At 38.1% G+C, this 70,951-nt stretch overlaps 4 protein-coding genes across 4 annotated transcripts in view; 1 reads left to right on the top strand and 3 right to left on the bottom strand.

The window, feature by feature from the left end:
- LOC148070482 (endothelin-1) overlaps positions 1-13,337 on the top strand; it is a 14,682-nt gene extending 1,345 nt beyond the window's left edge. The window contains exons 2-4 of the mRNA XM_087800987.1: positions 105-348; positions 8,411-8,557; positions 12,150-13,337. Coding sequence (XP_087657113.1) covers positions 105-348; positions 8,411-8,557; positions 12,150-12,222 — 464 coding nt within the window. The 3' untranslated portion in view covers positions 12,223-13,337. The remainder of the gene's footprint in view (positions 1-104; positions 349-8,410; positions 8,558-12,149) is intronic.
- A 29,996-nt stretch (positions 13,338-43,333) lies between these two features.
- Positions 43,334-46,418, bottom strand: pdrg1 (p53 and DNA-damage regulated 1). Its single transcript, XM_087800930.1, has 5 exons — positions 46,310-46,418; positions 45,325-45,400; positions 44,589-44,663; positions 44,431-44,511; positions 43,334-43,824 (listed from the first exon to the last, which is right to left on the bottom strand). The coding sequence occupies exons 1-5, from the start codon at positions 46,385-46,387 to the stop codon at positions 43,742-43,744; spliced, it is 393 nt and encodes a 130-aa protein (XP_087657056.1). The 5' UTR covers positions 46,388-46,418; the 3' UTR covers positions 43,334-43,741.
- Positions 46,419-46,856: 438 nt separating this feature from the next.
- LOC148070480 (uncharacterized) lies at positions 46,857-49,943 on the bottom strand. The gene is made up of 4 exons (XM_087801092.1): positions 49,772-49,943; positions 49,469-49,553; positions 48,818-48,873; positions 46,857-48,252 (listed from the first exon to the last, which is right to left on the bottom strand). Exons 1-4 carry the CDS (start codon positions 49,885-49,887, stop codon positions 46,980-46,982), a joined length of 1,530 nt encoding a protein of 509 aa, XP_087657218.1. The 5' UTR covers positions 49,888-49,943; the 3' UTR covers positions 46,857-46,979.
- A 4,673-nt stretch (positions 49,944-54,616) lies between these two features.
- optc (opticin) lies at positions 54,617-64,041 on the bottom strand. Its single transcript, XM_087801000.1, has 7 exons — positions 63,956-64,041; positions 61,677-61,859; positions 60,549-60,690; positions 58,479-58,637; positions 58,211-58,413; positions 56,157-56,252; positions 54,617-54,890 (listed from the first exon to the last, which is right to left on the bottom strand). The coding sequence occupies exons 1-7, from the start codon at positions 63,974-63,976 to the stop codon at positions 54,723-54,725; spliced, it is 972 nt and encodes a 323-aa protein (XP_087657126.1). The 5' UTR covers positions 63,977-64,041; the 3' UTR covers positions 54,617-54,722.
- Between the last annotated feature and the right edge of the window lie 6,910 nt (positions 64,042-70,951).

Genomic DNA, 70,951 nt, shown 5'->3' with positions numbered 1-70,951 from the left:
TTATAAAGTTCCAATTCTACATGAGAACCTGAGACATTACAATCGCTGAATCTATTTCAGTCCAGCTTGTGAAACAAGATGCTCAAATGGCTGCGATCCTTCAGGTTCCTCGTCCAGGAGAGATGTGAGCCAGAGGAGGGAGGCAGAATTGTCGGAGCTGAACCGCCTCGCGTCCGCCACACAGAAGAGCTTGACGAACACCAGCCCTCAGGGTGAGGAGCGACCGTGTCCCACCTGTCAACGCCCTGCCGCCCGGAGGCGAGACAAGAGATGTACGTGCTACACTTATAAAGATAAGGAGTGTGTTTATTACTGCCACCTGGATATCATCTGGATCAACACGCCAGAGTGAGTCTCGCTCTTCTTCTTCTCAATGATTGATGATGATGACACTTGTTTTCTTTTATCATGACAGTGGTGCTCGGGTTAATGAGCCTCATACATATGTAGGTTTTTTGTGTTTTTCAGAGTGTATTGAATGTATAATATCAAGTTGAATATGTGAGTTATATTAGTAACTAAGTAAGTAATAGATTGAAAAAGTTAAAAAAAATATATAAGGCCATATAAAGCCTTTTATATGTATATTTAATTGTCAGTTATTTGTATAATATGAGTGTAAAACATGCAATGCTATATCTGCTACATCCCTAGCAGCTGGGCCTTTACAATACAGCCTTTAACTATTGTATTTCACTATGTATTTTATAGATCATTTCATGATGTAATTCACAATATCTAGCTACATGTTTTGCATTAGTCAGACAATATGGGTCAATATGACTTCAACTGCATTGTTTATGTTGCATTAAAATATGTTGCGTTTATACATTTTTTCATTAAACCCATCATATCACTAATAACATTTGAAACTACACTTAATCCATTTTTGCACTGTTCTCAAATAAATACATGCACTTCTGTGTAGGACGTGCTCAGGTTATTCAAGGTTTAATTTTCAAACCTTTTAACTGGGGCTGTTCATTTTTGCTATATGGTCTGTCACTACTTATCTCTCTTTGTTTTGACTATTTCTCTTACATGCTCTTGTTCTGGAAAATAGTTGATCCCAGACAAACATCAAATCCATATGGAGTTTTTTTCACAGTTAAAAGAATTCATGCATATGCATCAGAGGCCCTGCCAGACTGGACCGCATTAAAGAGGTGCTGACAAGGTCAATCAGGCAGGAAGTCATTGAAAAAGTCATGAAATATGAACTTCTTCTACTCTTTTTTGAGGGTGACAACAATGACCTGTTGTATGGTTTGTTTGGTCTATTTTTTTAAATCACAGCCATAGAGATTTGACAATGGGATTCTCTTACATTGAGATGATTTAGTTGGAATAATTGTTAAGGCCTAATGTTCAGCAAACACATGCCTCCGTGAAGAGACTCTCACTTTCATTCCTCTCACTACCTAACGACAAAGCAAGCTGTCCATTTTGTTCAGTTTCTAACTAGTAGAGTTTCGGTCCGTTCAGCTGGGCCTTTACACACATCGTTCCCAGGACTGTGTTTTGTCAATAAATCCAGAAAGAAAATACTTATAGGTGTGAATTGTTGTGATCTAGTCCAGATCAAGTTGTTTTTATCAATGGAAAGTATTTGGCTTGTTAGGCTTCCTCCTAATTTTGAAAAGGAGAAAGTGTATTGAAATATTTACATTAGAAAATGTACTTAAGCCCCGCCCACTGAAAACACTTCTCATTTTTCTGGGGATCAAATCGAGGTTTGTCACCGCACGTCATCAATCCCATCAATCACCTCCAGTTGTATAAACAAAGCAGGGGCGTGATTACAGCTGGCTGGAGGAGGAGTGAAGACCATTATTACTTCATAATCGACTTCACCTTCATAACCTTTTGTTCGCTGAGATTTCAGAAGGGGTGAGGGGCTTTATAAAGTCATATCTTCATCTTGGAGAGGAAGACTTCAACATTTGAAATATGGGAGTCAGTCAAGAAAATTGGAGTTTGACATTAGCTGTGCTTTAAACTGACCCAGCACCTCCAACCTGGACAAGAAATTCAACCTTTCTCACTCTTCTCTCACACTTAACATTTAGCTACCAATCCATTCAGTGGAGACTGAAGGTCTTGGTGGTAAGGAGCCAACAGCCATACATCGCCTGCAAAAAGCAGAGATTTGGGTTTGCGGTTACTAAACCAAAGACCCCTTCTGCCCAGAGAGAAATTCTGTGAACAAATCCTGTAATAATGGGCAGGTCCAACTCTTACTAAAGAACACACACTGGCACTGGTCTTACAGAGACTAAACAGCCTCTGTTGACAGTTCTATGATCCAGACTTTAAGACCTAAGCTCCAGCTCAATGTCACCAGCCTCCCTCTGTAATGGTTTAAGTTCTGTCAGAGGTGTTTCTCTAAGGAGATCCCTCCAGATGTTCAGTCCTTCCAGGTCTGTCTGGTAGGCTCTCCTTCGCTGTGGGGCAGGTGTCAAGGGCTGGGATAGCTTATAGACTGGTGGGCCACACAGAGTTCTAACAGTTTGACAGGGGACCCAGCTTAGACTCTGATGGATTACATATGTTTTTCCAATGTTAATCACATGTGAAGAAATATTACGTAAAAGGCTCTGGTTCTCAATAGACAGCAAAGCTTACATACAGTAATGTATTGTAAAATGTAGTACACGTCTGCATTCAATTCATGACAGAAGGTCAAGTAATTATGATCATGAATGTATGGAGCGTTTCACTGGAGACATTGCAGCTTGTTTTCTTTAATGAATTTAAGTTTTGGGGTTAGTTTTAGTTGTTCTCAGGATATATCTGAGGTGCTGGGGCATATCTTCCGAACACAGAGGGAGTTTTTCATGAAAGTAAGGATCAATAGAGTTGGTAGCCATGGTAACATATGCTGTGAAACAAACTCTAGCGTTTTTTTTTTTTTTTACGCTCACCCCGGATGATGATGAAGTGCAGATGCTGCATAAAAACGATCTTGAAAGGATCATATATCGTTCCCTGTTGGGTTCCCCTGTTGCTGTTAGTGTTGTGTCGTTCGCGAACGATTCGACTCAAAGATTCGGTTTAGTGAGTGAAGAGGTCTCTTCCGGGGATTCTCTAAAGATTCCGTCAGTGAGTGAACGAGTTCTCTTCCGGGGATTCCAAAAGATTCGTTCAGTGAAAAGGATTCTCTTCCGGGTGATTCGCGCGTCAGGGATTCGGTCAGTGAACGAGGTTTCAAGTTCGGCTGTGAACACACCTCAAGATCTTCTCTATTTGCTAATTCCTCGCGAATGTCACTCGTTCTTGTTCACCGGGCGTCTTTTTTTTTTGTATTGTCCCTCAAGTGCAGTGAATGTGAACCTCGGGTCTGAATCATGGTTGTTTGGCTGCGTTCAGGAAGTAGGAGAAATTGCAGCTCCATAAGCACAGAGTTAGTGATTTGGTGAATGAACGAACTGAACAAATCTTTTGAACGAATCATTTTAATGAACTGATTCTAGTGATTCAGTACACTCAAAAGAACTGCCGTGCCCATCACTAGTTGCTGTGCAAATGAGGTTTATATTGAGAGGGTCAATATAGCCAGTCAAGCCTTTCCAAGTCACACTTTTCATTGCACCACATGATCATGTAAGTCAGAGTGATGGGGAGGGGTTCCATGGGTTCCATTTACTGACTCCACAGGGAGAAGGTATTCTGAACTGCTATTTAGAGTGAAGACATAAATGTCAGTTACGACTTTACCCCCTATTTATATCTACCGAGGTGAACCCCAGCGTACAGGCTCCGAGTCGGGAGGGCTATAAGCACTAACAAAGGCACTTATTTAATTCCGTGAATACTGATACTGTACACACTTTGAAATGCTTACCATATATGCAATCCTATTAAAAGGCTTTCCTTCATATGAGACGACGACATTAACTATAAAGCATTTCATCATACATTTATTTAAACTGTAGTGTGGTTTTGAACATGCCATTATTTCTCTCCAAACAAATTAAATGTTTGTTCTTGTGGGTCAAAAAGTAATCTTTGTTTCATTTATATTGTTGAATTACCCGTAATTCTGATGCTAGTGGACAGATTATTCTGATCAGCATTATTATTATTATACATTTATTTCAGAGCGAAAACTCGTTATATATTAGCAGCTACTTTTACCGGTGTATTTGTGTGTCACAAGAACAGAGAGAGACATGTAATAAAACCTACAACCAAGAGCCAGCATTGATTTTAAAATTTGGAAGTTTAGTAAACACAATGTTTGGGTATGTGGTTTGTGGGAGATTATTTACCTGATAGTGCTACTTAAGGTCTACCGTTAAGGCAGTTTCATGTTGACTTAAAGTTCTTCCCCAATGTTTTTCTGTCAGAAAATATGATAAATAACTTCCAGGGACTGTTTTCGCCAAATGAACCATGCATGTGTTTACTATACATTTCTTTTTCGGTTCACGTACTGCACATAATGTGAAGCAGCTGTTCCAGGGACAGACATCTGGGTCCATAGGAATGAAAAAGAAAATGTGAAGGCTAGAACTGAATCTTAAACATGTCTCACGAGAGAGCCTATAGAGTGGCTGCTGTGGAAGGAAGGGCTCGCAATGCTGTAAGAGTTCCATGACAGTGGTTCGATTTCCTCTGAGTGATGAGGGATCTAAATTGTAAGGCAAGGGGGGGAGGGGGGGGTTACCACTTTTTCGTCTCCTGCTCGCTATCCAAGTGTCCCGTAGAGGGCTATGATATTTCAGCTGGAGCAGTGAGTATTTATTTGACCATACGTTGTGGTCAAATGTCATGGTGAGAATGGACCGGAGAATTGACTGACGCTTGTTTTTAAAATAACATTCTGATGGTTAGGGTTCCTTTGTTTGATTACACAAAGTAGTTTGAACGAACTACAACTAAAGACTCACACTTTTTTAATCATTTTTTGTTCTCAACTGTTTTCTTTTAAAATCAGTTACCTCTGAATACATTACATGTCACAAACCAAGCACGAGTTTAAAAGTTGAAATGTTTTGGAAAACATGCCACTGTAATAAGAAGCAGACGTACTTTCCACATGTTTCTTAAGCTATAGATACACAACCCTCGCTCGCATCACAAATTTTTAAATGTATGTGTAGCTGGGGTCCTTTTTTTGATCTTTGTGTTTACGTTTTCTTGTTTGTGTTGTCCCTCTTCTGCCCATTTGCTCAAACCGTAGTTTAAATATGTAGGGTTATTTTACATTACCATTTGGCCACATGCTCGAGAGCTTGACAAGTCTTCTGCAACAAGAGGCGGCAGCAGAGTAACTCCATCACAAACACGCCTGGAGCTGGGCTTGAACCAGCATCTCTCATTCACAACTCCATCTGTTCTGTGGTGTCATATGGAAGAACATTTAACAGACCTACAACCATATTAGGTCACAGACATTCTTTTGAAATGTATATCATATGTGAAATGAGAAAATAAAACAACAAGTGTAGACCATGGAACGGATTGTCTTTCCTTATAAAATCTGGCCAATTAGTCCATACAATAATCTGTTGAGACTTTTGTCAGTGTAGACAGTTATCAAAGTCTGTTTTCCATCTGATGTTACATAAGTAAGTAAGTAAGTAATTTGTATTTATATAGCGCTTTTCCAGACCAGGGTCACAAAGCGCTTAAACAATCGAAACAATATTCAATAAAGTTTATACTTTAAAAGTCAAGATAAAACTGAGAGCACAACAGGAGTTCCAGAAAACCAAGGAAAAGCCTGAACAAATAAAAATGTCTTAAGATGTTTCTTGAAAGAGTCAGTAGATCCATAAAGCGCAAAGAGAGAAATAGAACGTTTGGTGCTGATATGATATGATTTAAATTCGTCATGAAGTTGGTGTTTAGTTGCAGAAGATAACGTGGCATATATGTGTGTGTGGCCTCGTACTTTACGTCCCTTATGCTACCTTCTCACGGGGAAAAAATGACAAGTAAGACCTGTAATATTACTGGGACAGTTATAGTTACATTAAACATTCATTTTCAATGAAACAATATCTTAACTCTGCAGGTGTAAATCAGCTTTTCATTTACTTTGGTGCAGCTAACAACATGAAGAGCAGTTGACAAACATATCCATTCATACATACATCAATTTTTGCAAGGGTTATTTAGTTCAATTTGTAATTTTCTAAAAGTCCACCTCCTGAAGGAGCGGTAAAGATGAGAGTGGTGATGACACGGTCCACATGACGCCTCTCCATGCTAGAGACACAATTGTTGGTGAAGGGTTTAGAGGAAAAGATTGTTGTGACACATTGTTCAAGGCTAGGAATAGCTGGAGAAGACCAGTTAGAAGTGGGAGAGAAATCAAAACTGAACACATAAAAATGCAAAACGGTTGTTTTTGCTCTCAGTTGTCATCACCTAAACATGAAGAACTGTCAAGATCTTTGTGAGTGAGCACTTCTCCTTCGAGAAGAAGACACATTTGAGACACATTTCTTGTCCATATTAGGCAAAGAAAAAAGTTGTGTACATATTATTAAGTTGGTTATAAATCAATTGTTACACATTCTCTCGCAAGGGTGTGAACAAATTGCTGAATAAAAGTTAAATCCCAGTTTCTGCACATTTTTTAGCATTACGAATCGGCCACCATTAACGTTTTCCTTTCACTGGAACTGTTTTTCTAAATAACAAAGTAGTGCAAGTTAACTTTATAAGATTTATTTTCCCCTAAATTACAACATGAAAGTATGATTCTATTTTTTTTATAGCAATGCTTCTGGCTGACTTGTTGTTTGAAGTTACTCCCATAAAAGTAGCAGTATTTTATTTTGTTGGCTGCAGGAATAAAGATTTTTAAAAGCTGTCACTGTTCTCATGATATTTTTTTGTTTAGCATATATTTACACTCACTGTTCATATCGTGAAGGACTGAAATAAGAAGAACCTCCAAAAAGTTGGAATTAACTATTTCCTCCCAGTATTGGTCTGTGGTTTCACAGAGCTTATTTTTCCGGGAAAGATTTATGGATGGTTTCAGATTCAGAAAATGCATGTTTGTCTTTTTTTTTTTTACCCAATCTAGAGGGGGTGATATAATCCAACATGTCATTATGTATTATAACTCAATACAAGATTTAATTGCAGATGTATTGTGTTTCTTTTTACGGTAAGACTCACCGGCTAAATAATGTCAAGCTCAGAATTTGATGTTGAACAAAAGTCTCACATTCTAATGTACCACTAGACAGCAGCTGACAGTTGTCAGAGAGTTTATGTGGAGTTCTCATACTGCATTGTTAAAGGGCAACTGATGAGTGGATTTAAGTGTCTCTTAAATAGATCTTGGACCTCTATTGTCCTCATCATATGTTCTTTTATATTAAATATTTACATAAGAAACAAGAAAATATGCTTAAACCCGGCCACTGAAAATGCTGGATTTTTATGAAGATTAAATCTCTTTTACCATAAACATGCACACTCTGCTGTGATTAACCAAGTATCAAGGTTTGTCACCACATCATCAATCCCAGAAGCCTCCATCTCCAAGGACCAGTTAACAGCTGGCTTGAGGTGTGAAACCATTATTAGGTCATAATTGGCTTCACTCTCTTAACCTCTTGTTTGCTGAGATTTTAGACGGGGGGGGGGGGGTACTTTATAAAGTTTAAAACATGGTCATAATGAGTGACTTACTGCATCTTGGAGAGGAAGACTGATTTAGGTTTTCACATTAGTTGCATGTTAAAAAAATGTGCTTTGAAAAAAACTAACTAAGGTTTTTTTGGTATTTCAATTCTGTTGGCATCCTTTAATGTACCATGAAACCAAAACACCCTTTCTCAATACAGCCAATCTAATGATGCCTTCACTGACCTGCGAGAATCCTGAAATTAAACCATAAACAACTGCAAACCCCATTGTTACAAATGGGGATTATGACAATACAGATTTCTTCAACAACAGTTTGACATGTTTTCAATTTAAATGTTGGTGCATCACAGACGTCGCTGACATTATGGCCGTATCTGAAAAAGCCTTGCAAGTGATCCTTTGTTTTTGACATATGAGGTAAAACATTCCCAAACTATCAACGTTTTTTGAGAGCTTGGCTGCTTTTTAGGGAAGTCATCATGTTTGCTTAACAAAGACTCTAATGCGGTACTTTATAAAGTTTAAAACATGGTCATAATGAGTGACTTACTGCATCTTGGAGAGGAAGACTGATTTAGGTTTTCACATTAGTTGCCCTTTAATTCGTTTTTGTTCTGTATTAAAATACTACTACCTACATTCACAAGTCTCAAGATAATGAATGTACTATTGCTTTGAGTGCGAATATTGAATGGTCGAACACAAGTGCAATACAAATGATTCCAGGGATCAGTCTAAAGACTTTTACTTTTTTTCAATCAGGTCACCATATGCCACCATCTTTCTGTTGCAGGAACACTGTACCATACGGCATGTCCAGTTACCAGGGCATGCGTCTGAAGCGTTCCATAAAGGAAGAGCAAGGGATGCTCGGGAATGTCCAGCGTTGCTGGTGTGTGTCGGAGAGTGACCCCGGCTGCAGCAGCTTCTGCTTGAACAGGTAATACTGTAAACAAATAACAAGCTGTCAGCTCCGCAGACCGTCAAGTTATTCTTCTTAGGCAATGGTTGGACCCATCCATCCCCCTTACAAGCCCACATGAAGACAAGTTAATTATAGACCATCAGGGAAATAATAGGTATATACTGTTAAAAAAATGTGCTTTGAAAAAAACTAACTAAGGTTTTTTTGGTATTTCAATTCTGTTGTCATCCTTTAATGTACCATGAAACCAAAACACCCTTTCTCAACACAGCCAATCTAATGATGCCTTCACTGACCTGCGAGAATCCTGAAATTAAACCATAAACAACTGCAAACCCCATTGTTACAAATGGGGATTATGACAATACAGATTTCTTCAACAACAGTTTGACATGTTTTCAATTTAAATGTTGGTGCATCACAGACGTCGCTGACATTATGGCTGTATCTGAAAAAGCCTTGCAAGTGATCCTTTGTTTTTGACATATGAGGTAAAACATTCCCAAACTATCAACGTTTTTTGAGAGCTTGGCTGCTTTTTAGGGAAGTCATCATGTTTGCTTAACAAAGACTCCAATGCGCGACTCTCGGCAGTGATTATAAAGCGACAGTAGCCAAAAACTTAATTAAACGATGAATATTTCACTGTCTTTTGTCAACAAAGTAATCGTTGCAGTTGTAACTCAGCATGGGCCCACCGAATTCAAATAGAAGTCAACTGAGATGAAAATGTACTCTGTCTTCAGGATGTAACTGTAAGAATAATCATAGCTTTAAAAGGCTAATGCTAAGGAAATGTGGTTCAGAATACATTTTGTGTTGAAAAAGTCTAAGAAAACATATATGTTGGATGTATTACATATAAATATAATAAATTAGTATTAGTTTAAAGGGAAAACAATTCTGGCAAAGTGGAGTTCGGTTTATAAACATACTTTGTGTGACCTCAGTACCCGAGCTGGGGTGTAAGGCTGGACCAGATCACTGATGTAAGGAGGAGCCTGACCATGAATAGATCTGAAAGTAAGAACCAAAAATGTGATATTAATCCTAAAAGAAACAGGCAGCCAGTGAAGAGTTTTAATGATCGGAGAAATGTGAGTTCTTCTACTAGAGCGGGTCAGAATTCTCTCTGCAGAGTTTTGTATTAACTGTAGGTGAGACAGCTCCTTGTTAAGACATGAAAACAAACTGTTACAATAGTCAAAACGAGAAGACACAAAAGCATGGATTACAAGCTCCAGATCGTGTTGTGACATCATTTTCCTAAATTTAGAGATATTTCTCAGTCGAAGGAAATGGTTTCTGTTCAGTTTTCTGCAGTGGTGAACTAGAGACATGTCTTTGTCAAATACAACACCCAGGTTTCTCAGGCTCAGTTTGACAGACTGACCTAAGTCACCCAAGTACTGACTCAACCCTGGAACTTTATCATCAGGAGCAATAACTAGAGTTTCAGTTTTGTCCACATTTAGCTATTAACAAAATACATCACATGGTTTCCCAAATGGAGAAGTGTGTTTGTTGTAGATAAACAGCTCATGATATTGCTTCAAAAAATGTTCAACATCATAATGAAGTAGAAACATAATGAATCATTGAGAATTTAATTATGAGGAAAAACTTCTCCCTCGTAATTGTGTATTCTGTCATCTTAACCCTGTATTTGACCTGCATATTTTCATCAACGTAATGTTATCTTAGCTAGAAAACATAAACACATGAAAGCAAATATCTTGTCTTTAAATTACTGCGTTTATTTTAATCCTACCTTGTTATTATTATAATTTGAAAACAGTCATAGTTCAGAGTTCAATAAGCCAGTTTTTTCCCCTTTAAACTATTATTAAACCATTAAAAAACGACAGTGCTCCTAAAAAATGTTGAGATATTAAAACAGTAAATCATATTGATCAAAAAAAGAGAATCAATACAATTCCACAGCCATCGAACCTAATGGAATATTTTTTTATTATCATTTATTTATTGCTCAAAAAACGACTTCCAGATTTGTTATTCAATGATTTAATTAAATATTTCTTCTCTCTGTGTAGAGGTTGTGGGCTTGGGCGGCCACACATGGTCTGAATTTGTGAGAGTATTTTGAAAGTCTTAGCTGTCAAGCGGGAGGTAGCTCATACTACTGAAATCAATGTTTTGGGTTTACAACAACTGGGCATTTATCCATACTGCAGTTTTCTTTGTGTTAATATGTTTATAGCGTAACAAAAGAATCCTTCAGCCGACATTTATAACTCGGAAAATACTTTTGCGTTCTTTGAGCCATCACACCAGTACAAAAGTCACAATCTATATTTAATAAAAACCCCAATTAAGATTGAACAAAGACATTTGACACTAATCCTCATTCTCCTTCAAAAATAACTACATACAATTATAAGGTAACTTAATTTCTCTGCTTTCAGATACACGTTAACCTCATCTCTGGGTCAAGGTGACCCGAAGGCCCGAAAACAAATGTGATTGCAGTATCCCTTGTATTATCTCTGGGTCACGGTTACCCGGAGCCCGAAAACAAATGTGATTGCAGTATCCCTTGTGTTATCTCTGGGGTCAAGGTGACCCGAAGGCCCAAAAACAAATCATTTATGGTAACCCTTGTGTTGTCTCTGGGTCAAGGTGACCCGGAGGCCCGAAAACAAATGTGATTGCAGTATCCCTTGTGTTATCTCTGGGGTCAAGGTGACCCGAAGGCCCAAAAACAAATCATCTATGGTAACCCTTGTGTTGTCTCTGGGTCAAGGTGACCCGGAGGCCCGAAAACAAATGTGATTGCAGTATCCCTTGTGTTATCTCAGGGTCAAGGTGATCCGAAGGCCCAAAAACAAATAATTTATGGTAACCCTTGTGTTGTCTCTAGGTCAAGGTGACCCAAAGGCCCCAAAACAAATGTGTTTATGGTATCCCATGTGTTGTCTCTGGGTCAAGGTGACCCGAAGGCCCGAAAACAAATGTGATTGCAGTATCCCTTGTGTTATAATAATAATAATAATAATAATCTCTATTTATATATCTCAGGGTCAAGGTGATCCCGAGGCCCCAAAAAACAATGTGTTGATGGTATCCCTTGTGTTGTCTCATGGTCTAGGTGACCTGAAGGTCCGAAAACAAATGTGCTCATGGTGTCCCTGGTATTATCTCTGGGTCAAGGTGACCCAGAGGCCCAAAAAACAATGTTTTTGTGGTAACCCTTGTGTTGTCTCACGGCCAAGGTGAACGATCTCCACGATTGCATATGTATTGAGCCAGGAAGGTCGTTCACCTTGACCCAGAGACAACGCAAGGTATTCCATTTGTTTTTGGGCCTCCGGGTCACCTTGACCCAGAGATAACACAATGGTGAAGTTTTCTAGATAGGGTAAACCTTGGAGGAGTTAGATCAATTTAAAATAAGCACGATACATGATTTAAGGGACATTCTTTGGGCCTCTGGGTCACCTTGACGCTTGTGCTTTCTTTTTTAAGACAAAGCAAAACAGTTCCTAGCTCCACATGTACAGTATATAAGCAAGCTTAGAAGGAAAACTGTCTGTTCTCACTCTGAATAAGCAAAACCTGATTTGTTCTCTATATTTCCTTCATCCAGGCACAGAAGACCACCCAATGTGGAGCCTAAAGATGAGAGGCGGAGAGCTTTCCCACCTTTGAAAACCATCTGAGTGATCCGCTCCTTATCTGGAAGAATCCTATATATAAATATATATATACCCATACACATGTGGTCGTTGACTGTCCATCAGACTTCTGGATGAACACGCAGTTGAAGGAATCCCTGGGAGGATTAAAGCGCAGTCAGTGGGTGTTCCCGGCACAGATCTCAGACGTATGGATTCTCATTCATTTGAAAATGGGACGACTTGTGCGGAACATTTCAAAGACATTGTTTCACGTTTACAGCTCACTCCACATTAGTTAACTCAACACTTGCACGGATGATGTTTCTTTCTGTCAGCTAGTAACCAACCCGATCGTCTAGTTTCACATTAATCTCGCGGATTGGCGATTGACATTTCAGTCAAAATGACGAAGCACTTTCTCTCAAGGGCATATCAAATGTAGTTTTCTTATTAAGCTCAAGCCACTGCTTGGTGTAAGGTTAATACATTGTGTTCATATTTAATTTCTACATGTATAATATATACGTCTTCAAACCATAAATCATGTGATTATGTTATATCACACATTTTTACTTATTTTATCCCTGTGGAAGTAAAAATACTCAAGACAAGTGACAAGGATAGCAATGTTTATCTGATACAAAGAATGAGTTTATAGTCCAATAATGCCCTGCTTTAATCCAATAACTGTAGGTCATAGTTCACAATGAAGCTCATTTGTGTGTCGACCAGAACACTGAACTCTGAGACCTACTTGAAGTGTAACTCAGGATTTTTAAGAAACTTCAAACAACGCTGTCTGGATTTTGAACAACCTGTCAAAAAAAAAAGGGAAGGATAACCTGTGAAACCAAAGGGTAAACTGTTCTAACATGTCTAACTGAGTTTATTGAGTTTTCCAAGAGCCATGAAAGATTATCCGATGGGAAACTCTGTTACTAGTCAGAATGTTTTAACCCAAATAAAAGGGAACAAAAATCTACTGCTTGCTTCATCATGAAAACACGACCAATTTAAAGAGGGACTGGTTTATTTCCATTCTTGCAATTACATGTTCAAGCTCTGAGATGTGTGTGTCGATATGTTAAAAGTATCTTAATGTGTTCAAAGGTATTGTGAAAGATGGCATATGAAAAATAATATACTTTTTAAATACATTGAATTTGTCCGAGTGCATCTTTTATTTAGTTGTTTTTTCTAAGACAAAACTTTCAAGCTTCTATTCCAAACATGATGTCAAAGATCTACATACAGGCACACATGATAACCTGCAATGTATCACGTATAACATGTGTTTTCTACAATGCTTTCTTCAAAGGAATTCTTAGTTTTTTTTAAACATTATTTAATTAAATACGTGTAAAAATACCTTTTAGTTCATAACAACATGAGACTCGTGAAACTGCCAGGTGGGGACTTCAAAATGGTAAGAAATAAGAAAACTGCTTGCAACTAAATAGAAATGCCTGGATATAAAACAAACAATCTCACCTACACAAAGCATAGTAATAATCAGGTGATTATGTCACATTTCACCAACGTGCAAAAACTTTTTTTTTCCCCTTTACTGTCTGAGATAGGCAACCATTTATATGTCCTACAGTTTTGCTGTTTCAACAGTTTTGTTAGACATGGTATTTCAACAAATAAGTATTACACATAATTAGCTCAGGTATCGCTTGTATAGTTAAAATGGATCAAACTTTCTTTCAGGGTCAAATGGAATACAGTAATACAGCAATTGGTTCTGTCAACATCAAATCTACTTTTAGCCATTGTTTGTTTAGTGTGCATAGATTTGTCCAGTAGGTGATCTCTTCAAATGATTAACAAAATAATACCTTGAACAACTTAGTTACTTGAAAATATGAGGTCTATTGTAACCGGAAAAGACATATTGGATTTCAAGTGGCACAGTTGAAGATATACGAGGTCCACTGCGGAGGAAGTGTTTGTCTTCAACGCATCCTTCTTTAACAGCCATTTGACCTTTTGATTTCATCTTTTCATACTGTCAGTGACCTTTGGAGGAGTTCATCATCACAACTTGACAACCTTGAGCTCCGGAAAAAGGAAATAACTGTTCAATCCAGGCATTGGATTCCAATGTGATCTTTAAAAATCCTCCTTACTTATCTCAAAATAATCCACTTCAAGTCACACAGTTCGTGGTTTTGGAGAGTAAAATGATTTGAATCCTCTATAAAAAATAAATGATTTATTTCAGATGTTCTTATCCAGACATCTGTAAAGCACTTTCGCTCATAAGAATGATGAAGCATCTCGTTTCTCCACACACACAAAAAAAAGGCTTAACTGAGGTAGAGTCACTGCTATAGATGACATGAATCTGACGAATAGAACACAATGTGAAAGGTTATAAGTAAGTAAGTATTTATAGAGCGTATTTCCAGACCAGGGTCACAAAGCGCTTAAACAATCAAAACAATAATCAATAAAGTATATACTTAAAAGATCAAGATAACACTTAGAACAACACAGGAGTTCCAGAAAATCAAGGAAAAGCCTGAACAAATAAAAATGTCTTAAGATGTTTCTTGCGGCTCTTCTGCTGATTGGAGGCTTTTGTTGTTCATTTTTGTGATCTTCAGTTTTATGCAATTGAATAAAAACTTCTCCTCAGACAAGACATCTCAGGTGCAGAAAGACTGAGTGTTCTAAGTTACCAGATGTTTTCTGCTGCCTATATATCATTTCTGGGAGGGATGACGTCTCCCAGATCAGTCTAATAATGCGAGCTGCAGTTTGGTCTGGAGTGCAGGTGTGCATAAATGTTGGGGTCAAACTCAAATATCCTCTGAATATTACATTTTGGAGAGTTAAGGAATTTTTCTCTCGACGATGAGTAACGACCGTAGGAAATCCTTTAGAGGTTTTGAAGGCACACTTCATCATAAGCCAGGGTGAGAAAACCCGGCGGATATCGACACGAAGCTGCACCGCATTCCTGTCAGCAGCATGAAGTTTCATATTTACATAATGTGACAGACATGTGAGGGTCTATCTGTCAGTACAGCAGCACTTGTCTAACGCTGTCGCTCGGGATTCTTCACTCTTGAGCCAAATTTGAAGGAGTTCTCGCTAAACTTTACGGTAAATCCCCCAAACGCCATTTAATAGGGGAATAAAACGCTTGGCTTTCAAATTACGAGCATTGAATCAGTTGCGTCTTCCTTGTAATTATTTCCTATCACTGTCATACTAAATACTGTTAAAATCCCAGTCCTTTTTAAATGATTGTTTATAACTAATTTAGATTTTCAGCCAATTGAAAGGTCTCAGATCATTAAATATGGCAGTTTAAAGATTTTGAATACATAACTTTATATAAATTGATAATTAAAACATAATATTGCAGCTATGACTCTTATTTCAATGCCAAAAATGACAAGGTTTTTGAACATATTTATCAATATTTATCCACAATCTAGAGTGCCATAGATCTAGAGGATGTAGACTTAATATCCCACAACATATCACAACCATTCAATATAGACTTGTTGAGAAATGATTAATTCAATCATACATTTTTTAAACTTCATATGTGTGTGAACAATGCTGATGAGATGTGAAAAAACAGAAGCCAATTGAATAAGTTACTCTGTTGGATTTATATACATAAAATAAGGTAAGTAAATCAATGAAGGAGTCAGTGCCTCACCAACATGAACCTCACCACACGTCACTGCATCCATCCATCCATCCATCCATCCATCCATCCATCCATCCATCCATCCATCCATCCATCCATCCATCCATCCATCCATCCATCCATCCATCCATCCATCCATCCATCCATCCATCCATCCATCCATCCATCCATCCATCCATCCATCCATCCATCCATCCATCCATCCATCCACCCATCCATCCATCCATCCATCCATCCATCCATCCATCCATCCATCCATCCATCCATCCATCCATCCATCCATCCATCCATCCATCCATCCATCCATCCATCCATCCATCCATCCATCCATCCATCCATCCATCCATCCATCCATCCATCCATCCATCCATCCAACTCTAACTCAAACATGTGCCTTTGGAATCAAATCCCAACACAGTTTATTAGTGAGACTCTGTTAGACAATCAGTGTATATTTTGTTTTCAGTGTGTATATATTGTGATCAAAAGTCACACATCAAGATCACTCCTGGGCAACAAAAAGATGTTCTTCCTGCGTCAGTTGAGGAAATTCCACCTCCCACGGAAGAGGCTGGTGCAGTTTTACACTGCTATTGTGGAGTCCATCATCACCTCATCCATCACCGTGTTGTACGTTGCTGCAACAGCTTCAGACAATAACAGACTGCAGCAGATTATCCATTTTGATGATTGAGGAGAATGGCTGCCGTCTTACATTTCTGTAGGAACTGTACATCACCAGGCAGGCAGGATCACAGCTCACCTCTCTCACCCGGGACACTTCTGAGATCTAGATCCATAGGAGACCCTATGGGGCCATTACTATTGCTAAAGTTTTGTCAATGCGTAACATGATTTATCTGTACAGTGATCCACAAATGCGTAACTCAATTTACCAATGTGTAACTCAATTTTTAAAGGTGTAATTCAGAATAAGTATGCTCAAATCTATTTTGCAACAGTCTTGCCGAGGTTCACGATCCGCAAATGAGTAACAGGATTTGTATACAAATGCATCAGCTGCGATGACACTGTCCCGCCACTAGGGGATGGATAAGCCTCAGGTCAATTGAATAGAGTTGACATGGACATGAACGACCCCCAGACATGGCATGGTAAAAAAATAAAAAAATAATTTGTGGTCAGGAAATACTGAGTTGTGGCCAATAAATAATTATCTAGTGGTATCACAAATTTATTTCAATCTTTTAATTCATGAATGGCATTTTACCCTGGTTACATCATCAGCCACCTTAGCTCAGTAATACAGTATATGGCACTTCACCTCGAGATCCCTGGGTTAAGACCCATCTAGTCCTTCCGATTTTTACGTGATTGTTTTTAAAATGGAAAACAGCTATATAAATACAAATAACTTACTTACTTATTAGTCTCAAAAACAGTTTTTTTTGTAGTTTAGACATTAAGTACATTCTTACATTATTGAAACCAGAGAGTTTATTCTGAAGAATGTTTTCTATTTTTTAACCATGCTATGTCTGAAACTTGTTCGTATTCATGTCCATGTCAACTCTATTCAACTGCACGGAGGCGTACCCGCCACCTAATGGCCGGGCAGTGTCATCGCAGCTGATGCATTTGTATACAAATCCTCTTACATGTTTGAGGATCGTGAGCCGTGGCAGGACTGTTGCAAAAGTCAAGAGCAGGTTTTTATGTTTTTTGGAACTTTTGCGACGTTTTTGATGCTTGACTTGTCACTTTTTATAGATTTGGGAAAACTTATCCTGAATTACACATTTACTAATCAAGTTTGAACATTTGTAAATCTAGTTACGCATGATCACTGTACAGATACAAGTACATATTTGCAAATTCTTTGACGCATTTACAAAGCTTTAGCAACAGTAATAGCCCCATAACACCCCCTGTTAGGTTGACAAAAAAAATCTTAACTAATGTGTTAATTCAAGTGAGTCTTAAATTGATCTTGCACCTCTATTGTAATCACCAGTATGTGTTTGTTTGTACAAAACTCTGTTCATTGAAATATTTACATTAGAAAATGTGCTTAAGCCCCGACCAATGAAAGCACTTCAGTAAATATTAACCCCTTCCAATCTGCTATGATTGGACAATTACCAATCTGAATGAGTTTTTTTTTCAACAGGAGTGGACAGAGAGAGTCATTGCATCAATTATATATTATTTATTTTCATGTATCTAGTCAGCCTTTGTCATGCTGATCTATGTTAAGTTTATAACATAGATCAACTTTTAACTTTTGACCTTTCTATATGGAGTTCGTATGTTCTTCCCATAGTCCAAAAACATACAGAATGTGTGAATGGTTATATATCTTTTGTGTGGTGTTGTTTAACACCATATATTACCAATTATACATGGATACATGAAAAAATGCAAAACTAATTTAACTCTGAGCTTGTGTTGTCCCTGGGCATATGTAATTCTGAAAGCCAAGGAGGTGAAGACAGTAAATTCAAAATTTCGCACATCTATAAGTGTGTATCTTTCACTGGTTACTGTAATAAAAAAAAGAAAAGCAACTCCTGTGGTTATAAATCCCCAATTTGAAAAACTTACACCTTGTATGGAATGTGGTCTTAACTTTTATTTATTACCATCTTTAAAAAAAAGTTTTCAATTTCACTTGTTGAAACCTGCAGAGAATCTAACCCAGACACAAGAGTACTGCTGTTGACACTACATTCAGCTGTGAAGAAGGAAACAGAAGAACAGCTTGGGTTCAACAATTAAGATCATTTCAAGATCTTCAATAAAATATTTTGAATTACCTTTGTTTCATCTTTAATATTTCCTTTAATCCGAGTTATTATTAATTGAATACCCTTTAAGAAATGTATTAGCAACTTGATAACATTGATATTGGACTGCATTGCTTTAGAACTAGGAAAGAGTTGATGATTTAAGTCCAAGTTAAGTCTATCACTCGGCTCAGTTGATGTATTATAACAGATAACAGTAAGTAAGTAAGTAATAATTGTTACTTACTTACTTGAGTACTGAGTGCTTGGTTCAAGTGCTTAAAAGGTCAAGACACATAAGTCAAACACAGGAGTCTCAGAGAATCAAGGAAAAGTCTGCACAAATAAAAATGTCTTAAGATGTCAAGGAGTCAGTAGATCATCAAACACAGAGGGAGAGGAAGATCATTCCAAAGCTTAGGAGCAACAGCCTGGAAGGATTTCTCTCCTCTGGTCCTGAAGTGTGTTCAGGAACCATCAGTAGATTCTGATCCACAGACCTCAGAGCCAGAGCTGGGGTGTAAGGCTGGATCAGATCACTGATGGAAGGAGGAGCCTGACCATGAATAGATCTGAAAGTAAGAACCAGAATTTAAAAATGAATCCTGAAAGAAACTGGAAGCCAGTGAAGAGTTGTAAGGATCAGAGAAATGTGAGTTCTTCTACTAGAGCATTTAATGCAGTGTTGAATTAGAGACATGTCTTTGTCAAATACATCACCCAGATTTCTAAGGCTCAGTTTGACAGACTGACCAGATCATCCAAGTATTGACTTAGCTCTGGAATCTTATCATCAGGAGCAATAACCAAAGTTTCCGTTTTGTACACATTTAGCTACAAAGTGTTTTCACTCAGCGATTGCTTGATTTCTAGCAAACAATTGGCTAAGCTGCTCAGCCTCTGGGACTCAGTGGCAGAACACAGAGATTTGTTTAAAAAATGAGTAATCAGACAGTTATATTCACTCCATTTCCCAGAGTGAGAGGCTGACCTTTACTGGTGAATATCTGATCTACGCAAATATACATCGGCAGTCCAAATAAGATTCATTCACACGTTATTGCCTCACACCCGGTTAAGAGAAGTGAGTGACACATACTTGATCAGCTGCCATGTCTTCTCTCAGGCGCCTGTTCTGTAAATTCTCGTCTGTAAAAAGTATCTAATTTACTCGTGGAAAACATCATGGCAGCATGTAATCTGTCATCTCTTTTGATCTCCTACAGATTTGTGCTGGGCTCAATAAAGAACAAAAATAAGAACAACTACATCATTGTGATGGGTACTATTGTGACAATATTTTCAATGCAAATAAATATATAGGGTATGCATTTTTACCCTGATATTATAAGAGAGTAAAAATGCATTTGACTTACATAGATCCACTGTGTACATAAGACTTGAATTACATTTAAATCCCCTTAAAGCATTCAGTAACACAAACTATATTTTGTCCACATATTTTTCTGCCATCTTCTACTATTATGATTCCTAGATTCCTTTAAAAACTTCCATAGTTAAAATATCTTGTCGACCGGGGACAATAAAAATGCATTACAATGCTGAACTCTTGTGCATCAGATTTGAATATTGTTTTAATATTTACTGAAATGTTGTACTTATTGACTTGCTCTCGTAGAAGAACTCACATTTCACTGATCCTTAAAAGTATGCAATGGCTGCCAGTTTCTTTCAGGATCATTTTTAAATTCTGGTTCTTACTTTCAGATCTATTCATGGTCAGACTCCTCCTTAAATCAGTGATCTGATCCAGCCTTACACCCCAGCTCGGGCTCTGAGGTCTGTGGATCAGAATCTACTGATGGTTCCTGAACACGCTTCAGGACCAGAGGAGAGAAATCCTTCCAGACTGTTGCTCCTAAGCTTTGGAACGATCTTCCTCTCCCTCTGTGTTTGATGATCTACTGACTCCTTCAAGAAACATCTAAAGACATTTTTATTTGTGCAGACTTTTCCCTGATTTTTTGGAACTACTGTGTTTGTATTATGTGTCTTGATCTTTTATAGTATATATTTTACTGTGGATTGTTTTTGATTGTTAAAGTGCTTTGTGACACTGGTCTAGAAAGGTGCTTTGCAAAAAAACATTACTTATTTAATTACTTATTATGGTACTTAAATAGGTAAAAGAATAACGATGTAATGACAAAGACAACAAAGGAATAATCATGATAATTTAAATAAACTTCAATATGATGAGAAAAAGTAATACATACCAAAGCTGAGACTCGTCAAACAAGGCGGTCTGTAAGGCAGAACCAAAAGTCAAACTTGACTTAAGCGATGCAAAAACTCTAGAAAAACATTCCATCCTTCAATAGCATGGTCTGTCTGGGAATCCCTGTCATGTCAGAGTAAAGAATGGTCCAGAAATTGAAGTGTGTCATCTTCAAGAACGGGTGAACCACAGTCAGTACGGAAGTGTTATCATGTGGCTTAGAATCCTGAACAGCCTGCTTAATGTCCCAGACCTTTTGGAGATGGTGGTCTTAAATCTGATACATTTCTTATCTTTTCGAAATGCAACTTGAGTCTGAACAATCATTTCACATTAAAAAAATCTAAACTTCATCTAGCGCTCATGAGCTCAATGTCAGAGAAGCAGCTCAAGTCTCAACAAAACTGCTGTAAGTGTAGGACGGCAACATCAACATTGTCTGAAGCGCTCCACGGCTAGTGTCCATGTTTACTTACGCAAACACAGAACATACTCACTGCATTGGAAGTCAACCTGTCCTCCAATGCGCTTCAGGGACACATTTAGGGTGTCTAAACACTTAAATACATGTCACATTTAAAAGTCAAGTTCTAGCTGACCTGCCTCTTGCTTGGTAGTTCTGAGGTAATCTGACTTTCTCAAACATCACTTCAGCTCGGCTTTCTTTTAGGGCTTTGCTCTGGTGGTGCTTGTGACCCAAGGATAATCATGCCCACTATTTTTGTGTTTGTGTGTCACAATTCCTTGGGTGTTCCATCTTAATTTTTGTGATCCTTTACTTCCTCTTCCAGAAATACATACGCAGCGGTGGAGGTCGTTCAGCTTGACCGAGAGATAACACAAGGGATACTACACAGACATTTTGCACAAAGGTTAAAATAAAGTTTTGTTTGTATAAATTCAAACCACAGCTCTGTCTCTCTATATATAATCAACCTATGACCCTTTATAAGAAACAATAACTTACTCCCTGGGCAGAACGACCAGGGTGGCGTTATGTGCCTGGATTTTGTGTAACAAGCCATTTAAGATTCAATGATCTCTTGCCACCACATAAGAAGAAGCATTTTTTTTAAAGAGTTATAAAAGCAGAGTTAGCCTCAGTCAACCAGCTAAAATGAGCAAAAGCCATAAACTGTTGAAGTTGCCTACAATTTGTGGGAATCTGCCAGTTAGCTACAGTTTCAATCATCAACGGATCCCGCTGGAATCCACGAATGGAATCCTGACCTAACAGAATCCCCAAGAAGCTGACGGAAGCGAAGCCAAACTCGTTTTTCTCGACTTGAACGGATCATTTATTCTCCACAAGAATTCCAAGACATGATGAACCCTGGGAACAATGATCATCTGATCTAGAAAGAAAATGAGGACGTCACCAAGATAGATGTATAAATAGATAGATAGATAGAACTTTATAATATAAACATGTCAGCCAGTTATGTCCAATCCTCACAATGCAGCTGAACAGGTTCAAAATAAAAAGCAAGTCGTGGCAGGAGCAGTTTTCATACTTAGACTTTGACTTAGACTTCTTTTTTCTGTCACTGCACAGAAAAACACTGCAGTGAAACCGGCAACGAAATTTCGTTGCTTGGCAGACGTTAAAAAACACAGTATAGAATGAATGTATATAAAAAAGTATAAATATAAATATGAATAAGTGCAATATAGTATAAATAGAATAAATAAATAATGTTTTACATGTTGCATAACTCGTGTTATATTGCATTTAGCAGTATGATGGCCAGGGGGAAGAATCTGTTGCTGAATCTTTCTGTTCTGCAGCGGATACTGCGGAACCTCCCGACAGACCCCAGGAGAGAGAACAGTCCATAGTCGGGGTGGGTGTGGTTGGACATATCTATTTAAGTGAAGGCGATGTAAGGGAGGGGTCGGGTGTGTAAACATCTGCACTGAATTCAATGTTGATTGAGATGTTAAAAGGAAATTTTCTTGGAGAACACGACACACACACAGATTCTTACATCTGAATATCATGGTGCACCAGTTTCTGGATTTCAGTGTACGCCAGGAATTCAACCCGTCGTTAAGTACATGAGGCCCCTGAAGGTAGGCCGTTTCAAATCCTGTGAAATTGGCGAAGCACTGAAAATGTGATGTGAACATGATTTTGGTGGTCCTACCTTGATTCTAGAGGAGAAAGAAGCTCATAAAGGCATGATTTAACACTGAAAGTCCACTCATCGCCCTTTCTAATATTGACTTGCACAATGAAGCCTTAATAAAAGAGTGGTCGATGAGGGGGCTGGCAGGGATTCTTTATAGTTCTTTCCTATAGTCAAGGGTATTTTTGAAGAAAATAGATTAAAAAAAAGTAGCTGACATCAAAGTAGAACTTAAAAAATAAATAATCACATGACTAATAAAAAGAGCTTACAATGTCCGACAGAAGTTCAAATAGAAAATCTACGGATGCCAGTAGCAAGATTACGATCAGTCAATGGCATGAACCAGGTCAGTAGACTTGATTATGTAGTGGCTTCTTCTGGGTCTTCTAAAGAAGGGAACAATCCTTCACATTACATCATCCCAGCCATGCATACCTGCCGGCCTCTGTCAACGACAAAATACACACAACAAAACCAGCGGGGAAGAGGAAAAACAAGAACAAACAGGAAACATGGCAGCTCAGTTGAATAATCTCTCTCTAAAATGACAACATCATTCTGATACACCGAAATAATTAAAATACAAATTAATCTGTTCAGTAAAGACAAAAATACCCATAATGGCATTTTTCAGTCAAAGCTAAATTTGCTGTGCTCTGCTTCCATTATTCTCTATTCAATAGCGTTAAAAATCCTTCTTTTCCGATCTTCCATTGGCACCTCACAGATAGGTTGCCATCCATTCAGTAATGCTTCAAGCATCCATGCAAAGGAGGAGTGATGGTCGGAATTTCACACACCATCTAAATGTCTCATATTTCAAATGTTCATATTTCAAAGGATCCTCAATCTCTTAGTATGGAGGCCACATGTAAAGACGTAATACGGTCTTATGCACAACAGAACCAGGAACGTCTCTGGAAACTGTATGTGTCAACAACACACACGTTTCCAAGTTTTAACCCAGTTGAGAATGTATACAGAGAGTAAAACCTCCAAATGCCTTAAACATTTCTAGACTTCTGGACAGCATTAGGGTCAAGTGTATTCCCAGCAGCTGGAAACAAGATGTTTCTCTTACATGTGTCTGCGGTTTTTAAGACCATCCGGAGAGGGCAAGATGGTTACCACGTGAACCTATAGCAGGTACAAGGGAGGGCGGGGAAAATACAGTATCTTTTATCAGTCTCTTCCTGCTGTTTAAGCTTCCTGTAGAGACAACCACTTAGTTCAATAATTATGATCCAGAGAAGTAAAACTCCATTTTTCTGGTGGTCCATTTGCTTGCAAACATGTGTTCAAATATCAATAACATGTGTGTGACAGAGTGGAGGTGACACATACATACACTTGTAGTAGCATCATAGTTAAACACAGAGGAGATATCTAATTTGTCTTCTAGCACCAGGGCTCGACAGAGCCACATTATGCCGGGAACAAAATCGGGTTCCTCCAAGATTATGACCAACACTGATGGCTGAGCCTTTTTAAACAGTTCTTTCGCTTTTATTTCTGCACTTGTTTTGTTTGTTTTCCTAAACATCTGGTATAACATTGTCAAGTATTGACAATAGGAAGTATATTAAACTCTATGGCTTCCCACACTTGCTCAGGTAGGACTGCACATGCAACAGGACTTCACACAAATATCTTCTTTTAAAAGGTGTAGATGAAACAACAGAAATGAACAATTATAAACACATACTTTATATGCTTTATATACAAAATTGTGTATATTCTCTATAAACATAATCAATAATTAGATCCACAATTGTCACAATAGTTTCTACAGAAACAGAATCTTAGTTCTACATCTTAACAAAGTTTAAAATTGACTCATTTTTAACTGAATTGAACTATACAGAATTTACGTTGGTTATTTAGCAGTTTTTATTTTTAGCTCTTTGCATTTAACCATGACTGTGTCTCAAATCGCGCACTTCCCCAAGTACACTGGTTTAAAGGGCACTTTAAGACAGTGTACGTATTTGCCCAGCGAGCGGATTTCCGACAGAGGGATCTGTCTCAAATCAAACTCTGCCGCTACGCATTTACCTGTAATGACTCGACAGCTAACATTAAAAGTTCTAGCACTTTTTAAAATTGATTGCCAACAGCCGTTGAAACCCTATCGCTGAAACTTGACAGCGCTTTTATTACTGTCATTAAGTTGTGTTATTGGACGCGATGTCAGTGATGTAGCTGCAGTTTAACGTAGTTTAAAGTGCACTTTGAGACAGCGTAAGTACTTACCCATCGGCAAATTTTTAACATGTTGTACTGTCTCAAATCAAACACTGGTGCTACACACTGTTATAACCGCACTTGACAGCACTTTTCGCGAATTGAAACAAGTTATTAAGTTGTGTTTCATCGTGTTATTATGGTATTTGTGGTGTTTTGTGGTAAAATTAGTGTATTCTCACGACATTTACGCCTACAAAAAAAACCCCAGAGTAAAACTAATAAAACCACCAACTGATCCTAGTAATTAAAAATTTGATTATGAATGTTACATAAAATACAGAAGTAGTAGCAGCGTAAAGTACAAAAAGAAATTTGTTCAAAACAGTCAGTAATAACGGCAGTGGCAATGGTAGTCCGGCGGTTCAGAGTTCAATTGTTTTTCTTTGGTAGGGAGGCAGAGAGGAGGGAGTAGGAGAGAGTACATCTTCCCTGACAGCTTGATGGATTAAGACTTTTGTGAGTCTAGAGGAGGACTTAATGTTGATGGGGGTCAGTGCCACAGGATGATGGTCGTTTAAGCAGGATGGATCAGGTTTCTTTGACACAGGTATGATGGTGGTGGTTTTAAGGCATGATGGGACAACATGTTGAAGACATTAGTGAAAACATCCTTTAGTTCCTCTGCACAGTCCTTCAGCACTCGACCAGGAATGTTTTGGGCCTGTTGCTTTGCGGGTGTTGAAGGTGTTGTTCACACTGGCAGGAGACAGGTCCAGAATCTGTTCTTCATGTAGTCCGTGATGGTCTGACCGTTGTGTGTCTCTGCTGTCTTTTCAAATGGCTGCTTATCTTGTCCATCTATTCCTGTTTTGCCTCTGTGATGCGACAGGACAGGTCAGACCAGTTTCATCCCTGGTTGTAAAGGATCGCTTTGTTCATACAACGAGTCCCTTTGAGGTGAAGACTTCCAAGATTGATGACGCGTGGCGAGGAAACGCAATGCTTGACCAACCACAGCACAGTGGGAATGGTTATGTTAAACAAGAGTTAATCTTCAGAAAAACGAAGGATTCTATTTGGGTTTGGCGGGTGTCTGTGGAAGTTTACTGACACCACAACTGACATCTGGTCTCGTCACGGAATGTTCCAAACTTCAAACAAATTCACGATATTCCCTGGGTAACACAATGTTTCACACCCTCTGTTTGTTTCAAGACCTCGTCCAGATTCTGCTCACTTGATCTAGGTTTGCAGCCAGACAATGAACTTGATGATTTTACAATGTATCGTTTAATTTTCATTCCCTCTTCTTTAGAAATAAAAAATTTCATTGTAGTTTGAAGTTTCTCCCAAATACTTTCACCGCTGGCAGCAAGTATGAGGTCATCTTTCCAAATGATCACAATAATGAGATATCCTTTTTCAGTAAGTATTCTGTAAACTCATGACCTGCAAAATATCTAATGGATCCAATCTTTCCAAGATACAAATAATCATATTTCTGCTAATTTCTTTCGATTGTTTTAGTCCAAAGATTGATTTCTTTAGTATAAAATGTAACCCTTTTCTGATATATCTTTAAATCTCTTGGATTTTCTAAGAAACGACCTTTTCATTGTGTGCATGTATGTTGTTTTGACATCCATTTTAGAAAAAAAAAGATTGTTTCAAACATCTGATAGAAGTCATGTTGGTAGTGGGAGCAAAAGAATCTCAAAAATATTGATCCCTTCGGTTTGATTGTACATTTTGCTGCATTACATGCTACATGCAGTACATGCTACGTCTAGGATTGCTTTCAGTCCAAAAGGTGGAAGGGCTTGAGCATTCACGATGTAGAAGTATAGCATCATGCATCTGTCCTTATACTTGCATTCTAGAGAGCATGTCCTTTTTAATATGAGTTGTTGTCGTCCAAAGCTCGACAGTGTCAACGTAGTATTCTGTAGTTTATTTGCTGTTGAGTTTTCTCATTCTATTCTTATTTAAAACCGGTTTTGTGTTGACTACTGTTATGTGGGTTAAAAAAGGAAAAGAAAAGACCTGATAGTAATATTTGTATTTAAAGCTCGAGAATTATTTTACGTCAGGCACCTAAATGGTCACCCTGGGTATTTGATAAGGGCTCCTCAATAGGCTGGGTGTGCTAGGATATGGAAACATGTGCTGCGATATGTTCATGTAAAACTCTTGCTGAACTTCATGTTATTTATGACATTAGAACTAAAAAACAACAACAAGTAAACAAGCTCAACAGCTTGTGGCAAAGCATCTTCGATGTTTACTTCACCTTGGCGCCAGTGTCCAACTTCAATTTGAAAGTTGTATTCGATTTTGGCATTTCAGGTATTTTTGTGTAATTGCATCAAAAGTTAATCATTGTTCATCCACCTCTTGTACTGCTGTTTACTTGTTGTTGTTTTTTAATTCCCTCAAATACCCAGGGAGACCATTTAGGGAAAATAATTCTCAAGTGATAAGTACAAATATTACTCTCAGGTTTTTCTTTTCCTTTTTTAACCCGCAAAACAGTAGTCAACACAAAACTGTTTTTTATAAATCCCCAACAGGTGGGGTCAAGTCAATAAATTACCGTAGTATGTAACAAAGCTGCACAACAAAAAAAAAAAATCCCTACTTTGCGTCAACATGTATGAAAACCACAATAACATGAGAACATACCTGAACATTGCTGTTCAACAAAGTGGAAAATTATATGCTGGAGCTTTTAGAGCAGATTTAAGAATGGAAATATATGAAGAAAGATTGCCCAAAATATTTGTGTTCATCGTAACAAAAAGTGTAAGCTTTGGTGAGTTGACAACATGTTTTAGAGATGATGGAGCTTTTAAATTTGGGAATGCTACCGACTCAATAACCTGCTGCTGTAACAGTAAGGACACTGTGTTTTCAATAATGTGGAATTTGATTTTCATTCGATAAACTTGTTTTTTCGCCCGAGAGCCAACATCAATATTAAAACATGGATGTGGTTTTCCTCGATTTCATGGTTTTCCTTTGTTTGATAAAGTCATGTGAAATGAGTTCTGGGTCGATGAAACATAACAAAAAAAAAAACAACATTACCCATGAATCAACTTGGACAAAGTCATATAGGTAGATAATAGACAGTTCTGATGCTGGTATCTGGGTATCAATAGATGCATTTTTAAATTGTTTACAAAAGATGCAAGTTATAACTTATAAGAATTGAGGATCAGTTGCATTGTTTGTGTTGAGAAGTCGTAGCAGAATTTAGTTTGAAGCAGAATTATCCAGCAATGATGAACAATATGGTGTATAACTCACGAATGCTATACCAACAAGTGCAGAATGGCTATTATTTAAGACAGATGTTTCTTTTTTCTTTTTTTTTTAACTTTTTACATCTCCCAGTGAGGCACGGCTGTCAAAGCAATAATTCAGTTGTTCAACTTAACACATTGGTTGAAGGGATCATGTTTCTTTTCTCTGTTTTTCAAAAGGTTTGGATCTTTTGAAAAACTTGAAATATGAGGGAATAGACCTGTACCTGGTTTCTATAATCAACAACTATGACTGGAAAGATCTAGGCATCTGTTCCCCACTCACCTTTTCTTATCCATTGAATTCACTGTTGAGACAGAGCCTGGCTTTGATAATAAGGAACAGAACCGATGGAAAATGATGTACTGCACATGTCATGCCTTTGTGTACTCAAAGCAAACAAACACTTAGTTTTGGTCGTATGACAAGCTCGAGCTATTATTTCAAGTCATTCTTGACAGGATGCAGAAACACTCTACCTTGCTATACGGTGGTTATTATTGTGCAGCTATATTATTTTTGTGTTTGAATGCTACATATTTTCCACAACATTGCGTGTTCACTATCATCATCATCATCATCTTCATCACCATCAGTACTGCACAGCAAATGTATCAAACTTTCATAAAAGTCTTCAACAGTGAGTGCAACAGATGCATTAATGGTTTAAAATGTTCATAAATTAAAAAATGATAAAGGAATTCAGTTGCTTCACTGATTTTCACCAATAGTATAAACAAGAGTGTTCGGTATAAATAACCATTCTAACTGCTGTACTGTCTTTTTGTTGATAACACATGTAGCTTATTCAAATGATGGAGGTTGAATATTATGTGTCAAGATTTTCCCTTAACTGCTGTGGTTTGAGCACTTTATACTCAATATTGTCCTGAAGCGTTGACTTTTGAGAGAAAGGAATGATGAGAAAATCAATTACAATTTCTTTAGACACAATTCATTTAAATACAATATAAATATATACAGTGTTACAATAAAATAATAACTTAAATATCTAAAAAATAAAAATACTTTATTTGTTTGAGAGATGTTTGTTGATCTTAATATATGTCAATATAGTTCGTTTTTCAGTTGAATTTGTCAAGACCCTGTTTCAGTCATTGAAGCAAATAATATGCTGTAAGTGAATAATCATGCCTCACATCTCCTGCTATAATGAAGTACAGAAGACGCTGCTATGGAAGGATCCCACGGGATAATCAATTTCAACCACCACACTTTACCCTTTTCCTCCTTTACCCCTTGAATCAATCAGCTCCTCCGTGAAGGTCCAAGTGTCCTCTGGGGGGTCATGGAAGAGATACTTCTGCTGACAGAAATCATTGAAGGGATACAATAACTGCTGAATGTCCAGACCTTTGGTATGAATATAATATTCCCGACCTGCACAAATGTGCAGACACTTGTAGACACAAGCCATAGTACAAACCTACACATAGCAATGTCCAAGAAGACATAAACATTACTAAAAGTATTCTGAGAGCTCTTTAAACTTGCAAAAATAAACACCCTGTCAATGCTGCTTCCCCTGCAAATGTGGGAAGTGCAGAATAAACCACATGCCTACTCCCAAAAGTGTAGTTTGAAATCCATGTTGTTGACTGTAAAACTGTAACATACAATTTAATTTTGTTTCATTTTCTTTTTTTTTGTAAATTCAAATTTTTTGACATATTATCTTTCACACTTTTTATTTATCACTTTATTTCCATTTTAGTTTATTCTGGTCGTCAATTTAATCACTGTGAGTTTCCAGTACTTTCTGTTCAAGCTTTGTCCTGTTCATCTTTTTTTTTGTTCTCTTCGGCGGGATCGCTTGATTTATGACCCTTGCCGGTATTTTCTTTTAGTGAAGAATATTTCACTCTGGCAGGAAAACATTTCTTTGTCTTCATCGCCTCTGATATGCAAAAAAAAAAGTGTATTATTAATCATACATTAATTGTAATAATTATAGAAGAATCCATCTGTTTTTTTATATTCTTTCCTTTTTTAAGAAGCACTCCTGTGACTTGTATGTTGAACTGAATGTTTACAGCATACAATTCACTGAACGAAAAGTAAAGTAATGATCACATCCTTGGCATAAAACCCTTAATCTGTTCACTTCAATTTGTACAGTTTAACTAGACTTATGCTCCCGGGGTTTGGAGCAGCGGTTTGACTATAATTCAATATAAGAAAGAAAATACACCTTGAAACAGGAGCGACATGCTTGAGATAAATGCGGAGCCCTCGGGTCGACTCTTCTCTAATCTAATTTGATCAAGGCCGTTCAGCACTTAAAGGGATGACACAGTCTGTAGAAATATTTTGAAAAGAGAATGGAAATATTCTCGGGGTGTCTTCAGTCATTGCTGTAATGAATCATTTTCAATATTATCACTGCAGGCTGTGTGTTGTTTTCGTCTCATCATTGTGTTGAAAAAAACTTCACTTGAAACTCAGTCTTACAGAAAAATGACACAGTTAAAATATTTAAAAGAAAATCCAAAATAGTTATTATGAATATACATGACATGAGCAAAAGCATTTTCTTCACGGAATAGAACCAAAGTTTTCACCGTGAATAAAGGGCAACACGAAAAATTATTATTTAGTAGAGAACCTCAATCTTTTTTTCATCTTCTATTTCAATTTTAGCTATTAATTGAAATAAAATACGTGAAAAAAATATCAAATTTACTTGTACAAGCCACAGTCTTGTTTGTGTACCACACGTTCAGTGGATTGCGTTTAAAGCAAGGTGGAGGAGAAAGTATTAATAATGGTGGGTTCATGCTCAACTGTGGGAGGGATGTTGAGATCTCAGTGGCTCAAAGAGATACAACTTAATCAAAATGAAGGTGGATTACCAGAGAGAACGTTAGATGGAATCTGAATGAGAGAAATGGTCATGACGCAGCAGAACACAAATCACACACGAAGACCCGGCTTCGAAAGAAAGAATGCAAAAAAATAAGAATCAATTACAAACACGATAAGAATGCAGAAAATATGAAACTCATATTCAAGTCCATTGAGTTTCTTCGAAAGGTCCAAAAAAGATTTGCCACAAGTTTAGTTCATGGCAGCAGATGATCATCATAGATAGGAAAGCAGAAGCAAAAACAAATAAAACTGCAGATTCACAGATTCGTGCCTGTGTTATTTAAAACCCGTATTTATATAAATCAACGATTTGTCAGTGGAGTATGATTTCGAATTTCTTGATCGGATATGTGAAGCTCTCACGGCAAGTAAGTAAGTAAGTAAGTCATATTTGTGGAGCGCTTTTCCAAGTTAATGTTTGCTGGAAGTGATGCCTGGAAGAGTCACTGAAAAGGAAAAAAATAAATATCTTCACAGAGAGCTTAGCGATAAATAAAAATCAACTTATGTTTTGTTCAACTGTTGACAAGCTAAACGAATGCAGATGTAAAGTGAAAGTAGCATTACTAGTTAATACTCAAGCAGGATAATGGATGTGTGGTGTTAATCTCTAGAGCCTGCTCTGCTGCCTGAACACTGACCTTTGTCTGACATGTGAGTTCCTCTGGTGACCCACATCAGCCATCACAACACATGCTTCTACTTGAGTCTTATCCGTTAGACCTCTCCTCTGTATCCAACAACATCTAATTTCACCAGTAAAATATCTGGAGTCGCCAGTCGCGTCTTGACACCTGGTAAAGTTTGTTCCCGGATCGTCCTATGGCAATTTAGAGTATTATCAGATTACTTGGATTCTCCTGGCGTTGCCGGTGCTTTTTGTTACAACTTTCTTTTTAGATCCACGTACACAACAGTATCTTCTGGCCACAGCAATGTTCCAGCGGGTTTGAAGGATCTTTGTCACGCTCTTCGAGTCCAGGCCAACTGCATGTCGGCACTGTAGAAAATAACTGGACAACTGAGCGCTTCAATCCAGACCTTCACCGCGGCTATGAACCAGTCCCAGCAAAGCGCTTCTCTGGTGGTTGACGTCAATCCTCCTCTCGCTGCAACCGTGTCTTTTCCTCCTCCTGCTGCTGCTGCGAATCCCATTCCCTGTAAAATTTCAATCCTAGCACCAGAACACTACTTGGGTGAGGTTGGCAGCAGCACTTGGTTCCTTTTTCAATGTGAGCTAGTTTTGGATCAGCAACCCAGGTCTTATTCAACTGATAGAGCTCGCCTAGCTTATTTAATTGATCTTTTGAGGGGTAGAGCAGGTGACAAGGCTACAGCTTTATGAGAATCCCACTCACCTGCGTTAGCTTCCTATAAGGCCTTTACTACTGAGATGACTTTGACTTGCCTTTCCGCTCAGCTAACACTTTCTCTAGAAGACTGTTTAGGCTCCGCCAGGGCTCTGACACTGTGGGCACTTATTCAGTTAATTTTAGAATAGAGGCTTCAGAGAACGGTTGGAACGAGTCAGCCCTTAAGATCTATCTTCAGGGGCTTAGCAACAAGCTCCGTAACCAGCTAACTTCCTGTGATGAGCCTGAGACATTGTAGGAATTCATTAATTTATCCATAAGACTGGATAACCGACTGCGTGAGAGAACGAGGGAGTTTAGGGCTGCTTCTTCTGTGTCCCTCACTGTCTCTGGGAACCACTCTGAGTCTATTAGACAGTTGGTGACTCCCTCTCCTTCTTCTGGGTCTTCCATGGCTTCGACTCCACAATCCACAATTCGACTGGGCTAATTCCTGCATCTCTACGTGGAGTACTTTCTGTCAGTCTCCTTCATTGCCTCCTATCTTTCCGCCTGATCTCACTTCTGTGCCGCCCAAGTATCACGACCTTGGCGCTGTTTTTTTCAAGGATCAGGCGCTCTCCCTACCGCACCCATCGGCCTTACGATTGCGCAATTGAACTTATTTCCGGGGCTTCATATCCCCTCATTTGAACCTCTTAACAAGGCCGCAATATTCACCGAAAAGCTACGAAATGCCTACCATCTTGTACGTGTCAGAAAGGGTGACGAGTGTAAGATTGCCTTCAAGACTCCCCTTGGTCACTTTGAATACTTAGTGATGTCATTCGGACTGACTAACGCTCCTGCTGCCTTCCAAGCCCTGATCAATGACGTGCTTCGCATTCTACTTTCGCAAGTTGACGTCGGCAGAGAGGAACTACGACATCAGCAACCGGGAGGAAGTCATCCCATCGCCCTCCTACAGGACTCCTTTAACCACTTCCTGTTCCTACCCGTCCTTGGTCCCACCTTTCCATAGACTTTGTCACCGGTCTGCCTCCTTCTGCTGGAATGACTGTCATCCTAACTGTCGTCGACAGGTTCTCAAAGATGATCAATTTTGTTCCCCTGGTAAAACTCACGTTAGCACTAGTGACTGCCAACCTCTTGGTCACCTATGTTTTTAAATTGCACGGTGTACCCATTGACATTGTTTCCGACCGAGGCCCCCAATTTACCTCCCAGGTCTGGCAGTCAATCTGTTAAGAACTGGGTGCCACCTCCAGGGTTAATAGATGGGAGGGCACAAGGGGGGCACCAGACCTCCAACATCATTCAATTAAGTCTAAATTCAATTACATTTTAGTCCCTGTGTTGTGTCACCCCCAGTCGGGAGTTGGCGTCCTAGTCGGACGGAAAATGAGGCGGGAGCACGTGTTTAGTCCGGAGTTGAGAGTCTTGCCCAATGGTCAATCTGATTGGTCGAGTGCTAGGTTTAGCTAGCGAATCAGCTCAGGACAATGAAACGGAAGTGACTATTGTTAACAAGCAGTGATGGCATGGATGAAACTACACTTTTATCGAAAATTCACACCAATATTATCATGGGAATGAAGCAGATCAATGTGGTGCAGTCTAGACCAGGTAATCTGGTCTTTTCAAAAGCAACCAGCGTACATTATCATAACATTGGAACAAATCTCATCACCTCCTGCTCCATGAAATCATTCATTTACATTAATGTCTTGAATTGTTGTCCTATGCAACCTTTCATTTGAGTCGCCTTCATCTCAACATTTGTACATTATCACCGTGTCTGAGTCATGGTCATTTTGTGCTAATAATGATACAGAACGATAATATTGTTGACATGACTTTAATGATCATTCTAGATAATCATAATTATTTCCCTATATCTTGCTTGATACTGTGTCTTCTTTACACAGCTGTTACTACACAATGCATAAGAAATATTTCCAGAAATTAAGCCTCTTTTGTTCATTGTAAGGAGAAGGGAGAAGGGGGGCAAATTCAAATATGTATCATTTCGATTACATTCATAATATATTTGATACATATTAAATATGTATCAATTCAAAAATTGTATGGCCCATAATCTGCCAGAAATATATCTCTTTCTCAGGTGTATCATAGATGCTAACAATCACATAACCCAGCCAGTGGAGGGAATATTTACATGTATCTTGTATTGGGCGAGTCATGGCTATGCATGATTTTTCAATGATGACGGTAAGCAGTCAAAGAAAGTAATGAGTTAAGAAGAGTTACAAAGCTGTTTCAGTGTTTCTAGCATCTCCTCTTATCACCACCATATCTATATTCCATTCATTTACTTTTAAAAAGTTGCATGTATAATGTTTTTTGCAACCAATTGTCTGTGAGCAACTTTATGGGGGACATTTGCTATGCTATGGTAGATACACAACTAATAAGTCCACACTTACACTTAGTTACTTTAATAATATGGATATTATGGATCACAGGGGAGTCATTCCAATTCTAGATGAGAGAAGTCTGTCTTGACTTAGGAATTCAAGTGGAAAGAGGAATGAAGGAAGTTGTCCACGAACCACAGAACTATGCAAGTAATGAATTGTTGGCCGAGCCAGCAGAGACCACACATTAAGAATAATTTCAAAACAGGTGCGATTCTTATTCTTACTGACATCATTCCTATTGCACCTGTGTGTCTGCAGTGGCCACAATAGTTGATTTGCTGATGCATAAATATCCCCCTTCATTCCCTATATTCCTTGGTAACACACAAATGATTGAGTAAAAGTAGTTTCACTTTAAAACTACTCAAGTTGTAGAAATAATGGAAAGGGTTTTACAATATGTTAAGAGTGGAATATAGGTTTGATGGAAATGGATGATAACATGGAGTTTTTTGGGGCTATCTGACTGTCTAATCACACCTTGTGTGTTGTGACGTGTCTCATTCAAATGAAACGTGTAACAAACTAACAACATCCATAACAATAAGAAAAAAAATAAAAATAAATAACTTGACAGCAATCAGAGAATTCTTTCTGGGGTAAGAGGCGGTGTGGAGACAAGAGGACAGATGATGAACATTTGAGTTTGTCATTTTTTGGTGCAACTGAACAGACAGCTCCTCTCTCTAGACCAGGGGTTCTAGAGTCAATGTTCTCTTTTAGAGTTATGGACAAAAATGTATGTTCATTTTAATGTAGCGAATGAAGCTCAGTTGTCCTCGTCTTCATCCAAAATGACACTTAAAAACATCCAAATACCTCTTTGGTGCTTGTCTGTAACGACCCTCTTGTATTAAAGCCTAAAAATATGCGTCTACTCGCTCAATGATGAAGAATGAAAGAAGTCTGTGGTGATGCCAAGCATAAAAATACGATTTTCTTTTGCAAACGCCGCAAGCAGATGGCGTTGGAAGACAAGATGAGAGCCAGTGAGAAAAATGGTTAATGAAAAAAGTGTTGAAACCCGAAGTGATCAAGGCCTTAAGAAGCTGTCGGCACGAAGGAAAATTGCAGACTAACAGACCAGATTGAATAAATCAGAATGTCGTTGGAAGCTTTTGGAAGATCATGTAAACAACTGAAACAGGAAAGGACCCGGGCCAGGAGCTCAAAATATGACAAAGGCTGAGTTGCAGGAGGAGTTCAAGAAGCTCGCAGCACAGGCCAGGAATGTTGGTGATACAAATGACTCTAAATCTCTGTCGACTAATAAAAGGTCAAAGTTAGTGAGTTGTCCAGCCTGTCCTTCGAACTCAGGCAAGGCTTTGTCAAGTTGAGGCAGGAACTGAAGACCCCCCAAAAAACGACTAGACAATCATAACAATGTTTTGTACCGTATATTTACTTCAGTTTTTTCACTGAGTCATGGTTGTTTTTCCCTTTCTTATGTAAAGCACTATGTGACTCTGAAGGGTTATTTATAAATACATGAATATACATCATAATTGTATCATCATAATCATCATCAATATTATTATATTATTATTACCATCATTTCAACAATGCAGAATACAGAATAAAAGGGCATTAAAAACGAAATGATTTGATATCAAACTTAACTTAATTTATAATAATGAACACGTTTGTAACTGACTGATTCGCTGAAAAATATAAAATGAGACAGGTGAGGGAGGGTGAAGCGAGGAGTTCTCAACCTCAACCTCAACCGACCTTGACACAGAGACAACACAAGAGATACCACAAACACATTTGTATTTCAGCCTTCGGGTGACCTTTACACAGAGACAACACAAGGGTTAAGAATACATTGGTGGCAAATTCAATGAATATATTACTAAAATGTAATCAAAGAAAGATAGCGAAAGTCGTATGTGAATGATGTAACCATATTTGGGTAAAAACTTTTGGGGGGTTTTAACAAACCCAGTCAGAAGCAGAATCATCCCCAGAAGAAGAGGATTACATGCTGCAGATTCAGGCTTTAAAATGAGGAAAGTGAATCCAGATTTTGTGCTTTGTTTAACGTCAGTGATGAAAGCTTTTAGCCAGCGTCCAATATCTGAATGGGATGCAACACAGTTTCTCTCTCAATGGGATATATGAGGTAGCCTAAAGGCCACGTACAGGGTATTTATTTTGCACATTTTCTATTGTTGGTTGATGAGGCCTCATGATACAGCATCAGTTGTCTCATGATACAGCATCAGATGTATCATGATGAAGCATTATATGTATCATGATATAGCATCAGTTGTCTCATGATACAGCATCAGTTTTATCATGATACAGCATCAGTTTAATCATGATACAGCATCAGTTGTCTCATGATACAGCATCAGTTGTCTCATGATTCAGCATCAGTTGTCTCGTGATACAGCATCAATTTTTATCATGGTGCAGCATCAGTTTTATCATGATACAGCATCAGTTGTCTCATGATACAGCATTCGTTTTATCATGATACAGCATCAGATGTATCATGATGAAGCATTATATGTATCATGATATAGCATCAGTTGTCTCATGATACAGCATCAGTTTTATCATGATACAGCATCAGTTGAATCATGATACAGCATCAGTTGTCTCATGATACAGCATCAGTTGTCTCATGATTCAGCATCAGTTGTCTCATGATACAGCATCAGTTTTTATCATGGTGCAGCATCAGTTTTATCATGATACAGCATCAGTTGTCTCATGATACAGCATTAGTTTTATCATGATACAGCATCAGTTGTCTCGTGATACAGCATCAGTTTTTATCATGGTGCAGCATCAGTTTTATCATGATACAGCATCAGTTGTCTCATGATACAGCATCAGTTGAATCATGTTACAGCATCACTTTTCTCATCATACAGCATCAGTTGTCTCATAATACAGCATCAGTTGTCTCATGATACAGCATCAGATGTCTCATGATACAGCATCAGTTGTCTCATGATACAGCATCAGTTGTCTCATGATACAGCCTCAGTTGTCTCATGATACAGCATCAGTTGAATCATGATACAGCATCAGTTTTCTCATCATACAGCATCAGTTGCCTCATGATACAGCGTCAGTTGTATCATGATACAGCATCAGTTTTATCATATTACAGTGTCAAAAATGTTGAAATGTACAGATCTGGTCAAATTTAAATTGGCTCAAACAATAGAAAGCAAGAAATAATCAATTGCCAAAAAACATTCAGGGAGTGTTCATGGAAAGGGGCGATATAATCTAAGGGGAGAACAAAACTTTAAGAAGCCTCAGGCTCGGTTTTTTGTTTAATTGGTGATTTGTTATTTTGTATGTACAAATAATTTACTTAACTCAAAAGTCAAACTGTCTAAGAAAATACACTCACAATCAAATCATAGACAGCTATTGAAAAATGTGTTACTATTAGAATCGTGCTACTTTTAGAATCGTATATTTTATGTATAGTATATAAATCAGGACTCAAAGCAGTCACATCAAAACCACATGGTTGAAACCCCAAATAATCTCCCGTCTGAAGTCATCTGTGAGAAAATAGGCCGGGGGATCCTGGGTGCCTGCACATTTTGTTCTTTCCTATCCTAGATGCCCTGAGCACCATTTTGCAGGTATTTGATCATAATCCAAAGGTATCTGACTAGATGGAATTTTGACCTGATGTTGGCTCCAGATAAAAAGCTGAGGGATCACCAAGAGAATACCTGCTGAATCAGACCTCGAGCGCCATGTGTTCACCAAAAGACATATCGACAAGTTGGAGCTTTGTAATACGTTTTGGATATAGTATCTGAAGTTTTTCCATTTTTTTTTACCTCCAACTGTCAGCAAGAATTTAACTCATCACATGTTTTAGTCACGTGTATGAATCCCATGTGAAATAACAGGATTTCTTCAGTAGAGAACATTATTCATAGAGCACTAGTGCAGTTGAAACAAAGTGCTATACAAGAAAATCTAACTGAAGCACAACATAATGACAGTAAATTCACAAGTGAAATAGAATGAAACACGTTGAACAAGTACATCAGAGTCTCCTACTGAGTTAAAAGCCAGAGAATAAGAGTGAGTTTAAGAAACAGACAGTGAGACACACAAGGGTTGTTCCAGAGCTTGGCAGTAGCAAATGAAAAATCTCTATCCCCACTGAGCTTCATTCTTCGTCCCTTCCAGGAGCAGTCGATCAGCTGACCTGAGGCAGCGAGCGGGAGCATAACGGTGGAGCAGCTCTGACACGCAGGGCGGGGCGAGGAAGTAATAAAATAATTTTTAAATTAACTTTAAAAGGCACAGTGGAGGAAGGCCAGGATGGGAGTAATGGCTTCCTCTTACATGTTCCAGTTAAAAGCCGAGCAGCAGCATTCTGGGCCAATGCGAGACATGCCAGGGATGACCGAGTCTATATCTAGCCGTGTCGTGATGAAGGCATGGATTACCGTTTCAAAAGTCAAAAACTTTACAAAGTTATAACTTTCAAGCAGAGCATCATTGTGATGAGGGACTTAATGCATCTTGGAGAGGAAGACTTTTAACACTTCAAACATGTGAGAGTTGAAGTTTCACATTAGCTGCCCCTTAAGGTCTTCAAGAGGTTGGAGGGAGAAAGTATTTTTTCTTTAGTGGCACATAAAGTATATGGGGTGTCGTCTACATAACAGTGAAATAAGACATGCTTTTTAAAAATGGAGCCCAACGGCAATACATATAATGAAAACAGCATGGGCCATATAATTGACCCCTGTGGTACACCACCACCGCAGGACTCAGCAGTACCTACTATTGACTCACATACATAATTCCGTCTGTCAGGTCAGGACCTAAACCACTGGAGCGCACAACCACAAATGTTCCGTTTGTTCTGTCGTCAATATAATTTAAATCTGATTCTGTGCTGTGCAAACAAGAGCAGGAAGCTATTTCACCTTTTAGGAAATTCCTTGATGTAGAAAAAACTGTAGGGCATCCATAACTGTGCATTTTTTCAATTAGCACATGTGGCTTGTGATGACTTGACTCAGTACTCACTGCCAAGTGATACTTTTTAGATTCTTTAAAAGTATTCTGGTAAAAACCATGACATGATGAGATCCACTGTATGTCCATGTTCAAGTGTGTGGAACCACATACCAACACAAATTAAAAAGCCAAACACACCAACGTCAATGGTCTTTCCTGCCACGGAAGAAATAAAGACGCCTTTATGAACACGCATTTTGTATAATAAATTGTTTTTTTTCAACGTGTGTCAGCAGTTATTTTAGCATGTTGAAGTGAATAACATGATCCCATCATTGTTCGGCTCTTTTGACCCACATTTCGGGTTTGTAGTATATCTTTTTTGTTATTGTCGTTTTGTGTTACAATGAGTGGTTTGTTTGGAAATTTTTGAGTCATTTTAATATTGGTTTTTGTATTCTTTCATTTTCAATGTATATTATATTAATATTGTGTGGCATAAAGAACCTCTAACTAACAAATGAACCAAAACCACCCACTACAAAAACAGATACTCAACCCTGAAAGTAAAAGTCGTAACCAGAAAACCAAAATTATATTCCCATCGCCATTGGATGGCCTTACTTTTGACAGATGAAGACAAATTTTATTGCAGTTTAATTCTGCATCAGTTCTGAGTAATGTATCCAGTGCAGGACTGTGGATGTCAGACCAGGAAGTGCTTTAAGCGCCTTTTTTCGCTGCTGCAGGAGGAACCCTAACCTCTCGTTCTCCGAGACTTCACACAGGGAAGAACTTTATAAAGTAATAACTATAAAACAGAGCATGAGAAACCAGGAGCATAAATTCTCATCTTCAAGACCAAGCAGAAGAGGTTGGCACATACATAACATAACATATATGGGGGGGATGTCAGCATAACAGGGAAAAAATACATGCTTTGTACAAATGGAGCAACGGCAATACATATAATAAAAACAGCAGGGGCCCTAAAATTGACCCCTGTGTAACACCACCTCTGCAGGGAAGCAGAGCAGTACTCAGCAGTACCTACTATTGACTCACATACATAATTCTCTCCATCAGGTCAGGACCTAAACCACTGGAGCGCACAACCACAAATGTTCCTTTTTGGTTCGGTCGTCAATATAATTTAAATCTGATTCTGTGCAAAAAAGAGCAGGAAGCTATTTCACCTTTTAGGAAATTCTTTGATGTAGAAAAAACTGTAGGGCATCCATAACCATGGATTGTTTTCAATTAGCACATGTGGTTGTAATGACTTAACTCAGTACTCACTGCCAAGTGATACTTTTTGGATTCTTTAACAACACCAGCAGTCCTTTGAGATTTAAAAGAAGACCTGCAGCTTGTCCTTCACCGCCCTCCGCTTGGCTCTTCGGCACTCCTTTCTGGCTGCACGCATTCTGTCGTGGAATAAGGGCTCGGGTTTAGCTTCTGGCTGCACAGTTTTTGATGGAGCCACAGAGTCCATTCATTCTTGCTAGGATGAGAAACCACGAGCATAAATTCTTGTTGTTTTATTTCGATCTCAAATTTGTTTTTGTGAAGGAATCTTTATTTTGTTGAAACAGAACAGAAAACAGCATTAGAGCCGTATACCTAGATAACTGTTTATATTAAAAAACATTCTTAACTAACAGTTCAACTGTTTAAAAAAAGCGAAAACTATTTTAAATTTGGTGATAAATACTTGGAAATATATGCCCCATTTCTGGTTCGAGTTGTCATTTTTGTTTTGTAATTTTTTTTTAAACTGTACTTGTGCACTTGTTTACTTTCAGAGCAATTCATGGTCAGACTCCTCCTTACATCACTGATCTGATCCAGCCTTACACCCCAGCTCGGGCTCTGAGGTCTGTGGATCAGAATCTACTGATGGTTCCTGAACACGCGGAGAGAAATCCTTCCAGACTGTTGCTCCTAAGCTTTGGAACGATCTTCCTCTCTCTCTGTGTTTGATGATCTACTGACTCCTTCAAGAAACATCTTAAGAAATGTTTATTTGTTCAGGCTTTTGATTTTCTGGAACTCCTGTTGTGTTATCAGTTTTATCTTGACCTTTAAAGTATATACTTTATTGAATATTGTTTTGATTGTTTAAGCATTTTGTGACCCTGGTCTGGAAAAGCGCTATACAAATAAAAATTACTTACTTACTTACTTACTTGTGTGAATGGGTTCTACTTCATGCATGCTCAGCCCTCATACATAGGCTTGTCTATTGCCTCCCACTAGGAAGGATGAAACAGTAGCGATGCTCCTAAACCAGATAAACCACAGTACCCGAACCAAAAAAATCATTAATGAATTACACTATTTTTTTTATTTTTTATAAATAGATATTTGGAAATAAATATGTACTGAATTTCACAGTTTGTTTTACAGTGTTACAAAATATGTGCCAATCATGATATAAATAATGTTAGCCAATGCTGCTATAGGGCTACAAATTGTATCACAAAATAGACCTTTGTATCTTCAACGCGTGTATCCAGAACTGCTGTGACAGCTATAAATAACAGCCGCCCTTGTTGATCACATATCCAAGTTGTTGCAACTCCTTCCCTTCATCAATATACTGGAGACGTCCCAACTATGCCGCTTCACTCAACACCAGCTCACTGGCACTGCAATCGCAAACATTTTACGAGTTTATTTTTGTTCCTCCGAGGCATGAACACTGTGGCTCTCGGCTCGGGATTCTTCTACACATAGTCACAGTTTTACAAGTCTTGTTTGGTAAAGTTGTCAAGGGAAGAGACAGCCGTCACTTGACGCCTCAACTTCAACAGTTGAAGGTTTAATGATTAATGTCTCTTACTCGCTCAAACACCGTCATGCTCTGTGTGATACAGGAGCTCTAATGCTGCAAATATTTTCAAGTTTAGAGTCGCTGTCACGCGGGTTTATTTGGGATGTGTGACCTGGATAAATACAGTTTGTCAAAACGAGGCCATAATTGGGCAATGTCCTGTCTAGCAGCCATGGGTTTTTTTGTTGCTCCAAAACTAAAACTGCTTCTAGTTCGACTGCCAGAAATGTCTTTTAATTTCATCTTTTCCTGCATCTGACACTAAAAAGTGTTGACCAATGTCACGCCTACTATTTTGACAGAACCTTTATTATGGATAAGCCATTTTTTTTATTCACTCCCTTTCAATTTAACCAAAAATCAATCATTTGTAATTATTTGTCCTTCAATAAATAAAGCTTAAAAATGTACTGTAGTATTGCAATAAGTAGAAATTATAATACTTTTTTATTTACAGCAAAACAATGAAAAGACCTCAGAACATGAATAAGCAACAAGGGATGAAGGAAAAAAACAACAAATAGACCAAAGATTTGCAAAGAAAACAGTCATTCACATACATGTCGACAGGGTAAAATAGAGAGAAACAAAAATACCTACTTAAGTGAGTGAGCAATAATTAGGTGGAGTAAAAGGCAAACTCCGTCTCATCCCCATGACGTCAAGCTGGACCACAACTGGTATTTAAAGTGGAACGTTATGTTTCTCGCTACAAACAAGTGACATTTAAGAAATACATCCAAAGTGAACTGTTGTTATTCACAGCAGATCCGATCAGGTTAGAGATTAAACTCCTGAAATGTGAAGACGTCCAAAACGTGTCAGGAGCTCCGAGGTCATCTTTTCAGAAGACTGTTGACAGCCGTGAGTTCTTCTGAGGACAGCGGAGACAGATTGTAGCCTCTGAGCTCTGGTTTCCCTGCAAACAAACAGATTGTAAGAGCTCTTTTTCCAGATAAATCGTTTGTGTCACTGTCTGGGCCACGTTCACACTGCCAACGAGCAAACGTTGGGGGAAACATTCAAACTCTCGAATGAGTCGACGACTGATTTATCAACCTGAGAGAGAAATCACTCATTTCTGGCTGAAGCTCAAACTCTCTGAGCACATTTATCTAGAAAGCGGTTGGCTGATTTCAGTAAATAACTGGCTCTGTGCTGAATCGAATAAATCCAGGAGCAGCATTTTGAACACCTGCTTGTTTTGATTTTCATTAATTCATTCATTTTTTTTTTTCCTTATTCCCTATATGATGTGTTGATAAGGCCTCGTAAGGCAGGTGATGAAGCTGCTTAGGGTAAGAGACAGGGGACACCCTGGACAGAAAGGAAAACAACCTTGCCTGGATGCTATGAGATGGTTCTTGATTTAATGTTTAATTAATTAAATAAAACATGTATTTTAGTCATTCATGATTGCAACACTGAAAGTTGAAAAGAAAACCTTTTTTTTTTTAATGTTGGAAGAAAGGAACGATCTTCATCTAGTGCCAAGAATTGATAAGTCATAAATAGAAATGATTACCTTGGATCTCATTCAGGTGATTGACTTTTGCTTTCAGTCCTTTACGGAGGTCATTAATCTCTTTATCCAGTTGTTCTTGATCTGCGGCGGCAAAACGTGAAAACCATTGTTTATCTTGCAAACGCAAAGACTGATGCATGATTGGACGGCAGGTTTACCTTTCTCGATAAACTCTTTTGTTTTTGCTGTGGGAAATTTGATGAACATGTTTCCGAGGCAAACATTGACTTTTTCTGTAAATGAAAAAAAAGAAATGAATGAAATAAAACACAGTTGACTTATAAATCAAATTTTTTAAACTAAATTAGCAACAAATACATTGGTATTCTGAATTTGGTGACAGAAAATTAATGTTTTTAGCAAGTGTCACTGTCATGTTTACTGCCATGATACAGTTTGAAAGGCCACCAGATGGCGCTCTCGATTAAAATGACGCCAGGTTTCATTGAATTCGTAGATCAGAGCTAAAGATGATAAAGTAAAGAGTGACATTTAAAGGACATTAAAAAAAAAAGGCACTGTATCATGACACATCTGATGCTGTATCACGAGGCCTCATCAACTCACCATTACTTAACAAAACCATTGTATTCACGCAACTAATGCAATCAATCGTGAGAGAGACGGAGTCGTGGTTAATAACTAGTGTCGTCATCGAGACCCTGGACGCCTCCACCACGTAGACGCTCTTCTGTCTCTTGAGGGACACTAGAGATTACCTTATTTCCCGAAGGACATCTCCAGAGGGATTAATACAATCTAGTGTGTTCTTTGTGAACACAACATTGTTCAACAACTTCTAAAGAGGTGTAAGAAGATATTCAGATTGTCTAAAAAATTAACCAAATTAGGATTTATACTTTTGAGACATACTTCGTGTCCTCATCCACTCACCGGAATCAGAAAACTCCTTCTTTAAGGCGTTCAAAGCCTCTCTGTTACGATTGCGCTTGGTGTCAAGATCGACAATCTGTAGATGAGAGAAAAGAGAAGTAATTTTCAATTTTATACTTCAAAGTAAATTACAAATATATTTTATTATCTAAAGGAATAATTGTATTTTGAGCAAATGTAGAACATTCTCAATGTCTGCCCATTTTAAATGTCAATAAGAAATGTTATTTTTCAGGAAAGATTCAAGATAAAAGAGAAAGAGAAAGGAACAAGGGAATTCAAATGGAAGGCGATCTTTAATCATGGATTTTAGATTGTTTGTAGGTCCTGACAGTTTGGCATTGATGTCTGAAGGTCAAACAGATTTAAATGTTATTTATATTTTTATTTTTATTATTGTATTCATTTGAAGTTAAACAGCAGAACTTTACAATCGTACGTATATTATGCATGAGTCAACAAGATCAGGATAAAACTAAACCAACTAAAACTAATGTCATATTCGTAAAACAGAAAGCATTTACAACATAAGACAAACAAAAAAACAACGTTTTTATTAAATAATGTTTTTTTCGACGAGTGACACAAGAAAGTAGAAGGTAATAATAATATTATATTATACTCGTTGAGGAAAAACAGATGAAAAACATAAACAATAATACAAATATTTGTAGCATTAGATTATATCCATGTGTCATTTGGAAGTCTTTATCCTCAGTCTTAATTTGTTGATATTTCACCAACATTACTGCAATGCACAATAAAACATCTTACACCGTAAATCAGTTAAAGATCTACGTGTTTGTCCCTTTCAAAGTAAATATATATAAATACAGTTTGTTATTATTAAAGCTTATGCTGTGTTAGCATGTGTGGATTAGCTTAACGGCTAAGTCAGGAAGAGAATGTCTTCGTCCAAAAACAAAGACTCCATTAAAACCCGACATTGATCTTGAATTATTATTTATTCCAGGTTTCAACTCACCTGTTGCTTACAAGAGAGAACGTCCTCGGCTGCCTCCTCAACCACCGCCAAATACTCCAACACCTGCTGAGGATCCATGATTCCAGTGCAACCGGCAAAATACGTCCGTTGTGAAACATTAGCCAGGAAAGACGTTCCTTGTTTGGGCGACGAATGAATCAGCTCAGTGCTGCCCCCAAGGGGAACAAAACTGCAACTATATTTATCGTAGTTACTTCGTAGACTTTAATGAAAGTAAGTAAGTAAGAGACCCTTATTAGGTAATAAGCGTCAGACAATTAATAATAATATTTTTTTTTGTATTTTATGTTTATTTGTATCAATAAAAGCAGTTTAGAGACACTAAACTGAATTTTATTGTACAACACTGGCCCATTAATGGTGCAACGAATTATTATTAAAAAACCTTTTGTACAAACGTCTCTATCAAACTATCAGAGTAATGCCATTGGATTGAGAAACACAGTTGTGAAAGATCGTATTATTTTATTTAATTAGCACCGATAACTTGTGCATTCATGATTGTTAATCTGAAAAAACCCGCATTCTTGACACTTTCTTGTTACAATCGTTACTCAAGCACATGTATCTAGTTAACATATGAAAACAATAAATATTTCCTGATCCGAGGGGTACATACATTCATCATATGACGTGAAACCGCCTTTAATCATGTGACAAATTCCACCTGTTTTGGTCTGTTTGTTCTGTTTGCTAAAGAGTATTTGGAGACAGGTAAGTTGTCCATTATTGCAGTCACGGCATCCGGTTTGATATCTTCGCTCTTGATTTTCACTCCTTCTCTGTGAAAACCTCCTCTTCTCCGACACTCGGACTTGCTGCGCTGCTTCGCCGAGAATTCCCTTTTTCTATCGGCGTCGCGCGCTCTCTGCACGGAGCCGCTTCGCCTGCTTAATTCGCTAGTTTTGTGAGTCCTCTCTGGGTCGAGCCGTCCGGTTCTTATCCTCGGATCAGAGTCGGTCGATTCGGACTGAATGACGGAACCTTGGTTGCGCATGTTTCCAGAGGCCTGCATCCTCTTCAGGTGGGTGTTGTTGCTCCTGACCGGGCTGCTCGGCCTCGGCGATCTGCAGCTCGAGGGTCTGCCCTGGGAGTGCGCTCGGCTCTCACTGTAGCTCCTTTTGGGTAAAAACTGGCCTCCTTGGCGCAAAGGGCTCACTCTGGACTGACGTGAGCGGCAACATGGCGTCCCACAGGTGTTGGTGTAGCGTATCCGGCACTGGGTGCAGGCACAACCGGAGAGCAGGGCAGTGTGGTTGGCCAGCGAGGACAGGAAGCTGAGGGGGAAGGCCCGCTGGCACTGAAGGATGCACTTTGGCGTGCTGAGACGAGAGGAGACCGCGGCGGCCGTCTTGTGACAGCCGGGCGCGCTTGTCACCGCCGATTTTCCGGTTTCCTCCTGGACGGTCTGGATCTGATTCCACTCGAGCTGCAGCAGTTTATCCAAGTACCTCTCCAAGGTGCCCACGGGCCGGGGTCGGGGTGCCCCGCTACCTTCCATGTTGTAGAACACAGCCAGCTGACCGAGGCTCCAGGAGTTAAAAGGAGGCGGAAGGAAATCCGGGAATTCAGAGCCACTTCTATTCGACCTGTGTTTCGCACGACGAGGGGAGAATTCCTTGAAGTCCTCTGGTTCTAGATCTAGCTGCGGAGGATTCCTGCCACGAGGAGCCGTCGAGAATCTCTCTGAATCAGACAAGTCTGTTTCACAGTCACTGTCAGCAGCCACTTTTCCCGGGTTATCAGATTGTCCCCCCAACAGATCTGGACTCGAGTTGAACACTGTGTGTCTGCATCCTCTGGTGCTCATGTGATGCCAGCGCTGAGGAACCTGTTGGGCTTTTCTGTCATTTTGACTCGTCCTGTCGTCGACTGGCAGCGATGGTTGACGAGAGCTTGAGTCCGGGATTACCTGGGTTCTTCTGAGGATGAAATGGCATCATTTCAGCGTGTTACAAATATCTTACATCTGTACTGTATACTGTATCTGACCATAAAACAAACACAATGTTACCTACTAAATAAAAAGAAAAGGAAGTTTACAAAATGTTCTAATCGACTTCCCTCTTGCAACAAAGGGAAACTATTTTGCATTTTATTAAACCAGGCCCACAGATGCTATGTTCTTTAGTTAGACACCAACTTTGCTGTTGAACTTTACTGAAACCGGTTAAGGAACCAATGACCCCATGAGATTTATAGTGAGTTTTTAGATATTTAGTAGGTGCATATATGATGACAAAAATCCAAAAAGAGTGGGGCGTTTCGGTCATCTGTACATTTTTTCCAACTCTTCTCATATTACTATATTTCTTTGCACCATGTTCCAGTTCACCCTAAAACTACTGCTCCTCAAAACCCGATAAGGGTTGATTACGTATTAGAAACCGTCAATGTAATTTAATATATATGAGGCACTGATCACGGGTCTCTCCTCTTTGAGTCTAAAACGATTACCTGTTAAAAACATGAGGAAATGCTTCTCACCCTTGTTGAGGATCTGAGGAGTTCCTTGACTTTTGTCTTCTTCTGTGTTGAAGCTTCTGCCGTCAGACAAACAAACACATGTAAGTAAGTAAGTTTTCCAGACCAGGGTCACAAAGCGCTTAAACAATCAAAACAATACTCAATAAAATCTCTGTGTAAAATACTTTCAAGCCCACTAGTACAACGACTTGTTCCTTATTAAATAGTTTCATTTTCCTTCTCTGTGAAATTCTGGTGAAAGTATATTGTTGTTTTTATATTTCACAATTTTTTATTTAAGCAATTTAATTAAAATGAAAAGGTAAAAGTTGATTAATAAGTGTTTTTTGTGGTTCAATAAATAGAGCAATTTTCCATTTTAGGAATGTCAGAGAGACAGTGAGAGATCAGATGGACTAATATCACGTGACTTGAAACACTGGTGGGTTGATGAGCGGTTGTCAGAGCTGATGCGCCCCCTGGTGGGCTGTCCATGTACTTGCACATTGCCCCGTGAATAAAGCGTATATGAAAAATGAAAATTGACGCTCTCTTAGATGAAAGAAGATCAAGGCTTTATTGTTCCACATTGGGGATACGTTTATAAAACTAAAGCGTCTCTTGTTTAGATCTATAGTAACTATAGCTTTAAAACAATATTGTGTCACTTACTCTGTTTTGGTTGTTCTCTTGACCTGCGACTGTGCAGGGCGACTGGACCAACTTCCGCTGGAACTGTCTCCTCCCCATCTGTATACTAGAGTAAGATATTAAATATAAATCGGATTAAAAAAATCCCAATAATAACAGATACAGGCATGCGCACGTACACGCGCCCGCGAACACAAGCCTACACCGTCGAGTAAAAGGGTGGAATTCATCAATAAAGACAAACAAATCTAACACATGATCGGATACAAACAAAAAATGGTTTATTTTGTGGTTTTAAAATAACAGGTGTATGATCAGCCTTACCTGTCCGCATCAGGCCTGCTGATGCTGCTCCAGGAAGCCTCCGTCTTTATCCTCGGCTTCTCAGTCCAGACGCTCAGCCTCCCCACGTACTGTCGCTCCTGCAGAATGGTACCCATCCAAACCAATGAGATGGCGAGGGTTGGCAGAAACACGACGTTGGATGGATGGCAGGAATGGGAAAGCCTGATGCCCGAGCAGGCTACACCCCTCTTGTTTTCAGTTGAGTCGGAGTTCCAACGTCTGACCAGCAGAGGGAGGCAAAGAATGGTTTCTTTAAAACAGTTCCTTGCTTAAAGAGCCACTTACAGAGCAACGAATGTAAGTAAGTAAGTATTTTTTATTTATATAGCTCTTTTCCAGACCAGGGTCACAAAGCGCTTAAACAATAAAAACAATGTTCAATAAAGTATATACTTTAAAGGTCAAGATAAAACTGATAACACAACAGGAGTTCCAGAAAATCAAGGAAAAGCCTGAACAAATAAAAATGTCTTAAGATGTTTCTTGAAGGAGTCAGTAGATTATCAAACACAGAGGGAGAGGAAGATCGTTCCAAAGCTTAGGAGCAACAGCCTGGAAGGATTTCTCTCCTCTGGACCAGAAGCGTGTTTAGGAACCATCAGTAGATTCTGATCCACAGACCTCAGAGCCCGAGCTGGGGTGTAAGGCTGGATCAGATCAGTGATGTAATGAGGAGTCTGACAATGAATGGATCTGAAAGTAAGAACCAGAATTTTAAAGTTGATCCTGAAAGAAACTGGAAGCCAGTGAAGAGTTCCAAGGATCGGAGAAATGTGAGTTCTTCTACTTGAGCAGTTAAGAATTCTCGCTGCAGAGTTCTGAATCAACTGCAGGCGAGACAGCTCCTTCTTGTTAAGACATGAAAATAAACTGTTGCAACAGTCTAAACAAGAAGACACAAACGCATGGATTATAAGCTCCAGATCATGTTTTGACAACATTTTCCTAAGTTTAGAGATTTTTCTCAGTTGAAGGAAACCGTTTCTGGCCAGTTTTCTGCAGTGTTGAACAAGAGAAATGTCTTTATCAAATACAACACCCAGGTTTCTCAGTGTTGATTTAAGTGTGTCTTAAATAGATCTTGGACCTCTATTGTATCATCAGTATGTGTCTGTTTGTCAGAAATATAGTATTATTCACATGAGACAATGCGTTATCCATTAATATGTAATAATGGACTTCGCTCCCTTAACCTCTCCTTCACTGAGATTTCAGACTGGGGTGAACTTTATAAAGTAATTACTTCAAAATATGTTCATGATGAAGGACTTACTGCATCTTGGAGAGGAAGATTCCAACCTTTATAACATGTGAGTGAGTCAGAAGATTTAGTTTTTTTTTTGCATTAGTAGCCCTTTAAAAAGTGACCGACCCTTTTAAAAAACTCTATTAGCAGGTAGTTTCAAGACAACAAGACGACTTAAAGCTCAGTTTAACCACCACATTTGTCAAACATAAATGTATAATTAACTTAAAGACAAAAACAACACAGAAAAAAGCAGAATTCCTTGGATGACGAGACAAATAAAAATAAGTAAAATAAGTAAAAAACAAAACAAAAACATTGAGTATTGTCTATCAGCAAGACAATCTGATTTAGTATAACTAAGATGCATTTCTGATAGCGTGGTCTTCTGACAAAATATGAAAAATTGCAGTTATATGAGAACACTGTTGCATTTATGCTTTCAGCCGGACTGCGATCAAGAGGATGAGTTAGGATTGGCTAATAAAAATAAGTGTCTGTTTAGTTGCGGCTACAGCAGTTAAAAAGCACTAAACTGACAGTCAGATCAACCACACACCGTAATATAGGGCAGACTTTTTACTTAATAAATAATGAAAAGTAACACCCAGTTTACATACTGTATATAGTTTAAAGTTGCAATCGTCTTTAATAAATAACACTTCACATGTAAACAGCATAAAATCAAAGGGTTCTGACAAAAGGGCCTCATATGTGTTTGACCGTGGATCGTTACAACATAACCTGCTTACTGAAACACACTCGCTCACTTGATTTTACAATGCCTCTAGATAGCACTCAGTTATAAAAAAATGATGCCAGGTTTCATTTAATTAGTAGATCAAAGCCAATGATTTCCAAGCAGAGAGTGACATCTAGTGGCCTTTCAAAAGTCTACTGACTCCTTCAAGAAACATCTGAAGACATTTTTATTCATGCAGGTTTTTCCCTGATTCTCCGAGACTCCTGTGTTTGTGTCTTAATCTTTTAAAGTACTGTATATATTTTATTGGGTATTGTTTTGATTGTTTTAAGCGCTTTGTGACCCTGGTCTAGAAAGGCACTTTACAAATATAAATTACTTACTTACTTACTTACTTACTTACACTGTTTCTTCACTTGTTTCATGAAACCCATCAGTAGTGCCAAGTATTCCATACAAATGTATTATTATAATTATGAAACTATCTTTGTTGATGTAGTGTAACATTTCTGCATCAGTCAAATTCTGCATTCAAGATTCTCATCTGGATTTTGTTCAAGGAGTTCTGATTCATACTCCTTAAGTTAATGGAAGTGGAAAGAAGCTAGTTATTAAGTTATTAAAACATGTCCATTTAGTTGAGGTTACTAAGGTAATAAGAGCTAACGTGACAGTCACATCAACCACACTTCTTATTTAGTGAAAAAAAATGACACCCAGGTGGTAAACAGTATATAGTTAACAACTTCAATCTTGTATCACTTTTCATGTGTCAGTGGACGGGGCTTGAGCGCATTTTGCAAACATTTCAATGAAAATTAAGTTTTGTAATGACAGACACATATTGATGAGTACAATAGAGATCCAAGATCCCTTTATGTAACACTTTAATCAACACTTTAGTTGCCCTTTAAATATTTATTTATCAACAAATGAGGCCAAAAGTAAGAGAAAACCCCATTTCTTCAGGCGCATGAATACAATTATAATCAAAAGGGAAATGTTAGACAACAAATTCACCTCGTACATTCTCTTAAGGCAGTGTCTTAGGCCGGGTGTTTACGTGACCTCCAGTCCATCTGCAGCCAGGCTGAAACAGACACTCGATGAACGGCAGCTAATTCCCCGCGGACTCATTAGACCTTCTTGGGCCCCTTAGCCAGGTGCAAAGGCTCCTAAAGGGGCGCAATGTTTTTAGTTTAAAAATCAATGCACTTGTTTTTTTTTTACTGATATGGTTTAATATCAGGTGTCTTTGGGGGGCCCATTCAGCTGGGGCTCTCGAAGAAGTTCCCCTACCTTTCCTTCCCATGCAAGTTTCTCATATTTCACATCAATGAAAGGATTATCAGCTTCCCTGAAGCATAAAAAGACTGTTGCAATGAACTTTGATTCAGACAGCTCAGGTTACATTCACTACTAAGGGCTTAAGGTACAGTTAGGACTCATTAGTTTGTCTGTTTAGCATTGATGCTAAAATCCAAGAATGTGTTGTTTCCTTTCAATACTAGAATTCAATTGTGATGCAGATGATTGTGATCTTCTGTCATTGTGGAGGAGATCCTTGATCCAGCAGCAGCTCCAGAGGTGGAGGAGGAGGAGAAGAAAAGTGTTTAAACTGCGCATGTGATGACGATAATGCAGGAAAGTAAGATAGAGAAGGATGCAAATGAATACTGCTTTACTGAGCGTGTTGATGTTATGTGCTTAATTACAATGTTATCATCATTATTTCAGTTTTGTTTCTAATTCTATCTATTTGGAAAAAAACAAGAGAGACAACAAAATACTGATTAGGAAATTATACCATTTTTTGTAATGATTCTGATGACAGTACAACTTATGAGTGTTACATTTGATAGTAATGTCACACACACTGTCATCACAAACCAAGTTTATAATCAGAACGTCAATGCATCTGTGCAAACATAGTGTAAAAGTGTGAAGACTCCAAACACATACAATATCATTACTGTTGATGACTATTATTAAGATAAAAAAGCATTTAAAAAAAGAAACTAACGCAGCCAGGTCGGTGGCAGGTCAATAGTATTTAAGCGTGGAAAAAAACATCCAGATTCTTCTAACGGTCCTTCTGGTTTTGCTTACATGCTTCTCTACGACCGACATGTCTACGTCTTTATGCATACATTTGTAAGCACATCTGTAGACAATCTATTTTTCCTTTCTTGCCCTCGAACAGTCTGTACAGTTTGAGCAGAAACATGCACATAATTGCTCTAAACGCAGCTTTCGTTACCTTTAATGGGTATCCTGGTGTATCTAGGAAGAGTACCTAGTTGCGGGATAAATAAGATACCCATTAAACTTAATAATTATATTCATTTTTGTCCAGGTAAGTACTGTCTTCTCTAAGAAAGTATTTCCCCCATTTAAATCCAGATTTTGACACCCTGGGCGTTTTAGCAACCCTTGGTTCATTTCACTGGAGCGACAGGTTCTCATATTCTTGTTCCAGTTTTTCCTCCCACAGTGCAAACAAACAAAATAAACATCATTTTATTGACAGCTCTCACCGAGCGGTTCCATTTGTGCCCCCTTACTGGAGAAGAACTTTGTAAACAAAATAAAAGATATTTTGTTTAATATACAAGATATTTTGGAGATTGTCGGTAAGCTTTGATTAATATTTATATTTGATCCAACTGTTGAATTACTAAAGTACTGACACTGTCGAACAATTAAACAATGAATTAAAGTAATTGTGTTTTTTTTTTTAACCAAAACAGTATTCAATACTCTTTCAACAGATATCAGAATCAAAATCAGTTATTGGCGACAGAATAAAGAGAAGCGCTTCTAGTTATTCCTGCAGAAAAAACAGAGGGGTTTGTAATGAAAGACAATAAGAAGTACCACTGTGGTTATATGTTTAATACATTCATTATGATATGTATTGCAAGTTTAAGCTCAAATCAAACTATTTCAACCGAGGGATGCAACATGACCTCCACTGAATGTTAGTGATTTCCAACAGGCAGACGAGGCAGGCAGACGTAAGCTTGAGCAAACAGGTTCAAGTCCACGGGGTTTCCATCCAGTCGGATGTCCTCCAGGTTACGGCGTATGAAACTGGGGTCGTGGCTGTCGCAGAAAGTATCTTCGTTCAGTTGCTGAATATTGTTGTTCTGTGGGAGGGACAACAAATGGAATATGGTTTAAAAATGACCCACACTGGCTCTTCTCTCCCAATTGTTCGGGTTATTTTGTGTCTCTTAAATCAGTTATCTGGAACTAATGTTGTCATGATGTGTGGTGCTGATATGGTGGTGAACAAAGAATATGTATGCTCTATAAAATCAGTACGTGCCTTGTAATTGAATGGCCCTCTGTACATTAATGTTGGATTAAAATAAGCATTTAAAATATTGTTTCTATATTGTCTTATAATTGATCAAAAATGGAAAAGGGCACCACAACATTATGAAACAATTAAATACTTATTGAGAACTAAAATCGTATTTAAGTTATGGGATAAGCACAAAAATCACCAGAAAAAGTAAAAAAAGACTACTCAGAACATGCACAATAAATGATATCTAAAGTACACAACTGTCCACACATCCACCCGTGGGGGTCCTTTTAAGTTGTGACATGCAAGTGCCTTATAATATGAATGGGAAAAGCTGGAATCTGCTCCATCCCTCTGTGACCCTGGAGTACCAGGAAAATGTGGAACAAGCAAATCGATGGAACCAAAAACTTGACAAATTCCATGAAATGATGTGTAATAAATCATGTGAATGGCCTGGTGGGTGAAGAGGGTCATAAATAACTGAAGCAGTTAACCGATTTCAAAAGAAAGTTTCAGCAAGTCCAGGGTTGCTCTTTGTATGTATTCATCAACTATTTTAATATAAGATATTCAGAAGAAAAGGTTTAAGAGAAACCTTGGAGTTCAAAGAGCTGCTTGGAATAAAAAAAAATCACTCAATATAAAGCAGTTGGTAGTCAATGTATTCGAGCAGCAGTACACTGCAATATGATTCCTAAACTAACCCAATCCTTAGAGATGAACTTGGGGTGAATGATCCTTTACATTGCAGACCTTGAATAACTGCCTTCAATTTAACAAAATTCCTCAGCTGCCCTTACTTTGGCCTCCAGTACTGAAGAGCCTCTCAGCAGTTTCTTACTGTTCTTGAAAGTTTTTTTTGTTATAAATACATATATACATTACATTTTTTAAAACTTTTTGAAAGTCATTCAACGTTATTGGCATATATAATTATTGTACAAACATGTATTTAAACGTATTCGCTGTTTAAAAAAAGGAAAAGCAAGCAGTGTCAGACCATTTTGTGTCTACGAGTCAACATTGACAAAAAGCCAGCAATTATGACTAACTTTGCATTCACATTATCCTACCATTCTGCTGAATTTCCATTGCTCACCTGTAGATGCAAGGCTCTCAGACTAAGAGGAAGAGGTGTGGGAATAAAATCCAGGTTATTGTTGGACAGATATAGGAATTCCAGCTGCTCCATATCCTGCCGAGAATATACATATGTGAGTTACACTGAAAAACGATTAGCAGCAAGATGGTCTGGAAATACTTGTATGCTTTGTCACAATTACACAGAAATATGTTGAGGCTGCGGAATATGATTTCATTGTAAACACACCACCCGCGTACCCCAGTTCATCTGCTCCTCTCCTGATATCCACATGATGTTGCACACCAGCCATCCACCCACCACATCCTGTGCCCTGAGATAATCCGGCGGATCGCGTTAACAACGGGGATCGCCCACCGAGGAGCCATTTCATCCTCTGACTCTGCGTCAAATTATCACTTTAACCCAACTTGTTAAGGTCAAAAGTGCTGTGTCTCCATTGTAGACAGTTTTAACATGGATATTTGACGAATGGTTGTGAAAAGTACACTTGATCTGGTACCGGTTAGCTCCCCCTGTTGCCCCACAAGCTATAAGTGCCTGCAGATCTCCTTCTTCAAATGTATGGCCCTTTCATCGCCTCTCATCCTATTCGGACTGGATGTCCCGTGGCCCCCCTTCATACACGTGAGTTGCTTTATCGAAGGTGGGAGTAGAAGTTGATCTTCCTGACATGAAATACTGCCGGACATTCCAAGCTTAACCTCACTACATGTCCGGGCGTTTTAGGCTCTGTTCTTTTGCTTTCTCTAGGCACAGGATCCAACTCAAAACCAGGTCATTACAGCTTAGCCTACCAAGTGTTGTCATTTGTTTCCCCCTGTAAGGGAATACTCTTCCGTACCAATAGGTGACAGCATGAAGCCTATCTACTTTGACCTTGAGAGCAAAGGAAAAATCCTTGGTGGGCTGCATTATATATTGGGACCTTGGAGAGGGGTCCTTAAATATGATGGAAAATCTTGAAAAGGAAAAACCAATGGAGCATTAGAAAAACAAAACATAAAAATAAAGAAAAATAGACTTACTTAAGTATAAAATATTTTTTCTTAAAATGATCTCAATGTCCACCTAAATTATTTAAGGGAATAATACACCCCGAACTGACAAAGAAAATAAAAGAAAAAAGTCTTTATTAAAGAACTAGTAAGTTGTATTTAGTTAACCCAATAATAAATACAATACACATTTTTTTGGCTGTGAAAAACTGCACTACATTTTCTACATTGATCCGTTCTGCTCAACATTAGGGCCACAGAAATACAGTCAAAGGGCAGCACCTTACCCAGGTCTATTGTAGATCATACCCTAGGCTTTCAATAGGGGGTCAAAATGGCTGAGAACAGTTTTCTCCTCTTCTTTGATCAGCATAGCTCGGCAATCGGTTTAGTTTTGTCCAAAAAGACCTTCAAAGGACTTTCACATACCTAGTCGATCACTTCTCATCAATGAACCCCACCCACCTGTTTTTATCTCCTGCTGCCCTCGACTCACCGCCATGTATAACTGAACTTTCCGATCACTTGTTTGAAGGATGAGCAAAAGTGGTAATAAATTCATGTAATTTAATGATGAACTTGTGAATCCATCTATGCAGAAAAAAGCAACGATTAACGACTACCCTATTCTCTCCTGAAAGAAATAGGGTAGGCTTTTCCTTGATTTTCTGGAACTCCTGTGTTGTTCTCGGTGTTATCTTGACCTTTTAAGTATGTATTTTATTGAGTATTGGTTTGATTGTTTAAGTGCTTTGTGACTCTTGTCTGGAAAAGCACTCTATAAATATAAATTACTTACTTACTTACTTACAACATTAAAAGTTAAGAAAGTAAGTATGAAAGTATTTCAAGGGCAATAACAAAAAAACAACATTTCTTAAAAATTAAATTTGACATAGTGAACTTGCCTGGCCTGCACTTACGAACTACACAAATTAAAGTATTTTTTGAAGTAAGCAATGTTTACAATACAGGTCGGCCAGTCATTTGGAATATAATGAATTCCGCTAAGTCAAGAGTAGAATGTGACACAATACTTGGATTGTTCCTTACCTTAAACCCCTCTAGATGCAACCCTTGGCTAATAAGCCTGTTGTTACGAAGATCGATGCGCTTTAAGGTATTTGGCAGCAATGGCAGCACCTTCAAGTTGTTATGTGCCAGTTGCAGCTCCTCAAGCTTCTTCAAGGACTGGAACACGTCCTCGTCCATCTCTGTAATCTGGTTCTCAGTTAAGTCGATGGACCGCAGCTTACCTAGAGTGTAAAACGGTTGCATCATGGTATTATCAATAACAAAACAGCTACTTTGTTCCGATTACCAAGGTTTTGGAAGTCAGTGCTCTTAATGTGCCTGATGTTGTTGAAGCGTCCATAAAAGTGAGTGGTGTCTTTAGGCAGAGGTGGCATCTGTTCCAGTCCGACATCATCACAATAGACACTTCCGCTCACACATGTGCACAGCAGACATATGGGCATTCCTGCAGAGAGTGAAAAGAATCTGGATCATTTCTTCTGCACTCAAATAGTATTGACTGTCAAGTAAAGGTGAGAAAAAAAAACAATGTATATGGTTTCAAAGCTACATCACTGACACCAATAAAAAGATACATAAAATAATGCCCATAATCAGTGTTGGTGCTGAGTTCTTATATATTGCCTCTTGGTAGCAATGGGTTGATGAGGCCTTATGATGCAGCTGATACTGTATCATGATACAGTTTATGCTGCATCATGAGGTTCTAACCCATCACTACCTCTTGATGTCTTAAATCATTGTCTAATGGATTATTTTATAAGAATAGTCAAATAGAAGTCAATTCAATTCAAGCGTGTTGCTTATATCTTAAGTTATTCACATGCTAAGCTTTCTCCCACTCTATATTTTTCTTTCCTCCCTCAAGTGTCAACAACTATACCCTTTTAACCCACATTCTGCATTTCCCTCTGAGCCTTTCACAGTACCTCGGGTGTCAACAGCTCCAGATTGCTTTCCCTGGCCCTCTCTGGATCCTACACTGTTCTACAGTCTCTACACTCCCCCTCACATTCTCTCTCCATCTCCCTGCCTGTCTTCTCCATTCCAGTATTGGTTTTGCTCAAGGTTTTTGCCTGTTAAAATGGTGTTTCGTTTATTTGCAAGTTGTGTTTTATAAAGTAATTTTTTTCCATGGCTTGGGTAATTCTTATGTTCCCCTTAGATTTTAAGTAATGACTATGCTAGCAACACGTTCCCAAAACCAAAATGAAACATTACAAACACGTCCATCATCTTTTTCTTTTTACGTTATCAACCTTTCCTTAAGATCCTATTTAAGTTCAGGACATTCTAAATGATTTGGTTAAGATACCGACAGTTGTTTTCTGCACGTACGGTCTAACACCCGCAGCAAGACTTTTGATCACAATCCATTATTGAAACTATGCCACTCAAGAAAATAGACTTTAATTTGTAGTCTCCTGTCAATAAACCACAACATAGTCTGAACCTCACCTCCAACTCTCTCTTTAGGGTTAGTGACTTCGACTTTTCTCAAATGTTGGTTTTGGCTTACTCTTATACATAAGCATGAAAACATATTTTATTCAAATTATATTTGGTCAGGTTTATAGATATTTGTTTGTACATTTCAGATGGAAATTTACTTGGCATGTGATGAGGGTCAACACCCAAATTGGAATATATTGGACAGTCTGGAGTAGTGATGGGTTTATACAACATCAGCCGTATCATGATACAGTGTTATGATTTTCTTTGAAGGCCACTATGTAATACTTTTTCCTCATAATCTTTGCCTCTGATTTACTAATTCAATGAAACCTTGCATAGCTTTTTTAACGAGAGTGCCACTTAGTGGCCTTTAAAATTGTATCATGATACAGCATCAGCTGATTCATGATGCCTCATCCACCCATCGCTAGTCTGTTAAAATATTATCATTCAGCTTTTGTGTTTTAACTATAGTTATTTTCATAAATCCAGCACTGTTAAATACGATTGCTTTGGTGCTGTTCTTGGACCTGTGCTGGACACAAACCTCTCTGGTGTAAATAACCCTTTGCTCCAATTTAAGATGGTATATGATGTCTAAGTAAACTGGACACAACCTGTTATTATTCTCTTTATAGTATTAGGTGATCTGCTTGTAATGACACACTATACTTCAACTTTTTTTGTTTTTCTAAGTGTGTGTTATTATACATAAATATTAATATAATAAACATTAAACAATAAAACCAACTTTCAAATGGTTTCTGTAGTGATTGGGTTGACAATTTAAACATTCACATGACAACATTGACTGCAGAATCCCAACTGCTTTAAATGTTCCGAGCCAGAAAATGTGTTGAATGTTATGTGAACTGTAAATGAGTTGTGGTTGCGTGCAGACCCAATCCAGTCTCAGGTCCAAAGAGACCCGGTCCTTTAAAGTCCAGAGTTGCAGGAGCCGGAGCTTGTGTTCCCAGAGTAAACTCTTCATCATAGTCGTCGGATGTTGGAGCGCGGTCTGGTGCTACCGTTCCCACTTCAATCTGTTAATAGGAGGAATCATAGAAATCAGCATGTTTACATTTTTTTCTGTTATTATGTGGGAAACCAGAATCAAGATAAACAATATTTGGCTAGATTTGTCATGTTTTGTTCTACTTGTTTGTTTAGTCGCTAGATTATAATCTCTGCTCTCTTTGTTTTCCAGTCTTCCTTAGTTTGTGGTGCGCTTTAAATTGGACTATGACTTAGACACTGACAATTCTGGACAATTCTTCATGGGGCTGGGACTTCAATGATTGGTGATTCCACTCCACATTCTGGTCCGCTTCATTCCCGGACCTCACAAGATTTTCAGTAAAATGACAAAAGCATATATCATCACATACACTAGTGAAGGGTTATAATGCGTGAAGCTCTGCCCTGGTTTTGATAGCTTCCAGGCTTATGTTGGTGTATGTCAGGATATGAGGGTCACTTCAGTGATGAGGCTTGGTCCTTACCTTTATTACATATACGACAGACCTACTGCCTGAGCCGAGTGGCAAGAACTCATGCTGGCTACTATAATAAACAGCATTATACAGCGTGTCCTTTAGGCAAAACACACACATTTCATGCTGGGGCTCTTTGGAATGACAGGAAAAGGTTTTCCCTCTTCTCCTCCCCACATAGCTAAGGAAAACATTTTCACAGGTGGGTCTGCATGAGGTTGTCGGACTATTGAAGTGTTGACTTTAAATGTTGTCGTCAGTAATACCTATTTTCGTAACATAAGGATTTGGGACTCCACATAAGAAAATGATTAATTTCTGTATATACTTGGAGAATGAGAAGCATTTGATTTCAACTACCAAATAGTAGGATGCAGTATTGCACTCTGACCTTGAGGCCCGAAGTTGTAAATTGGGAAGTTCCCTACAGACCCGGTACATTCAAGTCAGTGCAACAGTGGTTACACTCTCTGACACATGATATATGCAATGATATATACTCACGACGTTCTACTAGTTCCACAGTTGACTCTTACCTTCTCATCCAAGTCGTCGTAATCGTAATTGTCTCCATAGATGTTCAGATGCTCCCAGTCCGTCACAGTGTTTAAATCATAGTTCTCCAGGTCAAAACCCTCATCCACTGATTCATCTACAGGGGCGGCCTTTGCAGGACACGGTCCAAGGAAGACCAAAGTCCACACCATCAAAGACCAAACCTTGACATACGAAACAGTGTTATTTGAAGACAATCTAATGACAATATATCAAGTTTGTCTAGAGTTATTTTAGCTTATTTTAGCAAGAACCATGATATTGGTGCAGGATCCACCGTAATCCAACTACTGTGGCCGTGTTTGTGCCGGTGTCGCAGATTTTGTCAAAGCCCTGTAACTTTGCTCTGTAAGTCAGTGATGCTACCAACCCCTATACTGGTAAAGCACATTTTTAAATTTCTGTAGATTAAAATGTTCATTCATTTAATCAAAGAAACAATTATTGAAGCAGATCAAGTAACTTCATATCAACACTATGATAATAAAACATCCTCACTTATGACTGAAAATGGTGAGCTGTTGACAAAACCTTCTATTTTCTGTATGGACTATTAAAGGACAACTAATGTGTTGATTTAAGTGTCTCTTAAATAGATGTTGGACCTCTATTGTACTCATCAGTATGTGTCTGTTTGTACAAAACTCTCTTTTAATTGAGAAATTTACATTATTCACTACTACTACTATTGATGTGAGTGGGACAGTTTTCACATTAGTTGCTCTATAACTTTAAAATTGACACGACGACTTGATCATGCGTTCAATTTTGAATTATTTGCAGCAGCTCAGCTGTTTGACTTAAACAATATAGGAAACAGGCCAAAAGTTTAGACACACCTTCTGAGATCATTCAAAGTGTTTGCAATATTTCAAACTGACTGATCTTAATTTCTCAAAGTATGATGGCATCTCGTTTTTCTTTACTTAGCTGATTGGTTCTTTCCATGAGATTAATTATAAGGTCGCCCTAAAGGGCTGTTTCGACCTGATTTCTGCACAACATAACTAATGGTTCCTACCTCATTAAGAAGGCAAAACATTCCAATAAAGACACACCTGTGAGGTAAAAACCATTCCAGGTGACTATATTTTGAAGGTTATCAAGATAACTCCACAGGTATTCATTCATAGTTTCAATGGATTCAGTGAGGACCTACTGACCATATTGCTGTTTTGGATTTTCTGTGGCTTTACTAGTGTCCTTCGACATTAGCGGTAATATGCGGCAAAGTCTGCAACTCTTAGAAATTAGATATCCATGGAAGACTTCAAGGAGACTGTTGGAGGAACACAACACAGCGGCAGGACAGGAGAAACAGGAGGAACTCTTTTGGAGCTTTACAAAATAACCTCCAGGAGAAACAGGAGGAACTCTTTTGGAGCTTTACAAAATAACCTCCAGCAGAAACAGTTTTGCATATTTCTACTCAGACTTTGAGAAACGGATTATATGAGGGTGGTATGAGAGCCCAACAGGACTGTGGTCACAGGCAACACATGCATTTAGAGGATTGGGCAGACTCATTATGGGTACCATGACTGTCATTAGATACTGGGTTGACATCCTAAGACCCATTTTAAGACCTTATGCAGATGAAATGTGTCCTGGTTTTCTTATGATCATGGCAATGCTCAACCTAATGTGGATGGAGTGTGTCAACAATATCTTGCATGAGTAAGGCATTGATGTTATGGGAGGACATTGACTGGAGAGCATACATTACAGAATGAAACAGAGTTGATTCAGTATCTATTGAACCTTCTTGTTGCCAGATCTGTTGGTTTCATTTAAGACGATTTCATAGACTAGTTGACTAATACTACCCAGCTGAGGTCTTTTATTGGTGAGCAAAAGGAACATTGTTACGAGCTCAAGCAGAATTCCAGGAATATATTGTGTTAGTGTTCTCCTTTCCTGAGAAGAATCACTTCAAGGACATGGAACCTTGTCAACGTATTCATGTTTGCATCATAAGAATTCCCTGTCACTCAACAATTCCCTTTTTTTTTTCGGATGTCAGTAAACCAGACCGGATAAAATACTCAGAACTTCCGAATGTTACAGTAGAGGAGATTTGCTGATACTTAGTCTGTTTGAGTGGATTACACATTCCAGAAGTGATTAAACATGCATATTTTCTAAATATGAATCAAATCCAGTTCAGGTTAAAATACTTCAGTGTTAAATTTATGTCTAATTACATGCAAATAAGAACAATGTCCTAAAATAATTGGGAAAAAAATATATACAAACTTACTTTAAAGTTTCCGTTGAACATCCTTTGAAGTTTTTTTCTCGAGAAGAGATTCTAAAAATCGTCTCTAGGGAGCTTGCACATACGAGTTCTGACCAGTTCGCTCGGGCCTCACTTTGGCTTCTGGACAATGAATCATTATGAACGGGGGTAATGGGTGGCTTAGGGGGTTGACGCAGCAGAATCAGAGCGGGGGTTGTCGCAGGTCATTTCAGCCACCGTGTACTCAGCTGTCACCAGAATCTCGCCAGACACATGCCGACGGGAAGTAGACTTTATTGCTTTGACAAACAAAACCCTTTTTATTGTGACATCTGACCATTTAATGGCGCAGTAAAAAAAAAAAGGGAAAAGAGGTATCAACAGTCACACCAGGGTGTTATCTAATATACAAAATGTCTGTTGTCTCTAAAATGACCTCTTAAGTATCACAAAGCTTTCAGAAAACTGAATGAATGATACAAAAAGAAACAATTTTTCTGCATGCTTTGTATTTGGCTTTATCTTGTACTATTCTTAAAGGTGTGAGAATTATTTTAATTTTAATTTTATCATCAATTTTTTTTTAAATAAAGCCTTTCAATTACAGTTCAGCGATGAAAAAAGTGTAATATCGAAAACATAGTACCATATATTTATTGCATAATAAACCCCTGCAGGATCATTCTGCCGTTAGAATAAGATATTATGACAAAAATAAAAATATACATAATAAAAATTATGATATATTGATATGATTACATAAACACATAGATATATTGGCAGTGACGCTGGGGCCAATAAAATGTACTCAACTGAAAAGGAAAGCCAAAAATGATGATGTAGCACCTAAATGTTATTTACTTCCTGCATTTAAACTAATATAAGACTGTTTATTATATTCAGTTTTTTTTAATATTCTGCAAAAAACAGAAAATAAATATTCAAGCTGGATTTCTCACATAAACTGTGCAACTTGATAAAAAAACCTTAGCACTGAGAAAGAAGCTGAAAGATGCAAAGATAAAGACTAAACCCAAACATGCTTTTCTTAATGTATTGTTATTCTCATTCAATTCCTGCTTCTCCAATCACGCCTGTCTTCTGTGAAGCTGACAGAAATGCATTGTTGAGATTTTTCTCAGACAAAATCAAATTGATCAAGGAGAAAATCCCTACACTTTCGTGCTGAACCGCTGGTGTCACTGAGCATATCTAAGTAGATTGTGGTCGTCATTTAACGATGTGACTCTGGCTGATATTTCAACACAGGTGAGCAAGATAAAGCCCTCCTCTGCTCGTCCGACGTCCTTCCTTGTCGGTTCTTTATTAAAGTGTTTGATGTAATTGGCAACCAATATGGTGAACCTCTCCCCTTCCACCAATGTTTTCCCCAATGCATTTAAACATGCCATTGTGGAGCCTTAACTTAAAAAGCTCCCATTCTTGTCCAAGATCTTGGAGAAGGTGTTGTCTGAGCAGCTATCTTTGTTCCTGGATCAGAGCGACATCCATGAGAAGTTTCAGTCCGGCTTCCGCAACGATCTTCCTCTCCCTCTGTGTTTGATGATCTACTGACTCCTTCTAGAAACATCTTAAGACATTCTTATTTGTGCAGGCTTTTCCCTGGTTTTCTGGGACTCCTGTGTTTGTCTTCTGTGCCTTATAAAGCATGTATTTTAGCTGTATATAGTTTTTCATTGTTTAAGCGCTTTGTGGCCCTGGTCTACTGTAGAAAGGCGCTTTACAAATAACCATTATTTACTTACTCGACTTGATCATCTGATATATGAAATTTGTTTTATCTCTTACATGAAGTAACAAAGCGCACCAATAAATTTAAATTAATAAATATATTACATATAGTTTTAGATGGTAGTTCAAGACACGTCGAAGAGATGTCTCACAGCTGGCCCTGGGAATACTTTGGGGTCCCCCAGGAGGAGCTGGAAGATGAAACTGAGGAGAGAAAAGTCTGGGCCTCTCTGCTGTAGCCCCCACGACCCGACCCAGGAAATAGCAAAAGCTTCAGAAAATGGAAAACATTGAATAAATAAAAAGACAGTTCGTCATTGGTTTGTGAGTGATGGGGTCTCTCATGTAAACTATTTTGAGCAAGATATGTGAATGACTGCTGTGAATGAGACGTTAGAAATCATCTGTTAAACATCTGTCAATCATCTGTTTAAATAACTTTACTGTCTTTCAGGTCTATTGTAGTCAGTCTATATTTTTGTGTTACAAATTCATGTTTCACAGTTCATTTTACATTCACATGTTATGTTAAAACATGTTTACTTGTTGCTGTTGTCAAAATCGTGAGAGTAGTTTAGCAGCAGTTTGAAGATGGTGAAAACATCAAAGGTGTCTGTTGAGTAGAAGCATCAATGGATTGCAGGTGTTTTTCATTGGAGCGTCAGAAGTAGGATACAAGCAGAACATTTCCATTGGCTTATTTGCTAGAGTTCTGTTTTGTATTTTCAACTCTTGGCTTGACACAGATTCTGTCTATGTACTGTAGATAGTTAAACTTTTTAAGCAGAAATATTTCCACATGTCTTACAGTTCCAAAGGGTATTCACAAAGTTTCTTCACAGTGATCCTTTTTTTTTTTTTACAAAGCAATACATTAGATATATTAATTACATTATTTTAAAATCACACTGCTTTTCTTTTCTTTTCATTGTTTGAATGAACTTAAAGAGACGACACATGTGAATCATGCTTCGTGCAGACTAAATCTTATGCGTGATGGATTTCTTCCATACTATGTTCTGTACTGTTGTTTAGTCTGTGTATCTGAGCTTAGTAGACGTTTCTGATCTGACTATTCAACTTGATCCTGTTCGTGCAATTCATCGTTATTGGCAATAGAAGGCTCTCTGAAGGAGATCATCTTTAGATCTGTTCTCAAAAGGACTCTGTCATGACTCAAACTAAAAGGACTCTGTATTGTGTAATCATCAGTTTTTATTTTTTTATTTCGAATTAGTGTCCAACATATTTGGGGCTCAACCAGTTGTACCATGGTACAGAATACAACTGATTAAAAGCAGTCAAGATTTCTCATGTGGTAACCTTAAAGGGCAAACGAATGTGAAAACCCAACTCTCCTGACTCACTCACATGTTTCAAATATTGAAGTCTTCCTCTCCAAGATGCAGTAAAAGTCTCTCATCATGACCGTGTTTTGAACTTAATTCTTTGTAAAGTTCTCCCCCATCACTCAGCAAACGTGAGGTTATGAGAGCAGAGTCCATTATGACGTAATAATGGCTTCACTCCTCCAGTCAGCTGTAATCATGCCCTGCTTTGTTTATACAATGAGTCCCTTACAGGGGGAAAGTTCCAGGATTGATTATGTGCGGTGACAAACCTCAGTGTGTAACAGACACATACTGATGAGTACAATAGAGGTCCAACATTTGTTTAAGACACACTTGAATCAACACATTAATTGCACTTCAACAATTAAATGTATCCTTATAACTGGGAAAACAGACTGTCGGTGAGTTACTTCATAGTTTTCAAATTCAGGAAAAAAATAGAATAAACAAATAATAAAAGCAAAAATTCTACCGTCAACGACAAGAAAAAGAAGGAATCCAAATCAATGCTGGAAGGTTTAACTTTAGAGGGACTCTATGGATAGAGAGGTTTGCATTTCCCTCTAACGTGGTCGCCTCTGAAAATTACATTTTTTTAAAACAGGTGTTTCCGTCGATTAAATTGAGCGAAGAAAACGATTCTTGTTGGCAGGACCGACAAACCTTCAGAGTTTAGAGATTAAGAGGTCACATTCTTTTGGTAATTCTATAGGACTTGTGGCTACTTGACTATGGTCCCACTCTGTCGTACTGGCATTACTGTATGTGCATGTGAATACTTGAGTCATTCTAACCACACAATCAAAAAATGAAATGTGCACCAGAGACTTTTTTGTAACTCAGTGTTCTCTTAAGCCATTGTTAAGCATCTGCATGGAATGCATGCTTGCCAATTGTACATTATGCTTGCTTAAGACATTTCAGACATATATTATTTCTTTATTATATAAGGGCATACAATTTGTTTAAAAAATAATAAACACATAAACATAGTTTTTCACTTTAGACACTAATCCAGAAGGGAAACACGTAAAGGATTTAATCAATAAAGTTCTACCTAACCTAAACAGACTAATAATCTTTTGCAGACATCTTACACTGTATGCATTTTAAATGTCCTCAAACATCTACAAAATGTAATAAAATAAAGTTTTCATTCTTTCTCCCATCCATACTTTAATTATATTTTAGTTGTTATTGATAAATACATACTCTATTGATAATACATATTTTTTCTCTGTTGGTTGATCCTACAAAAATCTTGATCTTAAATCTTTAAAAATAAATAATCGTGTATGATCTTTTTGGTCTTTATCTTAGTTATTCTTTATTTTATTTAACATTTGATGCGTCAGATAAGACCTATCTGTGACTGTATGTGCTTACAGTTGATGGGAAATCCTTATGTCTGATTGGCTCTTCATCAGGTGTCGGTTATGTCTTCACGAATACTTCATTTGTGTGTGTTCTACCTTATATGACTCTTAAATTCCTTTTCTGGAGGATATGCTTTGTTTTACTCTGAAAGGTATTTCCCCATAAAGTACTTCAAAAGGTTATGTAAGCTTCTTTTCCCTCTTTTTTAATCTTTATGTCTAATTTTGGTATGTGACGACCAAAGACTCCCCTTCTCCTTTGACTACTACTGAATCCAACTTTTCTGACACCGGTTTTGGGTTTTCCCATCATCAGGGAGGTTCTACGACTAACTGGAACCAGATGATGTTTGCCGAAATCGTAGCTTTGACCTTGCTACCTCAACACACACTTCAAAAACAAATCATGTTACGCATGTGAACATTAATTCATGATGTTGAACCGAACTCTACCCTGTTGGTCCTGACCTCTGGCCCCCTGCCTTTTTTTTGTACTTCACTCAATCACATTCCATCAATTTTGTTTAACTCTTTTTTTTTCAATTTAAAGTCAGTTTTGTATTTAATATACAAATTCCACCAATTAACAAATAATCTACAAAAAAAGCTGCTGCTTAGGTAGATATTTTTTCTGAGTCAGTATACACACAAATAAATGCATTTATAAAAAGAAAACTACGGAAAGTAGTTTTTAATTTTCATCGTACAGATTTTACTTGGTGGTAAGGAAATAAATGAATGTTTCCGTTATGAGTGATTACTTTTCCAGCATTGAAAGTAAAGACACAAGAAACGAGAGATTATGGATCATAATGGATTGTAAGAAGAATAAATTGTGTCGGTTCCCCAATTGAGTTTTTGATTACTGTTCAATATTTTGTGAAGTGGAATTTATGGAGGTAGATTTGTTCCTTCATTTTTTAATAAAAAAAGTTACTTCAATAAACAAAAAGATATAATAAAACAAAAAACACAAATGTCCTACCCATAATAAAAAAGATAACGTCAATCGAAGAAAACAATTGAATTTTATTTACTTTTTTAATTGAAGCAACTGTTTTTGTTGATCTGATGAAAGAAACAAATCTACCTTCATAGGAACTAACCTGCATTGTGCAGTTGTATTTCACGTTATGTTATTGGCTTGACATTTCAATATGACGTCTGTTGTTTTAAAAAGGATAGTAAAAGAAAAACAATAGCAAAACATGTCTCTACTCTGTAAATGCGAAAGACAGTTTGGCCTGAGCGTTTGGTCTGGCTCACTGATGTTCTTGGCACAAGTTAAGTTGTTGCAAGTAATTGGCCACTAAAGAAAAGAAAAAAAATCAGCGTAAGTGAGAAGTCAGTACAAGTTTAATAAAAGAACAACAATTGCAGCAGCTGAAAAGGCTCCAGGGGCAAATGTCTCCGAATAATTTGACTATAATAAATCAGGAACTCTGTTATTTTGGCAATGCTGTAAGTGACTTGTTTTTTCATTTTCCTTTGAAATTCCGAAATGTTGTATATTTTAAACTCTTCTTTGCTGAATGTTTATATTTCCTTTTTAAATCATAACAATAACAAACATCAAATGCCTCCTCCCGTGATTATAAATGGTTCGTACTCTGTCTGAGATATGAAGAGAATGTTATTTTCACATTCATGTTGGTAAACAGCACACATGGCGGACACAGATTAAATTGAATGTTGACTTAATGACACAGTTATTGGGATGTTTTATGGGGCTTAAAAGCACATAAAAGGAACACATTAAATCGGTCTGCAGGTGTCATTCGCTAAATAATGCTTTATTGTTCTCATTTGTGTTCGTATAGGTCTTCATGTCTTCAGTTTCCAATAAACAGAGTGAGTTTTACATCCGTAGAAGATTTAAAGATTCTCCCTTGTTGCTTGTATTGATCTTCCCAGCAGGAGTTGGTCATTCAGATAACGACTCATTTTATATTAATATTACAGTAGATAATCACATTGTGTTGTTCTCGGTGTTATCTTGATCTTTTAACTATATATTTTATTGAGTTTTGTTTTGATTGTTTAAGCACTTTGTGACCCTGGTCTGGAAAAGCGCTCTACAAATATAATTTACTTACTTACTTACATCCAGCTCTGTGGTGTTGTCTTTAGTGCTGCAAGAATGGGATAGTTCGAATCCAGCCCGGGGCAGCTATTAAAGTTGTCCCTTTATAAAGTTTAATTTCACTCTGGTAATGTTTTTTGTAATGGTTGTGGTAATGGTTATTCTGTTTTCCCCAGACAGTCAAATAACCTACAGGGTAACAGGTGACTCTTGATGTTCCATTCTAAATGTTAGGTCTGTTGCATCAATTAAAACTTTGTTTTTTTTACTTACGAACCTGACTCATGTAAAGCAACACTTTCATGACTATTATGTACGATGAAAAGACAGGGTTCCGTCAAAATACAGCGCGGTTACGGTCAAGGTGAAAACATTGGCCACCACTGACTGGTAGAACATGCGGAGGAGTTTCCTTAGGTTGAATGCAGACGAAATGTATACATTTGTGAAAAGA

The sequence above is a fragment of the Callionymus lyra genome, chromosome 10 (genome assembly GCF_982586985.1).
Source record: "Callionymus lyra chromosome 10, fCalLyr1.hap1.1, whole genome shotgun sequence".
Taxonomy (NCBI): domain Eukaryota; kingdom Metazoa; phylum Chordata; class Actinopteri; order Syngnathiformes; family Callionymidae; genus Callionymus; species Callionymus lyra.
The sequence above is the reverse complement of the archived record's forward strand: the minus strand, read 5'-3'. Positions and strand labels throughout refer to the sequence as shown.

Excerpts from the sequence above, each read along its gene's own strand:
- pdrg1 (XM_087800930.1), bottom strand. The coding sequence starts at position 46,387 with ATGGATCCTCAGCAGGTGTTGGAGTATTTGGCGGTGGTTGAGGAGGCA. Across the intron at positions 45,401-46,309 it reads TTCTCTCTTGTAAGCAACAG|ATTGTCGATCTTGACACCAA; the intron begins GTGAGTTGAAAC and ends TCTCATCTACAG. Across the intron at positions 44,512-44,588 it reads AAAAGAGTTTATCGAGAAAG|ATCAAGAACAACTGGATAAA; the intron begins GTAAACCTGCCG and ends TTGCCGCCGCAG.
- optc (XM_087801000.1), bottom strand. The coding sequence starts at position 63,976 with ATGTTCAACGGAAACTTTAAA. Across the intron at positions 60,691-61,676 it reads ACGACGACTTGGATGAGAAG|ATTGAAGTGGGAACGGTAGC; the intron begins GTAAGAGTCAAC and ends TCCTATTAACAG. Across the intron at positions 56,253-58,210 it reads TGCATCTAGAGGGGTTTAAG|GATATGGAGCAGCTGGAATT; the intron begins GTAAGGAACAAT and ends TATTCTCGGCAG.
- LOC148070480 (XM_087801092.1), bottom strand. The coding sequence starts at position 49,887 with ATGGGTACCATTCTGCAGGAGCGACAGTACGTGGGGAGGCTGAGCGTC. Across the intron at positions 49,554-49,771 it reads AGCAGGCCTGATGCGGACAG|TATACAGATGGGGAGGAGAC; the intron begins GTAAGGCTGATC and ends ATCTTACTCTAG. Across the intron at positions 48,253-48,817 it reads TCCTCAGATCCTCAACAAGG|AAGAACCCAGGTAATCCCGG; the intron begins GTGAGAAGCATT and ends TTTCATCCTCAG.